Source organism: Emys orbicularis, chromosome 16, assembly GCF_028017835.1.
Source record: "Emys orbicularis isolate rEmyOrb1 chromosome 16, rEmyOrb1.hap1, whole genome shotgun sequence".
NCBI classification, from domain to species: domain Eukaryota; kingdom Metazoa; phylum Chordata; order Testudines; family Emydidae; genus Emys; species Emys orbicularis.
Window position 1 is genome coordinate 9,721,391 of NC_088698.1, and position 72,089 is coordinate 9,793,479.

The following is a 72,089-nucleotide window of genomic DNA, read 5'->3' on the forward strand; positions in this document are numbered from 1 at the left end:
CCGGGGCCGAGCTCGAATGGGGGATGGGCCTTTACTGCCTCGCCCAGGCAGAGGCAGGGTTTAAATGGGGGGCGTCCTAACCCCCTCCGCCGGCAAGGGCTTAAGCTGGGGGAGGCGGGGTCGTAGGTTCACCCACCCGCTTGCATGGCTGGCTGTGCCCATGCATCCCAGCTGGAAGGATGAACCGCTCCTGCTGCTCCCCCTGGGGTTGGAAATCCGATTTGTCCCGGGCACTCTGCATTGCACATAGGGTGACCAGATGTCCCGATTTTATAGGGACAGTCCCGTTTTTTGGGTCTTTTTCTTATATAGGCTCCTATTACCCCCCACCCAAAGTCCCGATTTTTCACACTTGCTGTCTGGTCACCCTAATTGCACACAACACCGGTCTCAGGAGTGTTGGTGTGTAACTAGGATTGAAATCAATTCCAATAAATCCACCCTGCATGCCACCTGGCCCCTGTGCCTGGGTCAACCAGGCCATTTAAAGAAGAGATCTCAGCGAGGGCCCCTTCTAGCACCCGTCCTAGGCGTTTAGGTGATGTATTGTCTTCAGTCGGACTGCCAGCCAGGACAGCTGAACTGGTGATAGCACTGGTGAGAATTTTCCCTAAAATTCCCTTTGAGTAACAAGGCCAATGGACAAACTATGACTTTTACTGCAGACTTGCTACTTGTTGACACCATTATTTTAAACTGTTTATATAGGCAACCTATATTGCAGAATTTGGATCAGAAACTAAAACCACATTGCTCTAAATCACTTTAACCAGTTTAAAGTGCATCTGCATTAGGAGTTTGCACCTGTAGAGCTAGGTAAATTTTTTTAATTACACTGTTAGTGAATGCTTTCGAATACAGACAAGGTTTAACACACATACATATGAAAAACTGGAAATAGGTCAGGTCAGGGAGGAGGGATTACCAATATAACAAGGGGAAGAGAAACTGCTTGGAGAAGTAGATTAGAAGGTAGAGTTCACAGGATAAGGACAGAGAGTCTTCCAAATATAAAAAGGGGTGTGGTAGAAGGTGAACAGTCAAGAGTGGTAAAGGAGACAAAAGAAACAATAGATTTGATAGGATTATGATGAGTAGAAGGACCATAGCGAAGGTAGAAGCGGAAGTAAAATGAAGGAGATTCACAAAATTGTTTCTATTTCTCAGTTACAGAATTTTTTTCATAGGCCTTTCAGCAGGATCTGTATATAGCCTTTCATTCTTCCTGGCTGTAAAGGTGCACAATAGCTCCAAGCAATCTCTGTCACTCGTCTCTCTCCATAGCTCTACTCAGGCCCCTTTCCCAGACAAGACCTGATAACTACAATTGTCCCTCAACCCCTCAATACCTCCCTTATCTTACTCACTACTGTGGTGTTTTGGCTTTTACATCCTGTGTCTTCTCCCAGCAGGCCTTGCTCTCAACCTAGCATCACCTGGTCCTTTGGGACTAGAAGTCCCAGGATGCCTGACCTTAAAGTCCACCAGTAGGCTACAGTGGTGTGCCAGGCCTTTGAGAGCCAGTATAATAGAATCATAGAATATCAGGGTTGGAAGGGACCTTAGGAGGTCATCTAGTCCAACCCCCTGCTCAAAGCAGGACCAATCCCCAACTAAATCCCCAAATGGCCCCCTCAAGGATTGAACTCACAACCCTGGGTTTAGCAGGCCAATGCTCAAACCACTGAGCTATCCCTTCCCAAAAGTATGGTATATTACAGCTTTTCTGCTTACAACCATTTCATTCATAGGACAAATATATAGACTCCATCTCTGTTTATAATCTCGGCTTCAACCTTGACAGGTTTTTTTAGTGCCAACATGTTGATTTCTTTTGCACGCTGTGAGCATGAGTTCTGTATCATGGCTACTCTGTGACTGATAATAGCTGATATTGATAAGGCAGAACAAAGAAATCTTTCATCAAATAAAGGAATGTGCATAAACAAAGTAAGTGAGCCTGTGATGGGGGAAAAAGACCTTTGATGGAAACTTGGGCCATGTGCAGTAGTTTGAGTAAGAGGCATAAACTCTCTCTGAAAGCTCTTGGGGCGTGGACAGTTAAGCTGCTGCATCTGCAAGGGAAACATAGCATTCCTTAAAGCTAACCCTCCTCCCTTGGGTTCTTACTGAGTGCCTGAGAGATGACCGCATGGGGTGTTTCCACAAGACTAATGCTAAACATGAGCAGTCTGGCATAGAGGGAGCGTTACAGTAAGTGAGAGTTGGGTTTTGATCACTAAAAACTTTTGCCTCAGCACTTATACTGTGTACACCTCAAAGAAATGTGTGTGACGTTATATTGGTAAATATAACCAGAACTTTGTAGGACATGTAAAAAGACAACTTCCTTCGTGGGAAGAAGAACCAATCTGCCTCAGACAAAGGGCAGTTGTTGGGGGGGGGGGGTGTCACAGGGTGACTGGCCCTTTAAGGAGTCCTACTTTCAGCCTCATTTGTGTCCCATTTACCTCTCAGTCCAGGAGTCAAGTGATGGGGGGCATGTGACTAAAAATAAGGCTTGCTGGGGGGATATAAGGGCATCCTGAGTTGTCTTAAGGGATATACTTAAAGAAGATGGTTGGTTGTATGAATAGCTCCTTACAGAAGGTGTGGGGAGTGTAAGTTTGTAGGGGGTATGAGTGGTGGAGAGTGTGCCTGCCAGCCAGCCAAGATAAAGGTCTCAGTAGGGACTGGGTTAAATCCTATATCCAGGGCGGTGTCCCAGCAGGAAGCTAGGTGGAAGTTATCTTGTTTTGAAGTTTATAAGACAGACTCCCAGAAAGGGAGGATTATTGTGAACCCCTACAGAGTGAAGTTTGATTAATTGGAGAAGGGAAACTGAAGCAGTAAAGACACCCAGATTGGGTAAAGTACCTGTTACACATAAGAAGTCACAAAGATGTTGAAGAGGGATGATGAATCAGAGAGAGGCAAGATGTCTGACTCCTGGGAAGTTGGAAGGTGGTGTAATTCTATTAATACCTCTAATATACAGTAGTAATACTTACAAGGGTGTTTTTCACATAAGACTCTCAAAGTACTTTCATGTACAGTACTACAGGCATACATCACCATTGAAATATGGCCACCTCTTGGTTGGAATGCAACAACCACGTAGTGCACAGAATGCTGTGAAACACTGGAGAGAGGGAAGCTTTGGCCTAGACACAAAACCGCACGGGATCTCCCACGTCTACATAGAGCTGAAAAGATCTGTTTTTAAGGTCTCGCATAAAAGAGCCACATGTGGTAAACTGTACAGTATTTCATTTCTCTACCGCAAAAGAACCAAAGGCTGAGTGGTTGTTGCTGAATGTTATGGAGAAATGCCAGAGCTGAGTGTAGGACCTTGCAAGCTCGGCCAATAATATTTACTTACATTAATTCTCAAGGCTACTGCAAGTCAACATTTGTTAATGTTTGCAAGGAGAGAGATCCTTGGCTTGAATGTGTTATAGAAGGGGTAAAGCATTACACGTATTAAATTGTTATACTCAGTCTGTTCATAATAATGGGTAGAACCTGATGACCTTGACGGCTTGTCAGAACCCAGGTTTACTAGTTTTGGCTCACTCTGCAAGGCTTTTGTGTGCCATCATTCCTTTAATTTGAGTATTCCTTCTCCTGGTTGGAGTTTACACTAGGAAGGACACTGATGTTTCAGTTACTCAACTTCAAGTGACTTTGGGGGAACATATTTTTGCAAATGTTATGGTAAGTGCTCAGTTGCATCTCTGATCATACAATTACCTTTTAGGAGTTTTGTTCTCACATAAAAGGACTAAACCAGATTAAATCTTGTTTTTATCATACTCATGCTGATTGGGGGTCAAAGCATCACATCTTTAATCCTGCAATTAGCTCTGTGCAGACCAAAGTGCCTGCCTCTGTGGATATGATAGCTGGGACTGTGGGAAGGGTATTTGGAATATTCAGAAATTAGAAGACTGATATCCTCTGAAAGATGCTAATGGTTTATAATGGATTAAACCCACTCCTGCTATGTATGTATGGAAGTTGTTATTCATAGGTGTGATGTAGCGACGTCAGTTAATGGATGTGACATCCCAACACACCAGTGACAGCTTGTTAATGACACAGGAGGGTGTGTGTGATAAACAGGAAAAGGAGGAAAGAATGGGAGAGGTGCCCTTTCACTTCAGTCCTCATTCCTATAACACCCTGCTCAGTACATGATCCTGAGTAGCTGATGATGAGCAGAACCAGATCATCAAAATCATTGTGGTTTTTGTGCCATAGATGTTATAAACAACCACTAGAGTGAATCATACTCATTTTCCATTGGGCCAGAGAAGAGGTGAACCCATCCCTCCAGATCTGAGAAGCCCTGCAGAGCCCTCCTCCCCAGCTGAAAAGTAAATCTCCTGGGGCAGGAGCATTGCAACCAGTGGACAAGGGAAGTGTCTGAATCTGAAGTATGTAACAATGCGTGTTTTTTACACTGGAACAAAAACAAGCCACAGCTGAACCGCTTTACACAAGCTGTTAGGAAGTACAAGGCAAGAGAATCCTTGACAGCTCTTATGCGCCCTCTGCTGTCTCCCTCCAAGCAGTAAGGGAGATTTTACTTTTATGTGGCAGGTGCTCTCTGCAGATCCCAAAGTATTTTAAGAACCAGGCCTTAGTGCCATACAAAAGCTTCTCCTGTATACAAGGGTTTTTAAAATCACATTTAAATGGTGCAAACCCCCTTGTGAACACACTTAAATTGCTATAAACCAGTTACAAAAGATCTAGCTTAAATTGGTCAGTTACCAAATTAAGCTAAATTGATAGTTGTATACTTACAGACCCACTGAATACAGCTCCCTCTGAGGTACCAGTCTCCTGTTGCAGTCTTAGCTTCTTCCTATGTCATTTTGATAGCTTTTTCAATTCTGCTTCTGTTGTGCACTTCCATGTTAACCTTGGTCTACTTCATTGCCTCTTGCCCTGGGGGTTCCAGTCCAATGCCTGTCTTGCTATGTTATTCAGGTCTTTTCTCCATGTGTGTCCTAGCCATTTCCATTTTATTTCCATAATTTTCTGTCCTACCAGTTTTTCATACTCCTACAGAGTTCTTTGTCTTTTTTTTTTTCTGGCCATCTGAGGACTTTTCTGAGGCAGCTATTTATGAAAACTTGGAGTAGATAGTAAGATCTTAATAAGCCTCCAAGTTTCAGCGCCATATAGTAATAACACAGGCTTTTGCTAAAAGTCTGTTTTATTAATCTCTCCTCGTATGGCAGCCGTTCCCATACCCCTAATCATTTTTGTTGCCCTTTTCTGAACCTTTTCCAATTCTAATAGGAGCGACCACATCTGCACACAGTATTCAAGATGTGGGCTTACCATGGACTTATATAGAGGCAATATGATATTTTCTGTCTTACTATCTATCCCTTTCTTAATGATTCCCAACATTCTGTTTGCCTTTTTGACTGCCGCTGCACGCTGAGTGGATGTTTTCAGAGAACTATCCACAATGACTCCAAGATCTCTTTCATGAGTGGTAACAGCTAATTTAGACCTCATCATTTTATATGCATAGTTGGGATTATGCTTTCCAATGTGCATTACTTTGCATTTCTCAACACTGAATTTCATCTGCCATTTTGTTGCCCAGTCACCCAGTTTTGAGAGATCCTTTTGTAGGTCTTAGCAGTCTGCCTGGGACTTAACTATCTTGAGTAGTTTTGTATCATCTGCAAATGTTCCCACTTCACTGTTTACCCCTTTTTCCAGATCATTTATGAATATGTTGAATAGGACTGGTCCCAGTACAGACCCCGGGGGACACCACTATTTACCTCTCTCCAGTCTTAAAACTGACCATTTATTCCTACCCTTTGTTTCCTATCTTTTAACCAGTTCCCAATCCATGAGAGGACTTTCCCTCATCCCATGTCAGCTTACTTTGCTTAAGAGCCTTTGGTGAGGGACCTTGTCAAAGGCTTTCTGAAAATCTAAATACACTAGATCACCTTGGTCCACATGCTTGTTGCCCTGCTCAGAGAATTCTAGTAGATTGGTGAGGCATGATTTCCCTTTACAAAAACCATGTTGACTCTTCCCCAACAAACCAGGTTCCTCTCTGTGTCTGAGGCTTCAGTTCTGTTCTACTTTCAACCAGTTTGCCGGGCACTGAAGTCAGGCTTATGAGATCCGGACCTCAGACTGAGCCCTGCGTGCCGCTCGCCCAGTCACTACCCGGCCCTGGAGCCACACCTGGCCCAGCCGGGGACCTGCCCCGCGCCCAACAGGACCCAGCGGGGAGCCCCGCGCAGCCCGCCCGGGGTCCCCCCGCCGCTGGAGCTCGGCCGGGTTTCGAACCTGCCGCTCCCCGGCGGCACCGCCTCCTCCTCCGCTCGCGAGGGGCCCAGAGCTCGGCCCCGCCCCCTCCCTCCCGGCCCGAGCACCTGACTCCTCCCATTTCTCCCCGGATTTAGGTGTCCTGCGCATTCGCCTGCGTGAGGTCCCGTGTAGGCAGCCTCTGGGACCCGGAAGTGGCGCGCTGAGGTCCTCGCCCAGCTGCCTCCGAGTCCCGGCTGAGGCGGCGGGAGCAGGAGAGTCCGAGTTCCGGCCGGGCCGCGTCCCGTCCCGCCGCTATGAGCGCGGCCGGGCTGGTGTCTCCCGCGCCCCCGGCCCCTGTCCCGGTGGGGCTGCCCCCCGCCGCGCTGCCCCCGGGCCCCGAGTACTACGAGGAGGAGGAGCTGGAGAGCGCCGAGGAGGAGGACGGCGAGCGCAGCGGCCGGGCCCGGGACTCCGACGAGGGTGAGTGGCTCCCCCCGCCCTCCGTACAGCGGGCAGAGGAAGGGATGGGGGGGGGGTGAAGTGGGGAAGGGAGGTCGGGGTGAAGTGGGGAAGGGACGGGGGGAGGGAGAACGGGGCTGGTGTGGGTGAAGCTGTGGAGAGGGGATGGGGCGCACCAGGAGATGGGGCCAGTTAGTTTGATGGCTTGGCAGGTGGCTAAGCAGCCAAGGGGGAGAGAGGGTGTCTGGGTGATACTGGGGTGTAGGAATATGTGGCAGAGGAAATTCAAGGAGTCACTGCAATAGTGGGAGAGGAGGATGTTTGGGTGAGGAATTGATTTAACAGCTTGGTGGTGAAGGGAATGAGCCCATGTGAACTGGGATAATAGAGGCAGTGGTGAGTGTTTGGAGAGGAGGTGGGAGATTCAGGGGCATAGGATGAGATGAGTTGGATGGAGAAAATGATCCAGGACAAGAGGAAGCTAGCAGGGTTATTGGGATAAGGGGATGGGGGGAAAGAAATAGAGAAGGGATGTAAAAGAGAATTGGAGGAGGGACTCCAATATGATCAGAAAAGGTAATGGGGTAGAGGAGGGGCTTAATGGGGACACAGAAAGAAGAGATGGCTGGGTGGGAGAGGGATAGTGAAAGGACAGAGTAAGAACATGGCAGTAGGGGTGTCATTTGACTTTGTTTCAGTGGTATAAAAATAACAGAAGAAGAGAGATGCTCCAGGGATTGGGAAGAAGGGTATGGGTGCGGGATACAGAGCAGTGAAATGAGGGAGTATAATAAGATAAATGGCTCATAGAAGGTTAGGGGAGGGACTCTTGGGAGATACAAGGGGAAGAAGGGTATCAGAGGGGTAGCCGTGTTAGTCTGAATCTGTAAAAAGCAACAGAGGGTCCTGTGGCACCTTAAAGACTAACAGAAGTATTGGGAGCATAAGCTTTCGTGGGTAAGAACCTCACTTCTTCAGATGCAAGGGGAAGAAGAGGGAGGAAGGAATGAGCCATGCACAATGTTGAGACACACTCTTGGGGGTGACCGGGAGGAGGTGATGCTGTGAAAGGGAAGCATCTGCTTTGTGCTCTCGTTCCTTCATATTTCAATTTAAGTCTAGTTGCTTTAAGCATCTCATTCTGGCAAATCGTGAAAGCATTAGTGTGTTCAAGGCTTTTCTGAAGTTCCAGCTTGATATCCTGGGGTGGGGAAGGTGAGGGTGTTTTTAAGGACTCCTCACCTTTGAATAGTCCTTCCCTTTTGATGTTTAGAGTCATCATAAATCATTTTTAGCCACACTGGTTGTGTTTAAACTTATTGTGATGTGTTTGAATTAAAATACCAAGGCTTCATCAGTTTGTCTTAGGAGATGTGGCCCTCTCTAGCATGGTCTGCTGTAGATATCTCTTTGACTGATACCTTATTTGATACATTGAGTTTTATTGTAACACAAGGAGCCTGAAGAGTTTGGTATTTTAAGGAAGAAATCTGAGAAGGGCAGATGGAATTAGAGACTGAAGTTCCCAGTCCACATAATAGCTTTCCATCTCTACCTTTCCAATATGTCTAATCCCTGATTTGATGGGATGAACTCTAGGAGTGAGAAGATAGTTAACTGTGCCCATTCAGTCTTTAAAGACAAATTAGAAGAGCTGCAGAGAATTTGCAATGTGTCATTAACCTGTTTTATCAGTGTCGGACAAAGCTGTAGTAATAGTCTTTGTTATATATAGATACTGAAGTACAGGTTTGAGAAGACTAGGTGAAATAACATTACTTTAATTATATCTTCAGTGGGCCCCTTGTCTCGGTTGCAAACCACTGCGGAAGTTAGTATAATTATCACTCTGCTTTGTAGTGCTGTAGGTCAAGATACATGTGTATTGATACAGTGGTATGGGAGTGGTACTATGCCTGGTTCAAATTAATGATGTCAAGCCCTTGCATTTAAAAGTGCTAATTTGATTTAATCCAAAAAATGAAGTGGAGTGGGTGTGAGGAAGTCACAGGGGTATCCTATGTCAAAAACTGATTCTTTTTGATATACTACCAAGGTTCCTTCTAAATGTTTGAGCACCCATCTTGAACAGCTTATATGTATAGGAAACATGTATGGTGATTTAAATCCCATCCACAATTGGAAATGTCAAAATGTACCCTTTTTTTGGCTGCACTAAATTAATTTGGAATAACTGCACATGTGCCACAATCACTCATTTCTTTAAAAAAATGATTTGATTTGTTTGGTGTTATCAAATCTCTCTTCCCCTTGTTCAGATACTGAGGATGCTAGTGAAACTGACTTGGCAAAGCATGATGAAGAGGACTATGTAGAAATGAAAGAACAGTAAGTAATGTCCCCCTTCCTCCTCAACCAAAAACATTTTCTGGTGTCCAAGAGGCTGGTCTACATTACAAAGTTTTATGTTGGCTTAAGTACGTCACTTGGCTGTGAAAAATGTCATGACCTGTATGATGTAATTAAGCCGTCCTAAGCCCTGGTGTAGACTTTGCTATGTCAGTGGAAGAATTCTTCTCTTGACCTAGCTACTGCCTCTTGGAGAGGTGGATTTACTACCATGACGGAAAACCCCTTCCGTTGCTGTAGTAAGTATCTACGCTACAGCACTACAACGGCACAGCTGTGCCCACTGTAACATTTCTAGTGTAGACATCCTGAGATTTCTTTAACTCTAAGATAGAGGCTGACATTCTGATTGCATAGTGCCTCGCCCAACAGGGATAGCTAACAATATTGGACTCATTAGGATTCTCTTGCCACACATACAAACTACTTAATCTGTTCAAGAACCTGCTCTCTGGCAACTCTCCTTATGGATAAAAAGAGGTGGATATGACTTTCTTGGAGACATTCAACTTTGATCCATATATTGTCCACAAGGGCACACTTGGTACATTCTAAACAAAGAGGACACCCACTTCATGCTCTTGCATAGTACAATACCAATAGTGCTAGCCAAGTAAGCCAGACTTTCTGGACTCTGAGAGCCTAGTAAAACAGCTTTTCTTGATCTTTAAATGCATTTGTAGCATTCAGTAGTCTCTCACTTATTGACAAAGATGTTTTATGCTTGGCAGGAAAGATGAACTTAAGTTAAAACCACAGATCTTCGATGCAGGAGATCAAAGTTCTGTTCGTGGCTTTGCCACAGTTCTACTCTTAACTTCCGTTGCATGGGTATTGGGGAAGACTTACTCTAAACCCAAGACTCATAAGGCATGGAAGTAGCCCCTTCTTACAGATGGGGAACTGAGGCACAAAGATTGAGACTTGCCAAAGGTTAAGATGGCAAAATGATTCTGTGGTACTGTTCTTAATATCAGTGGATCAAAACATCTTGCAACAGTTATTTCTGAGGTTCCCAGCATAACCTTTTTTGGTTTATTTTAGAATTAAATGGGCCATACCGGTTTTAAACTGAACAATACTTCCTCTTGTAAAAGGCTTTTCAGGAGCACCTCTTTACTTGGTGAGAAAATGAAATGGATTTATTCACCTAAGCAGGTGGTGAAATAAACAGTGTGGTTGACCTGTTTATGTAATATTGCCCTCTCTTTGCAGGATGTATCAGGACAAACTGGCATCTCTTAAGAGGCAGTTACAACAATTGCAGGAAGGTAGGGTTTAAAATGAGTAGTTTTTTTCTGACAATTTTCAGTTTCTAAAAAGTGTCTAAGTGGAAGTGAGAAATGACAGTAGTAATGTCCTGAAAGTGTTGTCCATAGAAGATGGACACACTATTTTGTTCTGTGTGCAGTAGAAGAGGGCTTGAAATGATGTTTACATTTTAGTGAGGAGGTCACTGTCTTCAATACTTTCACTTGTGAGATGGTTTTGCAATTAAATGAGGTATAGGAAATGTGAGGGCTTGTTTCACCTAATTGTGGTAGGGTTTTTAAATGAGATGTACCTCATAGCCCTCTAGAAAAATGTCCCTTGAGACAGCGACCACTAGGAAAAGTTGCTGTTAGAGCTCATGGGTCTTCTCATACATCTTCATTCTTCCCTGTTATAGTCCATACTTCCTATTTATTTCCCTTTCTGTATGTGATGTGCCTTTGGCAGCTTCCTGCCTTTGGGAGACTGCATGATACCTCTCAAACACTTATGACTCTAGTTACAAAACAAATTCAGCCGTCTCCTGCCATGCACACAAAGTGGATGGTGCTGCTACATAAACATTCTGGCTGGTTTTTGGGAAGCAGGGTAGCAGTCTTCTATTTTAGGCTTTTTTCTTCAATAAATGTATACTTTATCTCCAAATGCTAAATTTACCTAGAAAGCATGGACTATCTAAGGTTGAATATTAGAAAACAATATGACCCTATGGCAATCTGCAACTTATTTCAATTAGGTACTTTGCAAGAATATCAAAAAAGAATGAAAAAACTGGATCAACAATACAAGGAACGGATACGGAATGCAGGTGAGCTGGATTTTTGTTTTAAAAAATAATGCATGCAAGAACCTTTGATTTATGTAGATGCCTCACCGATTAGAATCACACCCGAGAAACATGACATGGATTCAATACTAGGAGAACAGGGTTGGCAGGAGTGAAAGATTCTCCAGTCTTTCACTCTTTTTTGGTGATGCTAAATGACTTCTTTGCTGAATATGCATAAGGCATAACAGACTCCATCATGTTTTTCTGCAGGTGTATTGGCTAACTATAATATGTTGATCAGTAAACAGCAGTTTTGACTGGGCACTTGTTGTATGCCTACAGTTCAAGTAATAAGATCTCACTTAGAAGTGGTGTGCCGAGTCTTCATTTATTCAGGGATAGCTCAGTGGTTTGAGCATTGGCCTGCTAAACCCAGGGTTGTGAGTTCAATCCTTGAGGGGGCCACTTTGGGAACTGGGGTAAAAATCTGTCTGGGGATTGGTCCTGCTTTGAGCAGGGGGTTGGACTAGATGACCTCCTGAGGTCCCTTCCAACCCTGATATTCTATGATTCACTCTAATTTAAGGTTTCACATGCCTGTAATACATTTTAACGTTTTTTAGAAGGTCTCTTTCTATAAGTCTTTAATATATAACGAAACTATTGTTGTATGTAAAGTAAATACTGTTTTTAAAATGTTTAAGAAGCTTCATTTAAAACTAAATTAAAATGCAGAGCCCCCCAGACCAGTGGCCAGGACCCGGGCAGTGTGAGTGCCACTGAAAATCAGCTCATGTGCCGCCTTTGGCACGCGTGCCATAGGTTGCCTACCCATGGTCTGATGTGACTTCATGTAAATTATAGCATTTAACTTCTTTTAATTGTTCTTCCAATACACCTTCTTTCAAGCCTCCTGTTGTAGTGATTCCTTCCAACAAGAGGGGCATGCAGTGGGGGCTAGACAGCTTCCTGAAGAGCTCACTGCTTGTGCTTTGGAATTGGTTAGAGACTTTGCTCTAAGGCAGCATTGTCCTACATGGCTGGGGGGCTGGGCATGCTGCTTGTTAATCACACCGCAGCTTACTGGCCCAAGGTCAAAGGACCGAATTAGTCTCCAGGTATCTACTGTTTGACCATGAGGCCAGTAGCAGTGCTACTTTAATTGTGAAGCTGTTGCTAGGACGCTCAGTAATCTTTCTGTGTAAAACTTAATGTATCAAAGTATGTTAATATAATTCAAAATTTCCCATAGTGGTTATGGGAAGTTGTCAGGGAAACAGGCTGCCATACGGTGCTTCTAGAGTGAGTAGTTCAGACATTAAATTAGCTCTTGTTCACTCATTCCTATGTAGGTTTTTAGCTTCCACTAAATGAGAGATGCTTTCTCAGAAGGGAATATGTGGGAGTCAGGAATGAAAATGTAGCAGTGTTCTTCCACCCTTCTGCAGTGAGGGATAAAACTTGTAATGCTGTACAGATACCCAGGCCATTTTGTACTGCAGTATGTTTATACTGTGGGTTCTGATATCCCTGTTTAAATCCAGTAACAAATCTCATGTGAACACTGACCATCATATGAATGATGCACAACCAGTGTTTCTAGGACTCTATTTGTCACCTCAAAGAACTTGCCAGTGAAACTTGAATTGGACTGATCTCTTCCTCTTGCTCACTGCAGGAATTTGTCTTCAAGCGTTGAAGATAAATTTGATGTAGTTTAGAGTTGGACTCCAGCAGTATTTTTGTTTTTCGTAATCTGTTCATGTCGGACTAAACACACTCTTGTAGTGTGTACCCTGGGCTGGCAGAGATCAATGAGATCTTTGCTGCAGTGGCAGAGTTCTTCCATTGGGGGACAGATGGTGTTAACTTTCACCCTTCTGATAAAACTCCTGCTGCCAACTACAGCAATATTGGGAAGAGGGGCAATTGAAATTTTGTTCTTGCCCTGTCTGCATTTTTATTTGGCTCTGTCTAATATGTAAAAAATTCTCAATTCTTTGGACTCGCATTTTTTGGTTATATCTGTAAAAGAAGCATTCGTTCTTTATCTAAGCTTTCATTGCACCAGTGGCAAAGCCCTTAAGAAATTGAAAGACTGGCCTTAATTGCCTCATTGTCATTTCTGGCCTTGGCATACAACAATTCGTTTCATCTTTATATGGCTTCCTGGTGCATATAAATTCTTACCTAAAATAGATCACAAATATAATTCTCTAATGCTATTATTTTGTTCTCTGAAACTCGTTTAAAGCACCTGTTCTGTTCAGAATTTACCTATTGTTCCTAGCTCTTGCTGCTTGTCAGGAGTTGAAGATCACAATTATCAATATTTGATACAGTGAAGTAAGGACTGATCAAGAGCCTTAGTTTACTTTGAATATGTTATCACAGCCTTGAGTAAAATCCTCATTTTGGGACGTGCATCCTCCAGTAATACTGCTCAGTTTGAAGTTGGTGGGAATTTTACCATTGATTTCATTAGGAGCAGGATTGCTGCACTCATGGGCAATACTCTTCCCTGACCTCAGCGTATGAACTGAATTATGTAACTGAGACAGGATATAACTTGCTTTCAGTGGTGCATTAATATGCTCCTAATCTGCTGTGGGGCATGGGCCACCTCATGTCTGCTAACTCAAATTGATGAAAGGGCTTTTCTGCCAGAGAAGTGCTGCTGAAGCAACGACAGCTGGGCCTAGTGAAATCTGTTTAAACCATGGTTCTTTGCAGAGCATTCATCTGGCCGTGTCAGCTGCATCTTTCAAGTTTTCATTTCATTTGGAAAGCTAAATCTAGTGCCAACTTTTTAAACAGCATCTTAAGCTAGAAAAATGCCCAACTGCCTTTTAAATGCCATTAAACATGGCAGCTCGGCCCAACAGAAATGGATCAGAAATAGGACACAGCTCTACCACCTGTGGTTAAAATACACCTACAAAATGTCAGCCTACAATATACTTTTACAGAAATTTTGGCACATGTATGCTAGAATCAACAATGTAGAACTAGAAAATGTGCATCAAAGTGGGATAGGTATGTACACTCTTTACGCCACTTTTTGGCTGCAAAACAGAGTTACTTAGGCAAGTTGTTGTGTGTCTTGTAAGGATAATAAAGTGATGCTGACTAGACCTGTATTTTTATTTTTTTCTTTCAGAACTTTTCCTCCAGCTGGAAGTAAGTGTTCATGTGTTCTTAACTTCTAGAAATAAAATACCAGTCTATTTTTTTTTTTTTTTTTTTTTAAGCCTAGTATCATATCACGTGGTAGCTCGTTTTTTTTTTTTTTTTTTCTTTTCCAGGAAATCTATGTAGACCTTTCCTTTATTTAAAATTGATTACCATAGCTGAGATATAGTATAAACTGCTATCAATACTACTACTCAAGTAACTACTGAAGATTGTTTAAAAAAATTAAACAGTCACTAAAAATAGCCATTTGTGTGTGGTGGGTTGTTTTTTTTTTTTTTTGGTTGGTTGGTTATGTATTTAGGTAAATCACTTAACTGATGTTCCTTCATTTAACCTACCTGCAAAATGGAATAATTATACTGACTGCATAATATTGAGGATTGTTCTGTTAAAATACTTTGACATATTTGAGTTGAGTGGTATGAAGCATTACCAAAGAAGATTGATTCAATATGAGTAGCACAACTATTGCCAGTGTAGTCATTTGCTTTATTGTTCATTTTCTTAAGCATTTTTCAACTGGTCATATAAATGTTGATATACCTCTTAAAATGCAAGCTGACTATGGTTGCTCTATTCCAAAACTAATCAGTCCTTGTTAGCATTAGTTCTCCTTTCCACCTGTAGTATACATCCTGGTCATTAGGCTTCTCTTCCTTAATCCACTTTCTTTTTGGCTTGCATTAGACAGAGCAGGTGGAGAGAAATTATATCAAAGAGAAGAAGGCAGCAGTGAAGGAGTTTGAAGATAAGAAAATTGAGTTGAAGGAAAATCTGATTGCTGAATTAGAAGAGAAGAAGAAGATGATTGAGAATGAAAAGCTAACCATGGAGCTAACAGGAGGTAAAACAAGATCAGCATCTGTCTCTTCTCTCTCTAAAAATGAGACCTAAGCACTGGGGGTCAGGACTCCTCAGGGGGTCATGAGGTTATTACATGGGGGGGTTGCGAGCTGTCAATATCCGCCCCAAATGCCGCTTTGCCTCCAGCATTTATAATGGTGTTAAACTAAAAACACTTCTTTTTTATATATTTATAAGGGGGTCACACTCAGTGGCTTGCTATGTGAAAGGGGTCACCAGTACACAGGTTTGAGAACCACTGCTAAGCACTTTTCAGAATGCTCAAACTAATGGATCAATATAGTTAAATTTGAGGGCTTTTATAGAATTTTGTAGAATTATTTGAATGTTTCAGGATTTCTCTAGAATTGCATTGACTTTGTTCTTGATTAGCAGAACAAGTTGCAAAATTTGATGTGTGGGGTTACACCACTATTGCTACACTACCATTCCCCGGTTTGGTTACCTTGTAACTTGATCTGAAGGGAACTTTCAGTTGTTTTAGGTACATTTAACTGAAAATAAAAAAAATCTGGATATTTAGGAGAGAATTACAGTTCTTTGTAGCATTTGGTCTACTAGAATGACCAAAACTATTAAGATAAGAGTGACCAGAGCCCCTATGGTTCTGTGTCAATCCCTGTATCTAGGGTAAATGCGGGGGGGGGTGGGGGGTGGTTTTGGGGCAGTGCAGCACTTATGTAGCTGCGTTGTCAGAATTCTTTCTTGACTATGGAATTCAAGTGATCACCCTCTCTAAAAGGAGCATGTAAATCTTCAGTTTTATTTCTATATTGGAACTGAAGCCAGAGACTGGGACTGAGTTTGAGACGTATGGAGGAAAGGGGTGACTGTTTACACACATGCAATCAGTAGTGTGGTGTAATGCTCAAAAAGAGTAACAATTTTTTCACCTGTAAACTTAAACTCCAGTTTGGTAGAAATTTTTTCCCCCCAGAATGTGCCACAGCATCCATTTATCCCCTCCTGAGGCTCCTCCCTTTTATTAGTGTAAAGGGCAGATGAGAAATTTTGTTGCAAATTATTTGATTTGACAGACTTTCTGCTTATGGGGTGTATATGAGCAGACTGCAATTTCCTTATTAGAATATTTATATTACCATAGCACTCAACTGCCTCAAGCAGGACCCGTGTGACTCAGCCAGTAACAAAACTTCAGCAGTAGTATCAGCAGCCAGCCGGCTTGTACAGGGAAAAAAGGCAAGTTGTTGAAAGGTTCAGTACCTAGAGAAGAAACTTTAATAGGTACTTTAAATGATCAAGTTTAACCAGAAATAAATGGGACCCAGGTATAAGAGAGGGAAGGTTACTCCTTTTAACTTAGTGTTTATAGATGCAAAAAAATTAACACCCTAGGGCTTTAACATATAGAAAGGGGGAAACTGCCTGGTTGATTTTTGTAGGATTCCTTTGGAACCATGGAATGGTGGACATTAATTCACACTTTGTCTGAAGAGTGAGTCCCCATGGTTGGCTTTTCAACTTTAACAGCAGCACAGCTTTAAGCTATAGGTCTTAAGTGGCTTTTTTGCATGTTTAAAATGTGTTTGATCTGGAATAATGGCTACTTATCTGTAAACCTAGTAAAGACATGTGTATCCCTGTAGATTCTCTCATCATTTGCCTGTAGTATGGTGACAATTGGCGCTAATGCTTTATAACCATCTTTGTTACTGAACTCTTCTAGCGAACACACACCAGATGTTCATGTTTTTTTTCATTAGGCCACTGGGAAATGTCATCCCACGACCTCCCATTCCATCTGCGGGGAAGGGACTACTTCAGTACCTGAAGTCTGACAGTTAAACTGTTGAGATGTGCCACATTGTTGCTCTAATCAGTCATGCCAGGTTTTAAACTGGGTTCTGAGTTCTTTAGTAACAGATGCTAAAGAGGCAAACAATAAAGGTTGAAAAAGGCCATATGAAGTCAGTAAAATAGATAAGGGGAAAATTTCATTTGTGTTCAGACTCGGGAAAATGGGCATTAAGTGGACAGATTTGTTTTTTTTTTTTTCCTGAAACCAATTGGTATCCTTGATGCAGAAAGCATTGCCAAGGCAATAACTGACACAAATGAAAGTAGGTAGAAGGATAATTAGCCTAGTTCACAGATGGTGCTATGATATTGTACCAATGGTCTGATCTTGCTATTCTAATAAAGAACAACTCCCTCACCTTATGGAGCGTCTAAGACAATATTGTGTTAAAAGGTGTCATTTACAGACTTCCCTTCATAGTTTCTGCACAAGTTTGCAGACTTAAAATTTTATTGTTGTTTAGGACTAAGAAATGAAGTCTCTATGGATATGTGTAACCTGCTCAATCTAACACTGGCCATAAGAGCACTTTGTGTCTCATGGTATCTGACATATTAACCAAAAATCTGGATAAAGATCCAAAGTAAGAGAAGCCTTTAGACCATAATGCATTTTAAAATTGTTTACTGAAGGATTACACTTTTGCTGCTTCTACTGTGTAGAAATTCATTAATTTCCATGCAGTGTCTGCTTTGTGTGCTAAGGGTTCCCTTCCTCTCCTAGTTGAGTTAGCTTGGTGAATGGTCTAGCTGTACCATATAGGGAGTGACTCGGTTAGAAAGGATATTGACTTAGCTAGAGGGAAGCTCCTTTTCTAGCTCATCTGGTAAAAGGACCCATGCACATGAGTGTTACCATTAACTGGAAGATTTCATTAATTGTTTTCCTGCTATAATGTCCAGCCACATTGTATTGTATAGAAGAAAACTCCCATAGCCAAATATAAATTCAGGAAGACTACTTCTGTACTTTTAAATCTGCAGAGATAAATCTGGTATGTGGGAATGAGCTAACTTTATCAAGGGATACTCTTTCGTCTTGGATATCCCCTACAGTGCATATATCTTATTTTAATTTGAGAGAAACCACATCTCAAGCTGAGAAACATGACCGCATTGGATATTAATTCAAGATGCTGCTTAGGTTCAGATATACAAATATACAAGTTCAGAATTCACTTGCAAAATACACAACTAGAGCAATACAACACCCAAAATGTAGACCATACAGAATCTGAAGGCAAAATAAATCTAAGGGAGCAAATTAATGATGCACAGTTCAGGTGGGCCTGGAGAAATGTACTAGTAAAATTATATAGGCCTTCAACTGGGAAAAACAATACAACCGATTCCATTTGATACATGCAATTACAAAGTAATAGCATCTTAACCACCCAACTTGAACATTAAAACTTGAGGGGACATCCTTGCCTTGTCTCCATTTAAGTAGTACAGATCCAAAATCAGTGAACTATTGAGCTGAACCAGTGTTTTTTTTAAAAGGACTTTGCTTGATCTGGCTACATATCCGCTTCAATAACTGCTTCCAACCTTTTCCTGAAGGCCTTGGATAAGTTGGTCATAATTAAAGAACTGAATGGATCCCACACAATGTAGTAACTTTCTCATGCTTTTAGATTCATATAATCGGTGTCCTTTTTAGCTTTTAGTGTTAATACTCACTAAATTCAGCTTTGTCATGATTTCCTTTTGCCATCAACTCGTCAGTGAATGTCACTTTGTATTTTTAGCTTTTATCACAATATTAGTTTCCTTCATGTGCAGTGTGGTAACCCTCACTGATTGGAGATGATGGGAGGTTTGATCCCTGTTTTGAACATGCATAACTGCTTTGAGTTAGCATGTTGAGGTAGCCTGGTTTTCAGAGATGGACAGCCAAGCTCTAAGCTGAATATAGCTGTAGCCAACTTTTACATTTTTCACATTGTCTTCCCGTCTATGTGCTCTCTTGATGATTGTATTCGACACCCAAGTTATGCAGTGCAAAACCATATGTCCAAAGGACATATGAAGGCAGGCAGCATGGACTGCATGTCCTTTAGAACATGGGTTTACATGTCTCGATACATTTCTCCATAGTAGCACACACTTTTCACTTTTAGGTTCACAAGCCTAAGTAGACAAAGAAAAAAAAATTCCTTGTTCTTTTTCTGTGATGTGGTTGAGCACAGGGCTCCAATAGGAGTGTCTTTGTAACAGCAATGGTAACTGGATCTGCATGAACATCTGTCCAATTCATCTGCCTACATATGACTTGTCGACATTTGCATGTGGTGAAAACTTCGAGTGAGCGGTTTGGTACCGTACCATGCTCCTGTCCCATCCCAGAGTTTGTTGCTCATTATTTGAAATCTTAAGTACTACTGTTAAGCACCTTGGCTGACCTTTTCAGAGATCACTAGGGGATTTTGCGCCACAGTTCTCATGAATGTTAATAGAAACAGTGGTTAAATCCTCTAGTTGGTTTTGAAAACCTTAGCCTCTATGTTGAAAACTGCGTAGTACTTATCCAACACGTCTAATTCTTTAGTTTAGCATTTGAGAGATTTGTTCATGTTATAACTTGATTTTTCCAAACCCTTTCCATTTTATTTTGTGTATTTTGCTATCAGATAATATGCTGACATACTCATTACTTTGAGTAGTAGTTGGTTTAAGAATAAAAGCTAGTGGGCTGTCACTTTCGCTTAGTTTTTATTGAGCTGCTATTTCAGAGGTAATAGTACGTACTCTTCTCCTGTTTGAATATGTCTGTCTTTGGGCTGAAGTTTAGCATGTTAATTTCAGCTTTATATGCTTATGGGCTGTGTAATTTGATTCCCTTTTTAGAGACTGTTTAGGTACACCAGAGAGCACTGAATGTGGAGTAGTCTGCTTTTTGTGTGTGCTGCACGGTGTATTTTGTGGATGATGAGAGAGCTCACTCAGTACAAAATACTTGTGTAAATTTTTTTGGGCGGGTTGGGAATGAAAAGGAGCCTCACTTCCACCTTGGTATGCTGAGGGCTTTTCTGTTCTTGCTGCTTTGCTGACTGCAACCTTTGTTACTAATTTGGAATTGAGAGTACCATTTTCCAGCCAAAGAGAACTGGCTGAGTTACCATTTAGAAACCGTCAACATCCGCCATTAATTGGCCAAACAAACCGCTCTTAAAATCCTTCAGCAGGAGGCAGGTGTAGGGTCTGTCATCAGCAATATAGCGTTTCTCAGGAGGGAAGTTTATTTCTCTACTACATTCTCCTTTGTTCTGACTTGGGGCAGCTTTATAAAATGGCTTCTTTGTGGGGTCGTCTGGATTCAACAGATCAACTAAGAATAGTCATGGACTCTTAGCCAAATCTCAGCTCAAGTAGTTACTCAGCTACCTAAAATTCTCCTTGCGGTTTCAGTTCGATTTCCCCCCCCCCCCCCCGTTTTTTGTGCTAAAATGGTTCTGTTCCATTGCTGTTTTCTGTTAAACTGCTGCTATGACTCACTCAAGAGGTGGTTGCGGTAGATGAAGCGAACTTTGTGTATAGTCTATGATCCTCTGGGATTAAATGCGTTCTGTGAATTTAAGATGAATTCAGTAGAAATTTGGCTCAGTCAGTAGAGTTGAGGCACTAAAAAGCTACATTATAGCAGCCTCTCATGTACTACTTCTCTTTACACCTCCAATATACCTTAGTGGTAAAAATTGTTATTGGCAAAGTGACTTGTCTGTATTTGAGGCTGATGGCTTGCGAACTTTTTTTTTTAAACACATCTACCAGGCTTTGTTATTAGTGCAAAAATATTTGTAAACCAAACCCTTTAAAAATTCCAATTAAATCTGGACAAACAGATGCTTGATATTAATATCTCCAAAATGTATATATGTGCTAAGACTTTAAAGTAGCATATTTCTGTAATTAGCTGTAAAACCCTGAAAATATGGTTGTATCACGTGGAGGTGGCATAGCTGTACCATGACATCGATAATGCTGTATTTAGCTCAGTAATCAAGAATTTTGTGTGTTTTTGTTTTTTTAAAATTCACTGTCACCAGTTTCAGCGTTTGCCAGTGCTGGTAACTAATGTTGAAAGATCCAGTTCTCTATGTGAAGGAAGAAAGATGATGCTTCTTGTGCCTTGTATCAAACCTTGCTGCCTTTCTCATCTCCCTGTCATTCTTCAAAATCTTCCGTGGTCTTATCAGCTGTCCAACTTCATTATTCTGCAGATTCCATGGAAGTGAAACCGATCATGACGAGGAAATTGAGAAGGAGGCCAAATGACCCTGTTCCGATCCCGGATAAAAGGAGAAAACCTGCCCCTGATATCCTTTTTATACAATCAGTCAAGTGCTATTTTATGAGTCTAGATTATTGCACATAGGGTATGACACAGTACATCAATATTGCAGCACACAGGAAAGAAAATTATAAATAAGGTTTAAGAACCTGATTTAATCTGTCAGTCTAAGACCTTCGGCAACGTAATCGGTCATGTCTAACCAGTGTAGGAGTAAGTAAACTCAGTATTTTGAGTTCACTTAACAGAAGACTATAACAAAAACCAGTTCTTAAGCCCAGTTTTTGAGCATGGTGGCTTGACTCCTTTGGGTTTTGTCAATAAAGATTGGGTTGTGAATTTCTGAAGTGGATTTGTTTTCAAAAAATCCATCACATGCCATTAGAGTAGGTCTACATTTGGGGTGAGATTCCCATCTCACACGGACATACTTGCTCCCTGTCCTACTGTGGCTACGCTACTATCTTTAGCGCCCTAGCTCTTATGTACGGGAGCTGGGAATCACACCCCCAGCTCATAGCCTTAAAGTAATTAATCCCATAGACAGGATGTGGTTTAAGATGGGAGAAAGGGGCTTTAACTCAAATAACTGACAAAATAGTTGAGAGGAAATTCAACTGTTGTTCCCCTTCATTTGACATCCAAGAACTGCCATTCCACATCTCTGGTCATCTAAGGAGATGTGTAGCAAAAATAAGGAATGGAAGACTTGCTATTATAACGAAAATTGGAGAAAAATCTTTCATGCCTTCATACAGCATAAAAGGGGAAAATACATAATCTTTATTCCCTTCAGAGGTCAGATTTAATGGGCTGGTACCATAGCCGATGTAAGTGTTTGCGTGGTTCCCCTGCAGCCATGACTACTTTTTTGTACTTTTATATTTAACTGGAAAGTAAGCCAGGCACATCTATTTTCCAGAAGGCAAATAAAAAGAACCCCAAGCTTATTATTTAAACTGATATTATGACTTTTGGGAGTGACTCATGATTTCTGCATGCTTGTGCTATACCCTGAACTTGTAGTTCTAATTGAATATAACTGCAGGGGTCTCCTGCCTTGTTTGAACTGCTCCTGCTAGATATTTCCTTTTTAAAAAAAAAAAAAATCGCATTCCTTGTTTGCCATCATTCAGGGAAATCTGCCACAGACTTAATATTTATCCCTGCTGCTGTGGAAATCACTCTCTCCTCTATAAAACTGGCTGCCAGCTTGGGTTCCACGTCTTGCTTAAGTTAAGCACTGCCTGCCTTCCTCACTGGGGAAGGGTTCATGCTAGTTGTATGCAGAAAGGTCAAAGTCTGTTTTTTGACTGGGTCCTGGATGCTGCTGCACTAAAGCAGGAGTGCAGCAAGCATCCTATCAAAATCCACATCCTGGAAGTGAAGCCCCCTGTTCTTAAGCTGTTGTAAAAAACAGCTTTTTTTTTTTTCTTCTTCCTCCTTTTTGAAGGGACAATTCAGTTTAAAAATTGACACTTCTGTCTGAGTGTTCTTACTTGTAAGTGTTAGAAGTAACACGCAAGATCCTAGCTGGAAAAAACAGGGAAATTTTTCCTGTTTCTTCACTTTTTTTTGGTTACACAGACTGTGTTTAGGCATTTTTTTTGTAGGATCAGTTTTATTTCTCATATCAGTTTCCCCTGTTTTGTGGTGGTTTATTTTAACACCCCCCCCCCCCCCCCCCCCACACACACACACACAATACATTAGAAAAGAAAAAGAGGAAAATGTGATTGTAAACCCAGAAAAACTGGCACTGGAAACTTGGAGTGCATGTAATGCTCTAAAATGCTTCTAATTGTATTTAATAATTGACTAGATTTCAGGTTGATGGTACTCCTTTTTATCTTCCCGTCAGTTTTACTTTGTTTTGACCCAAGATGCATTGGAGATTCAGATTTTCCAGGCCTCTGCTCACACCCAGTGTGTGGGCTGCAGTGTGTTGCCATTGTCCCCTCATTCTGCGGACGGACAGAACACTGAACTCAGCTCTTCACAAAATGTGAGGTGACAATGGGATCTTCTTGCAGATCAAGTATTAGCTGGTATTCTTCTCATACAGTGCAGGTTAGAAAAGATTGTGAAAATGTTACCAGTTATGCCTTCACAGCGTAAATGTCAAGTTTTTTTTTTAAGCATTTTTTTATTGATGAATTTGGTTAAAATGATATATCCTAGAATGTATGCAGTGTTGTAGCCCTGTCAGTCCAGGATACTAGAGAGAGAAAGTGGGTAAGTAATATTTTTTTTACTGGACAAACCTCTGTTGGTGTGAGAGAGGCAAATTTTCGAGCTTACACAGGGCTCTTCAAGTCTGGGAAACTTGCACCCAGAGAAAGTTCCCAGACATGAAGAGCTCTGTGTAAGCTCAAAAGCTGGTCTCTCTCACCAACCGAAGTTGGTCCAATTCACCCACCCTGTGTCTCTAATGTTCTAGAACAATTTTTGCTCCAGAACTGTCAGTTGGTTACAGTCTACATGAAGCCCTGAAGATGGCTGTGTAATAAATAGATTTTTCTTTGGTAGGACTCTTTGAATATTGTAGCTTTAGGTGACTTTCTTGTAAAGTTCTGAGTTTATGTCCTGGTCAAGTGAGAGGGAGACCATTGGGGTGTTTGGTTTCTACCTTTGCTTGTCAAAAGTGTCTTGGTTACACGTACCTTAATTCTGAATACCCCAGTTAAATTATCTGCTGACAGATGAACAGATAATGGAGGATCTGAGGACACTGAATAAGGTAGGTAATAGCTTGATCTAGAGAAACTTAACCTCCTTCTTTTCAATGCTGAGAATTATCTCCATATCTGGCTAATCAGTTGCTCCTTTTCATAATGCTGGGAAATTGTCACTTACGTAGATATCCCATCCAAAGTAGGCTTTCTAGTCTGTACTCCACTGCCTAACATACCCAGGCTTATCAAGATGGTGGTTCCTTCCCCCCCCCCCCTCCCCCCCCCCCCCCCCCCCACACACACAACCCATTCCAACAGGTTAAAATTAATTTTAATGAAATGGTATATATTTGATGTACTATTTGCACAAAACACAGTATATCTGATTCTAATAAAGTAGGAGGAATCAGAAGCGTTTTTCCTCCATTTGAATTTACAGACACTGATACAAACTCCTGTCAGATCTTAAAACAGAGGTCATGTGTTTCCTTCTTTCTCTGTAATGCATCTCAGCTTTGTTTCATGTCATCGGATGCTGGCTGGGTGAGGTGGGAAGGTGTACCTCTGTATATAAAAGGTTTGTCTCTTCCAGACCTGTTATCTGTTTTGCCAGATCTCCATCAGGGTCCCCATATGGGCTTGTTAAAGCTATGCAAGATGATGGAGTGAGTTTTCAGTTCTCTCAGCAATGAGGCCTATTTTAGAACGGGTTACTCCAAGCCTGATCAGAACACTCTGAAGATGAGGGGAGGGTGTGAGATGGAGTTTGGTTTTGGTTTGTTTATTTTGGTGAATTACTCGAAGTTAGAGGAGAACTTTCATTTTCCAGATTTTGTCTCATGATACTGATGTTCCGTGTCAAGCCTTGTTTAATGTTCTGGATTCTAGTTTATAACTAATAACTTTACTTACAATTTTACATTCCAATTTTTGAATCTTGCTTTTCATTTGTCACAATTCCTTTTTCAGACTAATGCTTTTTTATGATATCACAAGTTGCATTTCAAATGTCTAAAATTGCTTTATTCCTCTCTTTTCTGGTAGCTTAAATCACCCAAGAGACCAGGTAAGTGCATGATGATATTAACATTGGGTACAAATCATGTTCTCTCAGGCATACATGAATCTTGTTGGAGCCTTGTAGCAGTCTTTAAATTGGAACTTCTTTTAGTCTCTGTGGTTAGTCATCCAGTGAGAATTACTGGCAGTTCTACTGCTTCAAAACTGCCATCTTACTTTTTTTTTTTTTTTTTTAAATAAAACGAACAGTATGAATAGTGAAATATGATGGTGCCGGTGTCTGTTTAAATGTAGGATTCAAGAATCAACCAAAATGCTTTTGTAAGAGGTTTTTCATCTTCACTACACAGTGTATTGAGATGGCTCACCCAGTTTTCTCGAGTGGGTGGGGCCACTTATGCTACACAATTCACCAGAGGGGTCTGGCTATTTCTCTGGTATTTGTAGCTGGCTTTAGTTCAGGTTTTTTTGGGTTTAGAGATATAACCAGTCAGTTAGAAGCTAATTCAAGGGCCAGTCTGTCTGTCTGCTACTTGTAACACTATTGCTTTTCAAGCTCTTTGAGAGGAGCCTGGCAACAGCCCTTTTGGGTGAAAAGAGACAAGCACAGAGGTGAAATGACTTGCCCAAACAGAAGGCATTTGTATCAAAGCGGAAGTAAATTAGAGTTCCTCTGTTCATACCACACCTTTTTAGTCAGTGAAATTGCATTAACACCTCTGAAGCAAAGACTTATGCCTATAGTCAGTTTTCCTGTTGTATGTATGTATGTATGCTGATGTGCACATGCTAGTCTATATCTACAACTTATTTCTGTTCCAGCGTCTCCTTCGTCTCCAGAACACCTACCAGCCACACCTGCAGAGTCTCCAGCACAGCGGTTTGAGGCTCGGATTGAAGACGGCAAACTCTACTATGATAAAAGATGGTAGGTTTAGATGGAATATGTGGCTGCTGCTGCTGTTAGTCTGAGCTCTGTAGAGACAAAAGAATGCAAAGAGAACTTCCTTTGGAAAAAGCATTTTAGAGGCAAAATGTGTTTCTGAGCAGGAGCTAGCCGCTTACTACTTGTGGTGCTCTGAGTGAATTAAAAGTGGTTATAGCTCTTTACTGCAGGAATGTTGACAGAACTCTGAGAAATAGTTTGCTTCCCTCTCTGACTTTAGTGGAAGGGTATTTATGGCTATGTAAGCTGCTGTCATTGGGGCCCTATTTTGTGCTAGAACACTGAGGAAGCATTTTTATTAAAAGTAACATTAGAAAAGGTAGTCACCATTAAATGCAGGATTATGTGCATACAATTACAAATCCATTAAGCTATTACCCAAATGTGCTGGCGCTGATGCAGCAGCTCTTTACGATATTGGAAGTTCTTAATTCAGCTTTATGGTTCATTAGAATGTTATGCCACAAGGTGGCAGAATGTAGTAAAATATTATGAACCAGCAGAGTAGAATGAAAAATGTTTCTAATAACTAAAACCAAATAACCTTTAAAGATCAAACCCCCACACAAGAACCAACTTCAGAAATGATGATCAGATTTATCTCTGTAATTTTTATGGGCATATAGCCACTGAAGCCTCACGATGCATCAGGGAAGATGTTCATTTTGTACAGAGAACTTATTTCACTGGGTCTTTCCTTTTTAAGCTTAATCCTATGAAATATGCAAGAGTGAGCAATCAAGGACGCAATCTAGTCCTTTAAAAATAGCAAGCAATTTACATGACTTATAATATATGTATTACTTTGACTGTTGAGCCGTGTGTTGTAGATTAGTTTGGTGTAATGATAGCTCAGAAAACCAAGGGAAGTTGCTGTAACCTTCTCACTGAATGGGTGGCATGTGAGATGAGTTCTACTCAACATGAGCACCTAGAAGGTAGGTCATTTTCTCATCAGATTTGACCTGTTCTTTTTTTAGCTATTAAGCAGAAGGCTATAACTAAAAGTTCGTAACCTAGCACAGCAGCAATTTTGCTGAGTTTGTTAAAGCAATTTTCCTGTTACCAACCCTCTGGTAGTCAAATTTCACTAAAGGTTTGGTGTGTGTATAATGGCGGTTTAGCAATAGAAAGGAGCTTGAACTTGTATGTGGCTTAAACTAGGATTCAACAGACTGAGTCTTTTCACAAGTGTATTACGTTTTTTGCTTGTTTTGTTTAAAACTACTATCCTTCCCTGCTCTTTCTGAAACCAGGATAAACTATAGTGATTAAACTCCACTCCCTAGAATTTCAAGCACACAGACACATCTGTAAAAGGCTTATGTCCTCCCTCTTAGAAACAACAGGGTGCTCTTGCACCTCCCATCAAATTCAAAAAGCAAAATTCCCATGAAATTCAAACTAAGGAATACACAGTTGGACCCCAGATGAGCTTCATAAAAGCATGAAAGGACTCTCTAAATCATATGTGGTTAGGACATATGGCATTGTAGCATAAATATTTTTCTCACCACATTCCATTGTCATAGGGTTTCATTGTCAAGGATTGTAGTCATTTCCTTTTCTTGGGTCTTGTACTGCTTTGTTTTACATTTTTGCTAGAATAATTCTGCTCACATTTTGATTGATAGTAATAATGCCTCTGCAAAGTAGCTGATATTTTAAAATAACAAAGTAGCTCATGGTAGTGGGAGGGTAACTTTTTTTGAAATGCATGTTAAACCTGAAGCTGCTAGCATGCACTAAAAATAATTAACTCTGACAGCTCAGGAGTGACTACTTTTTATTCCTTCTGACAGGAGATATAAAGGACAATTCTCTCAAAATAGTTAATGTTTAAGGCTAGCAATGGACTACCTGAGGTTTTTGTAGCTACATTTGGCAAACTTCTTTCACAAAATGGAGACTTAATGATAGGAATCCCAGCTGGATATGGAATTAGTCTATTTTTTTTCCTCAGCCATTTTGCCCCAATGCCTAAAACACTTGCCTGCAGCAAAACCACTTTTTTTTCTTCTGTAATTTTAACTTTAGATTGTGCACAGTATAATTGAGAATTTCATAGCCGGGAATGGGAGAGGCTTCCATTATTGGCCACCAGTCTGAAGTCTAGTGTGCATCTGAGGCTTTGGTTTGTATTCCATTTGTCCATCATACAGGAGTCCCTTTGTCTTATTGGAAAAACTTCCTCACAAGAACAAGTTGAGACGCTTCAGAGTTTGAGTTAAATATTACCTAGCAGAAGATGAAGTTTCAGCCAGCCTCAATGTGTGCTAGCTTTTATGGCAGTTTATTTAACTAATAGAAAGTAAGAGATCACCCATTAGAGCTATTTTCTCTCTCTCCTAGAAGCCAGCTTAAAAAATTCCTAGGTAAATTCTGTCCTAGTCCACCTTTCCCCTTCTATTTTTATCCCTTGTTTTCAATGGCTGTCTGACCACTTTGAGCGACAAAGTCCTCTTCATCAACAAACAGGCAGCGGTAGTGCCTGGTTCCCCTTGCCACTCTGCTACTCTCCATTAGTTCTGCTGTCTGCCTAGCTTAAGGTTTTCTATAGTACCCATCGTTATGGGTCTGTGCCAGTGAGTGACACCCTTTATTGATGAAAAGATAGGTCATTCTCCAGTCCCACTGTTATCTTGGCAATAAGGGTGCCAATTGCAATGGTGTTTTTTGCGATATGGAAGTGTGTACATTAATTATACTAAGACCCCAACTCCCTTCATCTAGACAATGAAGAGCTGTCAGATTGTAACTTCTGGTTACTACAACCTGATAGTGAGAGTTATTCATACCCTAGCACTGTGTTTTCAAGCAGGCAGTGGGGTCTGGGTTGTAATAACTTGAGAATGCTTCCAGGTTACAAGATAACTGTGCTGAATAAATGCAGTTCATTGACCAAGTCTCATGGTTACTATTAAGTTACCAGAGAACCAGATGAAGTCCTGCCCTGAAAACAGAGATCGAGGTCTGAGCTGTTTAACATTTTAAAAACAATTAATTTCCCTGTCTTTGTTTTGTTAACCCAACATCTTCTGTTTTTAGCTGTTAAATACGCTTTGGCGTGCATTTTTTCTCATCTGAAGGGCATAAAGCTGAGACTATAATCTTCATTGCTGGCAAACAACCTGAAAATGCTGAGTATGGGAGCCAATCAGAACAGATTATAGAACTAATTGTTGGAGATTTTCATATTTTATGGTATGGCTATTGTGGAAATAACAGTAGAGATTATGCAAATTATCATACTCTAATGGCTGTCAGCCAGTCAGCGGGCAGGAAGTTGCATACTGAACAGTTGCTGGGGAAATAACTGCAATGATTCTGCAGCTCAGACACCTGATCTAAATGTCAGGCATGTCATAATAGGGGCAGAGGTGGGAATAGAACTATGCTTCAGTAACTGTAGAGCATCTCTGTACTCCTGGCTAAATTGTTCACTTAATTATACTGAAATGGATTATTTGTAGGTGATTCCTGCTTATGGGATAATAGAGACCAAGCATACTTTAACTACAGCATTAACCAGGAGAATCCTTAAGTGTGTTACATGCAGAAAGCTAACATTAAGGCTTTGAAACCAAGCACTTGAAAGCACTGCATTACCCTTTGGCATATGCCTTGGACAAAATAAGATAAGACCATATTTTATCTCACGTCATATAAGCAAGGAAACTTGTACAAGCTGGATACAGCACATGTCATGTGGGATCCTGTGGCTTCCTATTTATAATACAAACATTGTCTCTTATTGACAACTTTGGGTGGCATGAGAAATCAAATATTAGACTTCAATAAATGTAATTTTCTTCCTGACTTTCTAAAACAGTCCACTTTTTTCCAACAGTTCAGTCCCCTTAAAGTGTGTCTCCTGTCTGCTCAGTGCCTGTAGGGCAAGCAAGTGTTTGTTTCATGGCAGTGACTGGCAGACTGTGTGGGAAGAGGGAACTTACAAACTGTTATCTTTGTTAGGTTGTCCAAGTGATTTATTTATTTATTTTTAAATCAATGCGCTAACTAAAAAATAAAATCCATACCAACCTCTATCACATGCTTTACCATCCAAACATAACACCCAAACACTCATCACCTCCACGAGGTGTTTGGGTGTTATGTTTGGATGGTAAAGCATGTGATGATCACCCATTATGCACATACCTAGTTCTGCAAAATCACACTTCCACAACTTTAATTCCAACCTTAGCAAGATTAAGCCAGATGGAGCTTAATCTTGCTAAGGTTGGAATTAAAGTTGTGGAAGTGTGATTTTGCAGAACTAGGTATGTGCATAATGGGTGATCATGTGTTAGAAATAACACCATGGAGGAGATGAGTGTTTGGATGGTAAAGCATGTGATGGAGGTTGGTATGGATTTTATTTTTTAATGTCCCTAGTTTCTTTTCTATCAGCAGGAATCTGAGGTCTGTTTTGATTTTTGAGGAATTACGTGTACTGAGATGTCTGTATCATGACAGTTGGAGGAGAAGCCATGTGAATTAGGGTTGGCTTGGATTAATATTGATGTGTTGCCTGACTTTTTATTAACTACATTGATAAGGCTACTCAAATGCATTTCCTAACTCCAAGTTCAAGCTGTTTGTGTAGCAATTTCCCTGTATCTTTTCTAGCATCAAGTTTAAATGTGATTAGAGTATCAAGTTTCCAGGACAGTAGCTCTGACAGTCAGGCCTAATGTATGGGGCCTACCTTCCTTAATTCCTTTGCATGTTCTTGGATGGGGAAGGTGAAAGTTAAGGGAAGAGCTTGAAATAAGGGGTATTATGAAATGGGGAGGGGAGAGGCTTTTACCCATGTTTAACTTGAAATTGTACCCACTTGCAGCATGGACAAAGCTCCCTGTTCTGGTGTCTTCTACCCTCTTCCTCCCCCTGTCCCTTCCATATCCATCCCTATCAACTGCAGACCCTCTTCTAAACCTCTGGACCTAAGCATCTTTTGCATCCCTGGTTCTCCTGGCCCTGTTTGACCCCTTTCATATGGCTATACCTCCTAGGCCACTGCAGCCTTCTGCTTGCCACTCAATCTAATCTCTATTTGCCAGTTTGCTACACCAGTTTTATGCCTCCTGCTTTTTATTTCATGTGTAAGTTTTTTGAGAAAAACGTTAAGTGATGGGGGTAGGGGATTGAGCATGGAACAGAATGCTAGCCTGAACATATAGGCAATGAATCTGAGGGCTTGGCCTGCTAGCAGTCGGCAATGAATCAGTCTGTAGGACCTAGTGAGGTGGTTTAGCACATAGATTCACTGGCAAGTCTCAGGAGCTCCAGCGATGTTGCAAGTCACCCTTGTTGCTTAGTCAAGGTAGTGGGGGCAAGAAGAGGGAGAGGTTTGCAGTGTCAAAGCAATTCCTAATATTTGCCGGAGTGGAGTTGCACTGTGTCTCTCCCTCTGATCAACCTCGGGTCGTGGTGCAGCAGGGGTGAAGGATTCGAGTTCTGGGCTGGGTATCACACTTGTAGCGCAGAGGACTAACCGGGTGTAAGATGCTGCCAGAAGGTCAGAGAAATGAGCTGGGTCTTGATTACAAAACTGGCAGTGAAACACTCTTGGGCTGCCTGGGCAAGGTACCAGTTGTGTTAGTGGAGAAGCACTGTCTTTTGGGTTTCATTGGGTGTCAATGCAAGCAGTTGCAACGCAATGTTAATAACATCAGTTTTTTGTTTTTTTTTTTAAATGGCATATCTGATATATTTTCTATAATTCCCTACAATCCAGCCGTTGGTTAGTCTGTATACTTCAGATCATTGTAGATGAGTTTGTTTTAATACTCTGTAGCTATTGAAAGATGGAAGCAAATCAGTTGCAGGAAAAAAAAACACTCTGCCCTAAGAGTAAATATTGTCAACTTTTGGTGTTGCACATTTTTTTATGTAAGTAAGAAATCCTATTAAAACCTTTAATTATGGGGAGTTGTCAATAATTGTCTATTTGAGTGGGGTGGGGAAATCTGCAGTATGCAGCTTAGTGTGTTTGTAATGTTTGGGTGCAGGTGGTGGGGAGAGATTGGTTTAAATCCTTAGCTATGTAATGATGTGAATATGCTGAGAAAAGCGAGAATCCTCATGCATATAGAATCTGTGTGGTTCATAAATCAAGCTACTCATGACTTTCTAAATCTTCACAAGCAGTAGATGGGATCTCCTGGGCAGCTAACAGATTCATGCGTTGCTTTTTGCAGGTACCACAAGAGCCAGGCTATTTACCTGGAGTCAAAAGAGAACACTAAGATCAGCTGTGTGATCAGCTCTGTAGGAGCCAACGAGGTAATGGGCTTCTTTAAGTTTTGGTCAGAATGAGATAATGACAAGGGTCAGTGCAGACAAGCAAACGGGTGTCTGTCAATTGGGCTTTAAAACTCATCACAGTACAAATTGCTTGGGAGAGTAGCAGCCTCTTCCTTTGGGGAAAGATGTGGTATTTCAGAAGCTAAATCTGAGGTGCAGCTGAATTACTGTTTGATTCATAATTGTGCTGCCAGTGATGCTTGCTCTGCAGTGTTAGTGGGTTTTAATATTTGTATCTTTAATAGTTTGGGTTGATCTCTTATTGACACTCATATCTTTAAACAAATTGATTTTTACATATCCCTCTTCTGTGTTGCTCATAGATGATTTTTGGTGTACAGTCAACCTGTTAAAATTGGATTATGATATACTCTAGTCCTCTGATTTTCTCCCTGCTGCCTGCAGAAAAGTTTATTGACTAGGGTTTGAGGTGAGCCTCCTAGTGGGTAAAGAAGTTCAATTCACCTTTGGGTCCAGAGCCAAGTATGTCTTAAGCTCCTAGGTGGAATGAATATTAATGGTCTTGGATCAGTCTTGATGGCCAAGAATCCACATTACAGAACCGTTGCACATAACTGGTTGTTTCTGCTGAGGAGAGGCAAAGGATTGACCTGGTGGGAGACTTAAATATCTTTCACATGTAGATATGATGGTCCCACTCTGCCCAAGCTACTCAGTTGGCAGGGCATCAGGAGGGATATTTGCATGGTATTTCCCTGGCTGTGGATTGAAACTTTCCATTACTTCTAGTCTTTAAACTTTCCAGGAACAAATATTTACTCTCATTTGACATAAAACATTGGGGACCCAGAAGAGGATGAATTAAAGGCTCGTCACTAAGTTTAGGTGTAGATAGGGTATTTCAACCTTATTGCTAACCTCCTTATATATGTTACAGGACCTCTAGGTTGCCCATTAAATTAAATCAAGGTCCTAAGTCTCTTAAAAGAAAAGAGCAGCACAATCTCCTGGAAGTTCACTTGCTGGAAAGCATTTATCTCTGGGATACATCTGACAGTCAGTGACTGAAATTGGCATGTTGGAGCTTGCCTTGTACAGACACCTCATGGTATTAGCAAAATGTGGGTGGTGATTGAGACTATACCCTACCAATAAGAAAGCAGGCTAGTAATTTCTCAAAAGCTAGTCAGTTTTTGCAGCAACAGGATGAACACTGATGGTAAACCAGACACTGGTTCCTCATACAGCAGCTGTCTGTACAGCAACATGGTGACTGCCAGCTGGCGGGTAGTTGCCAATTTGAAATGACTACTGGCTTAAGATACAATTAAGGGCCAAAGTTGAGCAATTTCTTAAATGTTCTCCTGGTTTTATCAAGGTAATTGGGTTTAAAATTACTGGCTGTTAATAACTATACCTACTTTCCTGTTCACATGTCCTACTCTTTGGCTGCTAGAGATACAAAGTTTCTTATGTGTTGTTTGAATGAGTTTGGCTTCAGGTTCCATGGGACATAGTAAATTCCTTCACCTCTGGCTCAGAAAAATGGTTGTCTTTAGCAGGTGTGAGTTGAGATTGTTGATGATGATTAATGCCTTCCACAATCTAATGGACTGAAAGGAGTTGGACAGTGCATGTTGGGGGTTAAGTCAAGTGTTCATGAGTCACTTAGGTACCAAAAAGGGGCAAGTCATTTGGCTAATGCTACTTGAATTGCTGACAAAGAGTTGGGATGAGGTTAGTGGGGGTTAAGAGGCATGTGCATCTAGGATTGATCTGAATCAAAACCTAAAACAAACTTGGTATTTAAGCAATACCGATAGGAGAATTGTGCAAAGAAAAACCATTTGTCAAACAATGTGAAAACTAACTTTTCAAGAAAATGGATAATGGAGCTAGAATTTCTTAAATTCCGTGGCCTCTGTGAACCAAAAAAGTACCTCTAATATGGGTATCAAAGGGAAAATATTTTATCAATAAAATAAAATTAATATATGGGAAATGCTCTTTTATAACAATGAGCCATAGTCATCGAGCAATCGTTAGGCTCTATGGTTGATTATTTAAATGAACTTGTAGCAAAATGCCAACAATGTATTATAACACATACAGAAATGGCTAATTTGATTAAGGTTATTTCAATTAACATTAAGGATCTTAATGTTGTAAATGATGAAAGGCTTTAGCTGAAATTAAAGAAAATCTCTTGCAAAAGGATAATGCAGACTTGCATTTTCTTAAAGTGGAACAAGAGCATTCTTTCAGAGGCAGCTGGCTTCAGCATTGGATTAGAAGAATTTTTTTTTCCCCCTCCCATTTGGCATTTCAACTGAAAACAATGGAAAGGCAAAGAAGGTACTTCTGAAAGGAACCGTAATGGGGAAAATGTGTGTGCTAGGGTCTATATATACTCTTAATCATGAGCAGATAGAATTCTTTAAGGGCTTAAAGAAGGTGAACTTATAAATGTTAGCAAGTTTCAATTCCAGAGTAAAACTAAGTGTGGTAACATTTCTATGAAAAGCTGAATTTTTGGAAGTAAATTCACCAGTTATAAAGTTAAAACCCTTAAATGTTGAATATTAGTGGAGATGTTGGAGACAGTCTCCCAGTGAAAGGAATAATTTAAAAGCAAGAAATGCAGAATATAATCTAGTAAACAACACTTTATCTTGTGGAAGTCAATGGTTAAGAATATACCTATACCTGAAAGCCAGCACTAAAATGTGAATTGGTCAAGACTAAACTTACAAACCTTTGTAATGGAAAATATTGTACTCTATTCATAATTGCAGCAATGTTAAGTTTTTTATCAAGTTTTCATTCTTATTTAAAACATTTTTAAAAAATGAAGTTAAAATGATAAAACCAGGAGGATGTTTGCACAGATTCAGTTTTAAAGGCATCTGATCTGGGTTCCAGAATCCTTGACAATGACTGATTTTAAAAACTTTATTTTCCAAATGGCTATTTCTGCAGATGCAATTTGTTGTCCTTTTTAAATAGATTATATATCTGCAGTAGTGAGAATTTTCAGTGTAGGTGTTTAAAAAGCAAGCACTTTTATCTCCAAATACAACTTATAATTTAATAGTGTGAGAAATGCTTCACTGAACAAAATCAGGGCAAGCTTTTCATTTGACTAATAGTTACTTGTCTGAGCAAATCCCAGGACAAGTAATTTTATGATCTGTGGATCTAGGGAGACTTATTCTTGATTAGCTAAAACCAAATGCAAGCTTTCTGTGATGAGCTGTTGCAGTAGAGAACTTCACCTGCTTGATGCTTAGGAGGAGCAATTACTTTTTCTGATAATAGAGGGTTGGAAGCAGAGAGAGGGATAAAGCTGGTGATTGGATACATTATACCAAGGTGGCTTTTAAAAAGCCATGTTTTATATTCTTCTAAGAAAGCGGGGAGAGCTGCAGAAAGCAACTTTTATGGCAAACATTAAGGATCCCTGAAAGATTTTTTTTTTTCTCCAATATTTCTAATCTTGGCGGGTCTCCGTCTGCTCTCTTTCTTTCTCTCTCATGCAGATCTGGGTGAGGAAGACCAGTGACAGCACAAAAATGAGGATCTATCTCGGACAGCTACAGCGAGGGGTTTTTGTGATCCGCCGGCGATCAGCTGCATGACTGTCTGACTCTTCCTTGATTTCTTTTTATAAAAAAAAAAAAAAAAAAAAAAAAACCCTCTTACAGGAAATAGCAGTCTGTCCACCCAGCCATAGCAACAGAGATGCTGTTATGGCCTTCTGAGAGACTGTTTGTTTGTGGCTGGCCACATCATCCCCATAGTCCTTAAGTCTCTAGTGACACTCAAGCACAGCCCTGGAGCGCTGGACTTCTTCTGGACTTTGCCATAAAGCATCTCTGAGCTTTTTTCATATTTCAGGAGACTATATTTAAGAAGACTCTGCATCATATTTTCTCATCTTTATATCTTTGTACCGTGAAGCGTGTGTGTACATTGGAAAACAACATAACATAAGTTTTGAATCGGGGGGGGGAACCCAGCTATTTTCCTTGTTGAAAGCTAGCTCTGGTTTTTCTGCAAAGCTCAGGGTGCTGAGCAGGAGGAGACTAATCCAACTAGCTTTCTCTGTAACAACATGACATCGGTTCTTTTGGATGAGCTGTTGAAAGATTTGCCCATGCAATGAGGATTTTTTAGGAAAGTGTGAAAAGTGTTCTGGAAACCTGTAACGTGCTGATGTTCCAGTTGATTTTAACCTGGTTAAACACAGTCATACTTGGTGAATCCAAAGCTTCCTTTCTCTTCACATTAAAAACCCTTCAGAGGAACAAACAGTGTGTGTCTATACTGCTACGCTACATTTCCGTACATAGAGGAGTATAAACCAAAGGATTAACAGGACTCTGCATGAGGCAGTGAGATCATATGAACAGCACAGTATAATCACTGATAATTTTACCTTTCAGTACTGTACATATAAGTTCCTTGAAATTGATGACTCAACTAATTAATGGGTCATACTGGAACAGTTGATGGGTAACTTACGATATTAGATCTTTGTTGCTCTCGGGGCCTGATACAAAATGAAAAGCTGCATTGCTGGGCCTTTACAGCGTATATGAAGCCTAAATTCCCCAAATGTCATAGTTTCTCTTTCAAGGTGTTTTTGTTAGTAGAAACCAGGATGAGTCTCTACCGTGTCCTCTTCAAAAGTGCTGTAATTCTACAATATTTCACTGATAGTGGCATCCATTCAAATGTGTTTAAACCACTTGGGTTCCTGGTAGCTATTTTCTAAAAATACTTGATTCACAAGTGGGCACTGATGGCCGGAGACCACCATAAAATGTGTTGATGCATCAACACGAACTATACAACATATAGGAAAGAGTGTCAAATTTCTGCCTTCTATATGAGAGAAACTGAGTCTCCACCCGAAAACATTGGGCAATGAGTTATAGTGTGCTCCTTTATCAGTGTCTGTCACTTAGAGATGGGTCTTTATTCTTGTTTTTAAAATGCCGCCTTGTTCAAGATTAGGTTTGTATTTCTTTCATATCCGGGTAAATGAAATATTTTAAATTACCTTTCTCCATTCCTTTGTTTACTACAGTTGGGTGGCATCAAGTCCCAGTCATGAATCTGTGTGTACACACTTGTCTTGGGTCCATGGTGGAATCGTAGAGCATCTCTATACTTACCAGTAGATGGACACTGCTGCAGTCGATGCAGGGAGTGTCGATTTTAGTGGATCTGGTGAATTAAAAACTCTCCCATCAATGTGTGTACTCCACCTCCCCAAGAAGCATAAGGGAAGCCTACAGGAGACGCTCTCCCCTTGACACAGCACAGTGTAGCCACCACGGTAAGTGGATCTAACAATGTTGACTTCAGTTACGTTATTCACGTAACTGAAGTTGCGTAAGTTAGATCGATTTTTACCACGGTAGTGTAGATCAGCCTTTAGAGATGAGCATCTGATATACTGGCTGTGAGATTGAGTCATGTTACGTTTGGAGTCTCTGCACCTTTCCCAAGGTGAGAATGGGAGGAAGTCTGGTGCCCACCTCTCCAAGATGTGCTATCCTCACTGCAAACGCAGTCAGATGGAAAGCAGCAAGCTCTTTGTGTTCAGTTAACAGCATGCTTAATGCAATGATCTGCTTCTGAGACAGACTTTTATAAGGTGATGTACCAAACAGGATTTGTCACTGAGCCTTAAAACACAAACATCATGGTTCTTATAAATAAAACAGTCTTACGTAAATAGGATTCCCTACTGAATCAAGTGTGTGTGTGTGTGTGTGTGTTTGTGTTTCTGGGGGAGGCAGTTGGGGACCTGGGGTCAACAAAGGGCAGGAGTCCTGCCAGTCCATTAGCACCAGATGTCCTAGGTGTACATAGACACAAGTCATCACGAAACACTTTTGGTGATTTTTCTTTTGGTTTTTTTATTCCATGCTTATGGAAGTATCAGATACTATCTAGAGCCAGGCACAATGTGGATATGGGGTTGTATAAGCTTCACTGCACAGCTTTGTCCATGCACCTCAGTCTTGATCAGCAACCTCGCCTTCTGTTGGGATCTTGGGCTTTGCTTGACCCTTTAGAGTAATGCCAGTGTGCAACAGTCTTTTCTAGTGAGCTTTTTACAAGGTTCTAATGAAAATGTCCCCTTTCGTTACGTTTTGGCAATTTTCTTTTTCTACTTCGATGACATGGGAGAACTTCTCTTGCCTATATTGGCCATTGCCCAAATTAGATCCCCCCTCCACTCCCGAAAAAAGGCCTGTGGAAAAACTATTTTTCAAACAACTTGTCCTATGGTGGTCTGCATGTATTTGTTGTCTCTGGTCTTATATTCATGAAACACCTTGCACTTGGGAGGTACTAAGCTTTTAATACTAAAAGAGGATTGTACTTCAGAATGTTTTATGGTTGGGATAAAGAGGGTAGAGACTGGGGGAAGAATAGCCCTGGAGAAAAATACAGCGCAGTTCACTTTTTCTAAATGGTTTTCTTGTAAGTTTTCCTTGTCCCTTTCCAAAGGGGGCACATTAGGTTTTTGATTTAACTTTTTAAATGGGAGTTGGCATCTCCATAAAATAACGCTTTCCACTATAGGTTCAAACCATAAATGAATAGACTAGGGCTTTCAAGCGATACAAAAGTTAATCGTGTGATTAATTGTGCTGCTAAACAATAATAGAAATCCAAAATATTTAAATAAATGGTTTTCTACATTTTCAAATATTTTGATTTCCATTACTACACTGAATACAAATATTTGTATTGTAAAGAAAAATAGTATTTTTCAAGTCACCTGATACAAGTACTGTAGTGCAATCTCTTTATTATGAAAGTTGAACTTACAAATGTAGAATTATGTAAAACTTTAGAGCCTAGAAAGTCCACTCAGTCCTACTCCTTGTTCAGCCAATCACAAAGAAAAATAAGTTTTTTGTTTACATTTATGGGAGATAATGCTGCCCACTTATTATTTACAATGTCACCTGAAAGTGAGAACAGGCATTCACATGGCACTTTTGTAGCTGGCATTGCAAGGTATTTACATGCCAGATCTGCTAAACATTCATATGCCTCTTCATGCTTCGGCTACCACTCCAGAGGACGTGCTTCCATGCTGATGATGCTCATTTAAAAAAAAAAAATGCATTAATTAAATTTATGACTGAACTCCTGGGGGGAGAATTGCATGTTTTCTGCTCTGTTTTACCCGCGCTCTGCCATAGATTTCATGTTATAGCAGTCTTGGATGATGACCCAGCACGTGTTGTTCATTTTAAGAACACTTTCACTGCAGATTTGACAAAATGTTAAGAAGGTACCAATGTGAAATTTCTAAAGATAGCTACAGCACTCAACCCAAGGTTTAGGAATCTGAAGTGCCTTCCAAAATCTGAGAGGGATGAAGTGTGGCATGCACTTCTAAAAAATTCTAGAAGCACAACACGCTGATGTGGAAATTACAGGACCTGAACCACCAAAAAGGAAAATCAGCCTTCTGCTGGTGGCATCTGACTCAGATGATGAAAATGAACGTGCGTTGGTCTGCACTGCTTTGGATGGTTATCTAACAGAACCCGTCGTCAGCATGGATGCAAGTCCCCTGAAATGGTGGTTGAAGCATGAAGGGACATATGAATCTTTAACGCATCTGGCATGTAAATATCTTGCGACGCCAGCTATAACAGTGCCATATGAATGCCTGTTCTTACCTTCAGATGACATTGTAAACAAGAAGCGGGCAGCATTATCTCCCATTAATGTAAACAAACTTATTTTTCTTAGTGATTGGCTGAACAAGGAATAGGACAGAGTGGACTTGTAGGCTCTAACGTTTTACATTGTTTTGTTTTTGAATGCAGTTATATAACACACAAATCTACATTTGAGATTGCACTTTCACGATAGAGATTGCATTATAGTACTTGTATGAGGTGAAATGAAATATACTATTTTATTTCTACAGTGTAAATATTTGTAATCAAAAATAATATAAAGGGATACTGTACACTTTGAAAATGTAGAAAAACATCCCAAAATATTTAAATTTCAATTGGTATTCTATTGTTTAACAGTGCAATTAATCACAATTTTTTTTTGTTAATCACATGAGTTAACTGCAACTGATCGACAGCTCTAGAATAGACAAATGCATTTGCTACAGGTTTGAGAAATATTTAACTTTTTTATGAATACTAGCATAAAATTATTAATTTGACCTGGTTAACATTGCTGCAATTATGAATAGAGTACAATATTTTCCATTACAAAGGTTTGTAAGTATAGTCTTGACCAATTCACATTTTAGTGCTGGCTTTCAGGTATAGGTATATTCTTAACCATTGCGACGCCAGCTATAACAGTGCCAAAAATAAACACTCTTCAGGAAGACTAAACTGTAGTCTATTATAGACTCATGTAAGGGAAACAAATGCCTTTCCTTTTGAAAGGGGGTGTGACTGCAAAGACCTCAGTTTTCATCTTAAAATTGTTCAATAAATCCTTAATCGTTCAAATATATTGGAGCACAAAAACTTCCTTGTAGTGAAGGGGTGTTAACCATGATCAACCAAACCCACTTTCTATGGGATTTGGCTGCCTAACTACCTTAGGATCCTTCAAAACTCCTCATCAAAAGAACTGTTATTGGGACGATTACAAAATAGGTCAAATACAAGAGGAAACAAGATTTTCAGGCTCAAACACTTAGGCTGGGATATTTTTAGTGCCTAGGTTAGTTTAGGAGCAAAAATTAACAACTTCCAAGGCAGTTGATTTGCGGGTCACTTTTTTCCCCAGATCTGAAGAAGAGCTTTGTGTAGCTTGAAAGCTTGTCTCTACCACCAACAGAAAAGTTGGTCTATTTTGTGCATCTCAGGTCACTTAGGTACTTCTCAAAATCCCACATTAAGTGCATAAAGTATTCTATAGCAACTAGACATTCTAAACAACACTGTGTACTGACATCAGCTTACAGAGCGTCTCAGGTTGTAGCTGTTCTTGTTAACTGGATAATTGACACTCCACTGTATTTAAAACAGTAGGGACCAAATGTCTTTCCATTGATCGTTTTTGCTCTCCTGGAACAATCTTTACAGGGAGAACGAAACTTACATGGGATTTATAGTTTTGTGGGGCTTGGAGTCGGTCTGCATCAGAGCTTCTATAGTGTGTGTCTAATATTTGTACTTCATGGTTTTATCAAACAAACATCCAGATCTCTTATCCTTCAGAATAATCCTGCTTTATTTCCACTTTCTCTGAGCAGCAGTGTGGATAAAAATAATTTTTATTTTTTTTCATTTACATTACCTTTTCTCTTTTAAAAAATAAACTACTTGAACTTTCAATGTGAAGTTTAGGCTTCAACATAATTTCAATCTATTAAAACCATTTAAATAAAAAACCACATCAACCAACCCTCAAATTTCAATGAGTTAAAGAGTGCAGGTTTTTAATGTTATACATAAAAGCAGGCGTGGGAGGAGACATCTTAACTTTTTTGAGGTCAACTCAAGCTTTATAAATGTCACAATGACATGTATTGCATTAGGCATCTATTTTCTGTATTTACAAGCAAGCAAATGTTGGTATTCATATTTTTTCAAAGTGTATTTGTTGTGGACAATATATTTTGCCTTATGTACTTTTTGATTTCAGTTTAGCAGGTGCAGAGAGAATATAGTCTTTATTTTGGACTAGTTCATTCAAAGCTGAGAAACCAATTGGGAGTTGGAAAGCTTTCCTCTTCCAATCTGTAAATGAAAACCAGATTGGAGAGGATGAGATCAACTAATTCTTAAAAACCTGAAGGAGGGGAGACCCAGATTTTGAAAATCTGACCTATAATGCAAAAAAAAATTATTAAAAACAATGGTAAAATGCTGTTTTTGTACGCTTCTAATTAAATTCCATTTTCCTTCTAAATTCTGTGTGACACAAATCAAGGGCAAAAAAACCATCTAGTAAATACATCATTCACATTTTCTAACACTAAAAAATAAGAATCTAAATAAATGTATGTTAAGCTAGATAATTGTTTAAATATGGTTAGGTATAAAGTATACTCCTGGTTCCCAAAAAGCAACCAATTTAGTATAAAGGCCCACTACAGTTGCAAATTAACTTATTTTAATTGTTCTACCAACCAATGAGAATGAAGCCTTGGAAAATAACTAGGACGTACAACAGCAAAACGCGATTGAGTGGAGTGTTTTAAATTGAGGGATCCTGCTTTAACCTATGATTAAAGTCCTTGCTTTTAATCAGTTCTCCCTGCTGTCCAGAGGAGTTGGGGAAAGACTGGAACAAAACACTGTGGACAAAGCTGCATTTCCTCAAGTGTGCCAATGTAACGAAAGCATATGTAAAGAAGCTCAAGGTGCTTCAGGGAGAAGCTACCTCCACCCATAGTGCACTTGAACAATTATTCAGTACGATGTCACAGACATCGGTGCCTTTCTGATCACGAACCACCAGTTATACTTGTAATGTGGATGGCCTAACAAGGGAACTACAAAAAGCAAAATCCATTCTCTGAGGGAGAAGCTTTTGAATCAAAGCCTCTTTTGCACACATGCATGACAGAAAATTCCCCCTCACACCTCCAGCAGTAGAGAGGGTAACGGTGCTTTACATTCATATGGACGCTGTCCTGATATGATGTATGTATTTCAGTATGACAGTTCCCAGAGCCGCAAGCAGCTGTGAAGATATAGAATGCTAGTTGATAATACCAAGTCAGGTGGAGTAAATGCACAAAGATCACCATAAACATAGGTGGAAAACGTATTCTGCCAAAAACGACTCCCAAGGTGTTAAAACCTTATTTCTAAAATAGAGACTCTATATCTTAGTGATTTTAAAAATGAAGGTTTATAAAGTGTACTGCAAAAAAAAAAAAAAAAGGCCTTATTCAAGTTTAAAAGAGCATCTATTACGACCCAGGAATAGGTCTTCTAAGCACACAGAGCAATGGTTTCTAAAAATACTAATTCAATAGTGTAGCTTATCGCTACTGAGGAGGGTAAAACAGCCTTGCAAAACGGACGTGAATAATTACCAGCTCTGGCATGATCTACTAGGCCTGCCCTTTACTAGAACAATGAAAAAACTTTGGGTGAAATACAAAGGCAAACCACTAAATGACTCTTCCTGCTTTTTGCCTGAAGAAGTTAGGAGAAATAGCCTATCGAGGAAAATGTTGTGGTATGCTACTTAATCCTGCCTCATGTAACCGCTTAAATTCCCCCTCCCTTTGCAGGTGCTTTGTTGTCATGTCCTCTCTTCTAGCTGGAGAAGTAACGGGGACTCCCAAGCATTGTGGGAATGGAGTACTTGGCTTGGTCATTCCCTCTGTCTTGCGTGTCCCGTTGCTGGGCGGTAACAGACATTCTGGGTTGCAAACCCATTGATGCTCGGTTCTCGTCTTTCCATCAGACCTGTGTGGTGTCCTGAGTCTTCTGGGGCCTGGCCCAGAGGGGGAGGGGCTCATTCCAGAGAAGAGAGATGGTGCTGTGAAGGGGAAGCCTGGGGATGATTTAGCAGGGCTTGTTGGCTTTCTCTTGAGGGTGCTTGTGCCCTCGCTTTGCCAAAGTGAGCAGTCTAGATGTTAAGGGTTCAAATCTGCTACTGATTCCCAGCTAGCAGCAAGGCCAGTCCTTTTTACCATCTGTGTTCAGGAGGCTGTGACCGCTTCTGAAGTGGGCATTGCCACAGCTTTCTATGCCTCTCACTTCTAGATAGGATGTACTGTAATGGACTCTGCAAAGGGCTACGGATCTGACAGAACACGTTTGGTGTGAGCCTTTCTTAACTCTTACAGCTGTGCTCCATAAGGTGCACTAGCTTTTTATTTGTGGCTTGGTACAATTCCAAGTATCAGTATTAATCTGCAAAGCCCCTATAGGGCCTACGTCCTGGCTATCTAAAGTAGCCTACAGTATTTACCTTCACTCTGTTATTCAGATGAGTTGAGATGTTTCTGTTAACAAGTCCTAGATCTGAATTATATGGACAAAAGGCAGGCTATTTTTGGTGAATGTTGTTCACGTCTGGAGCTCTCTCTCCTTGTCAAATCACCATGACTTGACCATCAGGGCAGTGCAGGGCTTGTCTGTCTGTCCAGACTTTCACTGGATGTAGAGGTTTGTGCCATTGTCGTTTCTGTTGCAGCAGGCTGCCAATGCAATATGCTGTTTAAACGTTGAGTGTATTGATGCAAATATGCCTGTAGCCTGAGGGAATAGATCATATTTTTATAAATACACAAGTGCGTTATTCCAGTAAACCATTACAATGCTTCTGGCTTTCAATATCTCGGTTATCTATCTTCTTATCCCGTAAAGACAATGCACGCAGTGCTTCACAGGAGGGCCAGCCTTTGGTCACCTGGAAGGATGAAATGTATTACTATTCATGCTCAGTACAATTTGACTATAATATGCGTGCCAGGCATTGGATCCTAGGAGAGAACATTATTTCATATCCTAGTCCTCTGTCAACCTGGGGTACAATGCACAGACTCCAAGAACTAAACACAGCGTGCTCCCTTTATTGCTCTCAGGACAGCACGCCAGTGCTGTTCTACAACAAACTGCTTTTTATTTAGTATGTGAACACTGCAAGAGCATCTAGAGGCCACGCAGAGCAGGGACCTCTTGTGCTAGGCAGGGCACAGTTGCATTGTAACTGACAGGTCCTGTCACAGTTTACAATCTGAAAGACGAGACATGAGGTGCATGAGACAGACAAGTGGGGTGGGGAGAGGAGGAGAGAAGATAGCATAAATGATTGGCTGTGCATTGCTCTCAATTGGTTGAGAGCAGTAACGACAGCTCACCACCTGCCTCGCCTTTATCAGATTCTCTCTCCCTGGTGATGGGGGTATGCTCTGCAAGTCTGCCTCAGTCTGTTCCTCCAAAAAAAAAGCTGCATTTCCAAGGGCAGATGAATGAATCACAGGAACAAAATGATGCTTAAATAAAACACCCCCCCCCCCCAATTGTTATTTTTCTTCCCAGGATAAAGTTTCTGTAAAAAGAGCTGTGTGTGAGAAGGTTGACCTTTGGGATGAGTAGCCGGGTGCTAGCTGTGATGAATAGGGAAGATGTTCTCAGAAGAAGCAGCCATGCAGACAGGAGCCTGTTGTCCATTCTTAACTGCTCATGGTGCACTCAGCATAGCCACCAGCTTCATCAGCCAAGGGGAAAGGCCTCACATGTTTAACTAAAAACAAAGGTCACCTCATTTGGTACTGATGATCCCCCTCTTCCGCAGCGCAACCTCAGAGTTATGAACTGACCAGTCAACCACAGACCTCATTTGGAACTGGAAGTACACAATCAGGCAGCAGCAGAGACAAAAAATAAAGCAAATACAGCACAGTACTGTGTTAAACATAAACTACTAAAGAAATAAAGGAAAAGCAGCATTTTTCTTCTGCATAGTAAAGTTGCAAAGCTGTATTAAGTCAATGTTCCGTTGTAAACTTTTGAAAGAACCACCGTAATGTTTTGTTCAGAGTTACGAACAACCTCCATTCCCGAGGTGTTTGTAACTCTGAGGTTCTACTGTACCACTATTGGCAGAGGGTCCAAAAGCTGAATGGCCAACTGAGACTGCACTGGTCTCTCAGGAGGGATGCTGATGCACATTGGCAGTTCAGGGTGGGAAAAGCTTGCCCTGCTGGCACTCATCTCGTATGTGGCCTGAATAGTCAGTACCTCTGACCGTCACGCTGTCCCTGAGGGCTTTATTTTTCATTTGTTGTCCCATATCTTTAGTTGATTTCTGGGCTCTCTAACTCCTCCCTTGTCTAAGGGGGCTCCACCCAGTTGCCAACCTTCCTCCCAGAATTCCAATAGAATTCCTTCTCCCGCACTAAATTCACATGCAGTGTTAAAGCAGCAATAGGATGCGTTCTGCAGTTTTAGCCCTAAACCGAAGTAAATTTTTGGCTGTCCTCTTTACCAGTAATCTGCACTGTGTGTAAGCAAATAACCATGAAGCTGAATATTTAGAAGAAAAGGTTTCTACCACGTGATACGTGGAGTTGATTAGGGTTAAAATTCTGTCTTGCCACAATCTTTCAATCTGCAACTCATTCAGGTTAATCCCCTGCGTATTTAACCTCTCCTCACCCCTTGTATTTTGCTCACGGTTCAGTGTGCCGGAGGCTGCCAGGCATTCACATTTCCAGTTTCATATTGCCATGCTCTTGACAGTATTTGTAAATGAATTCTCATGGCATTCCAGTAAAAAGCAACCAAATACATTCCAGTGAAACATTTTTTTTATTCAGTCTCCCTTGTACGTTTTTCTTTTCCCTATCACTTGGCAGTCTGACCGGCCACTAAAGGAAAAGGGACAAGATTAGCAGAAGCAAACTATGGAGTGAGTCCAATACAGGCTGTTTCCCTGCTTGCTCAGTGCTGTCAAGGCCTCCTTTTGCCAGAAAGGAGCCTGTTATTCTTAGCAGCAATCTTTACTTGGTATTCCTATAGCACTCAATCTGTAGATCTCAAAGCTTTTTACAAAGGGATGTAAATGTGATTTCTATCCCACCCCAATCCTTAGGTTGGGGAAACTGAGGCACAGAGGTAAAGTAACTTGCCCAAGGTCACACAGCGAGTCTGTGGCAGAGTTGGGAACACAACCCTGGTCTCTTGCTTTATCCACTGGCCCAAGTCACCTGTCTAGTTATTTTTAATTCTACTTAAGGTTTTGCTCCATGTCTAAAGTAGCGGTGTCTTCCAGAGTGTGTGTACATGCACAAGCATGACTTATATTAATAAATTTCGGCTGTTGCACCATTCTCTCCCACCCAGTCCGTGGGGAGTAAGTTAAGCAGTGTCTGTGTAAGTGCTATTAGGCGATAAGTTGCTTTGTGGAAAACCAAGGTGGAAGAGGTGAGCTTCGTCTTGGGATCTGAAAGCAGGTGAGGTTTATAGTCAGTCCTTGCTCCTGCAAGAGAGGATTTCAGTCTCTGGCCAGCTAACAACTCCTATGCATGCAAGCATCACCCTTGAGATAAACAATCAATCAGTCCTGTGGAGCAGAGCCATGGGTGAGGTGATAACTTGCATCTCCTGGAGATTGTTAGCCTATTGAGAGCTTTGAAAGAAGGACCAAGACCCTCAACTTAATTCTGTGTTTGAGAAGGTGTGAGTAACATAAAGGGATGATGCACTCTTGGGAGCCTGCATTGCTGAGGACACAAGTGTTTGTATTTTGGGCCAGATGTAGCTTTTTCCAAGCTGCCCTTTTCAAGCCAAGATGCATGTTTACGCTCGTTACTCGCTGTCTGGTCTCAACATACTTCCTCCTTGTGATGGGGTGTACTGGGCCAGGAGCAGTGGAAGTGCCCTAAAAGTGCGGGGGCCACAAGCGCATGAACTGTGGCCCTGCCCCCCGCACCCTCCCCTCAGGCCCCACCCTGCCCTGCACCTCCCCGAGCCCCTGCCCTCATACTGCCCCTTCCTCCAAGACCCTGCCCCCACACTGCCCCTTCCCCCTAAGATCCCGCACTGCTCGGTCCATGGTCCCCTGGCCCCCCCTTGTTCTGGTGCACCTGTACCTGGCCTTTCCCCTGCTGAAGGCCCCGCACTCCTCCCACTTGCGCCAGGAAGGCACAGCGAAGGTGGGTGCCCCAGGCCTGCCTAGAGAGGCTGCACTGAAGCAGCCAATCAGAGCCCAGCAGGCTCAGGTAAAAGGAGCTGCAGGGGCGGAGCCGCTCCCTGGCTGGGGCCAGAGAGGTGAGGAAGGGGGCGCTTGGCTCGCTGCACGTACTGGCCCCGGGGGAGAGAGGCCCTGCGAACTGTAACCCTGAGGTAACGAGCGAAGATAAAGTGACTGGGCGGGAAGAGGCCCAGGGAAAAGAGCAGCAACTAATGAAAGGAAGCAGCTGGTGGCTGCTGTGAATAAGGTCCCTGGGTCTGGAACCTGGAGCAGTGGGCAGGCCTGGGGACTCCCTCCGGGAAAGTGGCCTAAGCCTTGAGAAGGGGACAAGGCTCCTTTAGAAGCCCCTGTGAAAGGCAGAATTTAAAGGGCCCAGAAACAGGGCTGAAAACCCTGGTGAGGTTGGCAGCTTGTTGGACTCGTTGCTACCCCGGAAGGGGTTGATCCATTATTGACTGTATGTCTCGGTCGGAGGGTTGAGCCAAGGAAGACTTGCCTGGCGAGGTCAGCAACCAACAGGGGGCGCCAGGAGCTGGAAGAACGATCACAACGCCACACCCTGCTGCTAGGAGGTGAGTGTCCCCCTTCACACTCCCATCTGGCCAAGAGCTGAGATACAGCAACTATCCATCCTAGGTCTTTATATGCGCCTCTCCCTGAATAGTCAAACCCCTTATCTTCAAAGGTGGCTGTTATCAGGCAGGGGTGGAGTGTGAGAGTGCATCATGTGGTGGTATGGCTGATGAGATCATTCAGTCTTAACCACTCCTCTGGATTCAGGTACTTGCACTGTTATTTTTTAAAAAATCTTCCTCTGTACTGAGAATTTGTCAGGCTTGTTCTCGGTAGGTAAGTTAGTTTTGATGGGACCGTTTGATGTAATTCCACGTGGCTGTGCCGGTGTTTATTTTTACCAAGAAAGGGAGGGATGTGTTCTACCCATTCTGAAACTTAAGCTGTGCACGTTTGCTTGGGGAAAGCTAGCTTGGGGCTTCTCTTTAGAACTTCATGCTTGTCAGGGACTAGGATCTCACTGAAGACAAGTGTTTTTGACATGTTTGAAGATGTTTCACTTAGGAGTAATGAAGTTCTCAGCCTTTGTGCAGCACATACTAATGAAAGTGAAGAGGTGTGAAGCTCAGAATAGAGATGTGCCAGGCACACGTTGAAATGCAATCTATTGCCAGCTTTCTGACCCTCCCCCTCACTTCAGCCAATCAAATGGATTATCCCTGCTCTAAAATGGTATCCTAAAGATAGGGAGCATTGGTGTGAAATTTAATTCCTTTTTTTTTTTTTTTTTTTTTTTTAGAATAATTTTATACTTTGTGGAGTCTGATAAAACTAGGCCATGTGGTTCTGGGTGAGATGGGATTCTGGGCTTGGATTTTAAATTGAAAGGACTTCGGGGCAGGGAACAGATCTCCCCTGCTTTGTAAATCATTGGACACACTTATAGTGCTATAGGAATGATGCAGAATAATTGAAAAAGGTGTGGTATTTCTTGGAGTGCAATTGCATGCAGCTTCCAGTCTCGTAGCGCTGGCTGTCAAATGTGTCTAATCAGCAAACTCCTCTTTTCACTTTTCCCTCCCTCTGCAAAAAGCTTGCTGAGAATGCCTTGTTTTGGAGAACTTCAGTGTTTGGTTCCTCTTCTGTGTGTGTGTGTGTGTGTTTGTGTTTGCGCGTGTGTGGGTTGAATTGTTCCCTTGCACAGATAAAGGGAAACAAAAACTAGAGCCCTGAGATTTGAGAACAGGGACAGGAGTCTTTCCTCCACACTCCCTCCCAAGTAGCCAAACCAAATTAGATGACAACTGTGTTTTGAGCATCTCTCTCTAATCCAATCTGCCTAAGAGGAAAAAAGTTGCACTGCTTCTGGCTGGATGTAATTCTTCCCATATTTTATTTCTCCTCATTCCATGAACCTGGTTTTCAATTCAAAGGATTCCTAAAATGCTTAGTATGTCACTAGTGCTTTTCATCTGAGCATCTCAAAGCATTTTACGAATGTGGGGCACCATCCACATATGTAAAACAGGGGACACTGAGGCAGGGAGCTTAACATGATTTACCCAAGCCCACGTTCAGAGTCTTTTCAGAGGCTGAGAAATAGAAACCAGGAGCCTTGACTCCAGTCATTTGCACTTACCGCTATAAGCCTTCAAACAAGGAGGTGAAATCTTTTGTTTCATTTCCCCCACTAAATTCTATTTCTGTTAATATGTTTACCATTGTTGATTGGATAGACGAGTGAGCAAGTATTCAAAGCTCTCTCTTCCATCGTGGCCTGCCTCAAAAGACTGTATGTATAATCTGCTGCGTGTGTATTGTTTTGTTTCTAAGGCCAATGTGTAAAGCGTTCCTTGTGTTTGCTTTGTTCTGATGTGGCTTTCTCCTGTCATCTCAGCCTTGAACCCCTCTCCACTGGTCACCCTCATAATGAGATTCTTTGTCAGACTTCAAGGAGGTTTTCTAATTCAACAAGCTCCATTTTTCAATGGGATCTGTATTGTATTTCTAAACTATCCTGCCAAGGGCCCGCAGGCGCTATACAAACAATCTGAACAACTGGCAGATAAAACATTTAATTTAAACATAAAATACCTGAGCATGGTTGAATTATGAAATGCTGCTGGAAAATGTCCTTGGATGAGTATTTCTCCCTCCCCTCCCCACAAGAATGCCCCACCCAGTTTTCAGGAGAATCAAGGGGGGTCCTGCTGGCTCATTACCCCTCCTGGATTTAAAGGAGACGGGAGTATCTGTGGATAGAGAAGATGAAGGGCGTGGGCTGAACAGTCTCGTGGGGAGGATTTGTAGGAGCGGTCAAACATGGGGAGAAGGTGTGACCTGATGTTTGATCTGTGGCTATGTAACCCATGCTAAAAATTTGTCCCTCTCTCATAGCTAGACAACATGGGTGCTTTGAGTCAGCTACTTCCTCTGAGCTAACGGACTGGGACTTTTCTATCTTGCAAAGAGACTAATAGTTTTAGGCCCAGGCCCTTCAGAGGACCCAACCAAGAGAGGGCATGTTACATGTATTTACAGAGCCAGGGAACTTCCAGGGAAGGCGATGAGTTTGTATAGCAGGTTGGGGAGGTGCCTGCTCTCTCCACTGTTATTGCATGAGTGGCAGTAAGCTGAGAAATTCCATTTGCTTAAAGTTGCATGTTGCTGCTAGAGAGAGACCCTGATCTCCATTCCCCACCAGTCATTTTATGCTTCTCATTTGGATTGCAAGGCCTGGACCTTCCCCTCTGAGTATAAGACAAAAAGGGGATTTTTATAATCAGAGTCACTAAAAGCAGAATCAGGCTTATTTCCATGCATGCTAGGAGGAACTGACAGTGGTTGCAAAAATGCTTCCTCTGTCATGTGGCAACAGAAATACAGCAGGAGCCTCTCTTCTAATGCTCATTTTCTCTGGCACCAATCACCAGGGCTGAACTGGAGAGAAGAAATGCTGTTCTCGCCTCAGAAGTGCAATGATTCAGAGCAGAATGGGGGCTGCCTGTGCAGGTGTGCGGCGCTGCCGTGGCTGACCTTGCTAAGGACAGGCCCAGGGAGAAAGCCCTAAGCACTGCAGATGCAGAGAGAATAAACAAGGTGAAGAGACTGAGATGGTGGGTTTACTGTGTGAGGCTCATAGAGGATCTGCTCCTTTAAAATAGCAGAGCAGTGCATGCCTGCTCCCTGGCTCGGGCCGCCTCTTCCTTTGATGCTAAAAGAGCAGCAGCTGAAATCTGGGGAAGTATCTCCCTTATAGAGAGGAAGGATGGTCCAGTGGTTAGTGGGATACCCACGTCTCCTGATTCTCAGGCTTCAATTCCCTTCTCCACCACATTCGCTCCCTGTAATGGTCTTGGGGAAGTCACTCTCTCCCTACCTCCATTGCCCATCTGTGGAATGGGCATAAGAGCACTTCCCTCCCTCACCGAGGTGCTGTGAGGACAATTGCATTACAGATCATGAGGCACTTTGGCTGCTACAGTACCAGAGGCCATAGAAGTGTATTAGACACAAAGCTTTAGCCTCTGGGGTACTGTGAGCAGGGCTGATAAGCAGCACCTCAGACAGCACCTGCCATGTAGCTTCAGTCCCCTATGGAGTGCAACAAGTCACCAGCACCTTGGACAGTGACTGCCATGGAACTGCAGTACCTGAATGGGAGTGCTGCAGGGTGACTGTGCCTGCAGAGAAGTCTCAGGTCTGGGGCTGAAGGATCTTTTCCTCCCCTCCCGCGTCCCTGAGAGGAAGAGTAATACAGCTTGGGTCCTGCAGGGTGTCTCTGTAGCCCCTCCGCCACCTTCTCTGGAAACCACCATCCACCAACTCCCCCTGCTCTCTGAACACTGAGCCTAGGACACAGATCCTGGTCTATGTGGTTGGGGTGCTTGCCCGGGAGGGGTGGAAATATGGATTCTAGATGGAGAGGAAGCCATAGGTTTTCTAGAAGGTTGGATATGGGGCAGTTGAAGATTGGGAAGGTTCTGGGACTGGTGTTTGATGATGAAGACGGGGAGAGAAGGGACAGACCAGGAGCAGAGTAATTCTGCTTTGGATTAACTGAGGACGTGGCAGGTGAGAGAGAACAGGGGGCTGAGAGTTGAGGGAATGACTGAGTAGTTCTTAGTGCAGATGTCATGGAAGCTGCTGATGAGGTGGCCTAAGGCCTGAGGGGGAAGAAGGAGGCCAACGGGGAAGGGCAAAGGAGTTACCCAAGAGGCTGAGAGGGGTCAGCAAGGAAGGAGGGGGGCAATCACTGGGGCTTGAAGGCAGCAGCCAGATGGAGTAAATAAAACCAGAGGGTCCTCATTGGGTTTGCTACAGGGAGCTTGCTAGTGACCTTGGTGAGGCCATAAGCCAGGCTGGAACAGTTCTAGGTGGGCCCAGTGAGTCTGCCATTTTGTAGAGCTGAGCCAAGAAGATGGGGCTTGCAGTGTGTCATGGAGGTGATACAGCCCTTGCGGAAGGGAGCTCTATTGCCCCAAGGCCAGGTGAGAGGAGAGCTCTCCTTGGCTACCGCTACTTTCCTCTTAGGGTACAGCTACACAGGGCTGATAAACCCGTGGCCGGCCCAGATCAGTTGACTCAGGGTTGCTTGGGCTCCGGGGTTCAAAAATTGCTGTGCAGAGTTTGGGGTTGGGCTGGTGCCTGAGCTCTGGGATCCTGTGAGGGGGGAGGGTCCCAGAGCTCAGGCACCAGCCGAGCTCGAATGTCTACACAGCAGTTTTTAGCCCCGGAGTCAGAGCCCCACAAGTCTGAGCTGTACCGTGGGTCTTTTATCCCTGTGTAGATGTACCCTTAGCAGCCAACAGTTCCATTGTCCCAGATGTGTCCAGCAAGGCTTGAACTCTGGGTGAGAGGTGGCCTTTACAGTAACTAAATCTAGCAAGGTTTTTGAAGGTTGGGTCCAGGACTGTAGCTTCCTACTAGACCAAATGCAGCGTAGCGGCCAGATCAGCAGGGTGATGCATTCATGGCCGCTTGTGCTGAGCACACAGGCCTGCTGCATTCTGAGATCTCTAAAGCTATTTTCAAGGACCTTCCTTGCGTTCCAAGGGTCCTGGAGATGAAGGTGGTAGTTTGTGGGGATCAGAATGGGGATAGGACATGTCCGTGGGGTGGTGGAAAGGAATCCAGGCCATGAGTGGTGGCTGAAGGGGAGCAGGAGGAGAGAGTCTGAGACCTTAAGAAGATTTTTGAGGTGCCAGAGCTGCGTGGGGGTCTGGAGCTGGATGGCTTGTCTATTTCTGTGGCCTGAGAAATCCGTCCTGCTCTGTATTCCCTGTCTGGGGCTCTGAACGACAGAATTTTTCACTTTCGGAACTTCACATCTTTGATTTCAAAGGCCTGGGCTGTGTATTTAGCCAAAACCTTAATGACGGTGGCACAAAGCTAAGTGGCTTTTAAGATCCTCTGACAGTATCCCTTCAATTTTTAACTGGCGATTTGTTTTTCCTTAATATCATGCCAGTTTGATCAGAGCAGCTACTTCCTGGGAAGTGTGTGTGTGTGTGTGTGTGTGTGTGTGTGTGTGTGTGTGTGTGTGTGTGTGTGTAAATACATGGTCTCCAGTGAGCCAGTATGTCACTGGGAGGTGAATTTACACTTCCTTGCTGTGGCTTAGAAGGCGATATCTATATTTTCTTATGTCTCCTGCAGCCTTGTTGTGGGGATTATGGCACTTGATAATTTAATCAACATAATCTCCAGACAAAACATGCCTCTGTTCTGGGGCTGGGAAATGTTAATTGATGCCAGTTTGAGTCTCCTATGGTAAATTAAATGATTAGGTTTAGGACTGGATTGTGTACACACATCGCCCCACAACTGAACAGTGCTGTTCACTGCTTAGAAACTCCTTGGCTCGTGCATTTCTCAGGGGCCATAAACCAATTCCAGCATAGGCCCTTTGTTATAAATTAAAGTGCCTAGGCATGTGTACATAGCTGCTAAGCCCAAGTTCATTAAATCCCATCCACACTGACACCTAAAGAGGCTCCTAGCTAAAAGCCCTCCTGCAAGCTCCATGAGCCAGGGTAAAAGATGTGTCTTGCTTGTGTCCCGGGGGCACCTGTTTCCCATTTGAATCTGAGCACAGAGAGTGCCCAGGCTCCCATCACGAACATCCAGGAGGTGTCAGTAAGAGGGGACTGTCAGCAACTGCTGATGGAATCTCAAGTGGTCTGCAAGTGACGCTCCATGGGAGAACACACTGCAGTAATCTGAATGCAAAGATCTGAACGGTGCAGAGTTGCGGGAGAAGATATAACCAGTCCCATTTTACAGATGGGGAAACTCAGAGACAGAGGTTGAAACTTGACAGAGGTCACAAGGAGGCAGTGGCAGAAATGGGGATAAAACCGAGGTCTGGAGCCCAGTGCCCAGCTACTGGTGAATGCTGGTGGACCAACCTGGTTACAACAGATCTTGCTGCAAGCTGACTCAGTGCAGCTGCTGCTTCGTGGTCCAGGCAGGAAAAGGCTGGACTGGAGTCTGACATGGCATGTCTGCCAGGAAGATGTACAGTTCTGGTGCATGGCTGTGTGTGAGCTCTTTAAAATTCCAGTACAACTTCTGGATGAAGCCTGGAGGGACACCTGTTTTCATTGTTAAGCTGGAAGTAAACACCACGAGTAGGGCCTAGAATAAAGACTACAAGCTGTAGTGGCTCTGTCAGGAGGCAGAGAGTCTGTCCCGTCCAGTCCATGCTCACTAGATAGGGGCTTTAGATCGATAACCGATTTCAGTGCTGTTAAGTGCATAATAATGAGGCTTTGTCATACTCGCACTTGTCAGCACTGCCTGCCTGAGCCCCCCATCAGTGCAGCCCATGCATTAATGCTGTTATCCCTGGAGAGTCACGTTCATCTCCTCAGTGTCTGCAATCCTGTTGTGAATAATGGCTGTTCTCACGTGGGGAGTAAACATTCCATTTACCCTGTAATTGACTGACCCTTTTCAAACATTTATTTTGCAGTTGGGCAGCTTATTGAATCATTACACGTACATGTTAAGTTAGTGGGGAAATGCAGGCCCAGGTGAAACCAATGCGTGGCTGAATTTGGAAGCACCTGACTAATAAGCCTTGTCGAAGCTCTGTTTTATCTTAATGTTCCCGCCAGTCGTGGCAATGGTGGGAGGGCTAGTGCAGCGCACCATCAGCAGTCTCACACCAGCATTATCTAATCGTGTTATCCTAGTCCATCCTGTGTTCTCTATCAGTCCTTCTACTGTCCTCATCGCTGTAGTATCTAAATACCTTCCACGGGTGTACTAGTGCTTGGCTAACGGTTTAAACAGTGGTGGGCAGTTTATGGTAGCAGTCACGCCAGCCCAGCTGCAATGATGGTACGCTTTAGGAGCAGGCTCTAGTGGCTTCCTAGAAAAGGGGCTGCTGGAAACCCTTCTGCTTCCTGACTTTCATTTTCCGATTTAGAATATTTCATAGCCAGTGCTGCTTTCCCTCTGGGTAAAGAGTTGCATGAGGTTTGCAGCAAGACGCTGCAGCAGTGCTGTTGCATGTTTATACAGAGGTGTGGCGTGTGGTATAGACTGTTTAGAGTTAAGGAATTGCTGAGGGGTTTTTTTGGCATTTGAAGAATGAAAGGGCCTTTATGGCCAGAAAAGTAGCCGTGTAAAAATGGCCCATACTACTCAACAGATCAGCTTATTGGGTGTATTCAGACTCCAGTCTGCTTGCTTTAGTGAGGGGGAAATAGGGTTTTATTCTCCTAGCTCTCAGGAGGAAACTGGATTCTATTCTGTTTATGCAGCCTTCACTTGCGTTATTAATGATCGTCTGGTTGCAGAATCTTTTACTGTGTAGTTGGGGAGAACCCATTGTGACTTTCAGTTCGGAGGCAGTTTGCGGAGCTGGAAGTTATGGAAACCATTTTTTCATTTGCAAACAGTCACACAGTGGCAGAGCTGAGACTAGAACCCAGGTGTCCTGACTCCTAATGAGGTGTGGTGGCCAAGTGACTAAGGTGCTTGACTCCGAACATGGGTTCAAGTCTCACTTGAGCTCATACAGAAAGGCTGCCTCCAGTTCACCAAGTGGGCACCTGATCCGTAGGGTTAGGGAAGTCAAAGGCAGCTGGACTCGATGCTAGCCAAACTGAGGCACCTTTTTAAAAAACAAACAACTTTGCCATGTCTGGTTGGTTTTGTTCTGATTCCCAGTCCCAGTCTAAGAAAACCTTGGAACTACGACCTCCCATTTCAGCTGCAGCTTTTTGGCTATTAAGGGGTTATTTTAGTACTGGGCTGGGGTAAGAAGGCTGTGTGGGGAAAAACTAGCCTAGTCCTATGAAGTGTTGTAAACTTTGCTCTAAAGCATATTCTAGAATTCCTACAAACTGGCTTCCACGTTTGGCCATGGGGCAGTGCTAATGAGGAATACAAAGTACTCTATCTTGTCCCACTCTCCTCTAGGTCAAGTGCTCCACCCACCCGTACTGCCAATCCGTGCATCCCAGTCAGAAGTTGGGTCTCTATCACTGAGACCATGTCTCTGGCTTGGCAGTACAGGGTGTTATCTGCACTGCTGGCCTGGCTCATTGTGATCACTCTTTATTACTCTGTAACAGTCCCTTCTGTAGTACCCAGGCTCCTACCGCCTCCCAGTGCCTGTGGATTACTGCTTCAAACAGCATAAGTACATAGATTTAAAGGATGCTTCAGCAGCAGGGGTTTCATGCTAAATTTCAAGGTGTCAGGAGTCCTTGGAAAAGAGGCTGTGACAATTCAATCACTATGTTGTTAACTGGTCTGTGGGTAGGCCCCCTGCAGCCCAGGGCATAAGGCTGTGGCCCAACAGGTTTCCTTCTTTATTAAGTAGCCTAGCACTGAGGACAGAGGATTTCTTCACTGTGCCTGCAGACTTTTCCTCTCCATCATCTGGGCTCATTTGCTGGGCTTGAACTTCAGTACCTTTGACTTGCCACCAGGAGGAGCCATTACCTGGAAATCCCTTCCCTCCACCCTGTGTTGGAATGGCTGTTGGCCAAAAACATATTTTGATGGGCCCCTGGGACGTCCTGCTTAGTCTCACAGGCTGTGCATTCCTTCCCAGTGGTGCATAGCTGGGACCGCCTCAACAGCAGAGAGGGAAATCCCTCCACCCATTCTAGATGTGACGGACAGGTAGCAAAGTTAATGAGGGAGGAGGAGATAAATTGATCCACAATATCTGACCTGGGTACGTTATGCCTTACTTATGACACCTAGGATCCCAGAGAGATTAAAGGGGAATATTATTCTCTGATGGGCTATTTTCTCTGACGGTGCAGGGGGAAGCAGTGAAACTAGCTAGACTTCAAAGGCTGCAAACTGCTCAGCCTGTTTCCCCGGTTCTTCTTTCCCAGGGGGAGGCGTGAGGAAACACTGGCAGAGGAAGGTGGGAGCAGGTGTGGTACCTAAAAATGCTTCTGGTTAAACTGTCTTCAGGATGACAGTGTCCCTTTCAGTTTCTTTGAGCCTCCCCTAGCTGAATGAATGGTGCTAGCTGCTCTGCTGAGTCCAGGGGCCTTCCTCCTTTGCAATCTGGCGTGCTTGAACCTCTAAAAGACAGTCCACAGACAAGCCAGGTCTCTCTAGGGTTGAAAGGGTCAATCAGTCATTTAGAAATATAAAGCAACATGCCAGAGTATAAGGTGGAACCCCTATATCTCAGGTGAGCAGGTGTTGCAAACAGCACTTGGGATGTCCAACTGCATAGGTGCTAAGCAATCTCCAGCACCGACCCCCTTCTCAACCCGTGCGCGCTCCTAAAAGAGAGCGATATCAAGCCACGTAGGGCAAGATTATTTATTGCTGGGTATTTATTTGAAGTTGAGTGGACAGGAATCATAATTTCAAAGCCATCAGAGCGGGAGCTTTTAGCTGTCTCTCTTTCTCCAGAATAGCAACAGCTTCACAACAAGCTAGAGAATGTCAGGGTGAATCTGTTTCGCTGACAATAAGATGGTTCTGTCTAGACTGGGAGTGCCGTTTAACTGAGTGAGTCTGCAGAATACATTAAAACCAAAATACTTTCTAGACAGTCGGTTTAAAAGAAAAACAAAACTGAGGCACTGCTTCACCTACTGCTTGAGGGAGAGCTGGCCTGGGGCTTGAGATGGTGACTGGATTCCTGGGGGAAGTGGAGACTGTAGGGCTTTGGGGCAGCAGGTGACAGATGCCAGCCACCTGTGTGTAGCATGCAGAGATCAGCGTGTGACCTTGTGGCTGCTGGATTGTAGCCTTTCCCCCAAACAAGCTGCATTTCCTTACTTGCTGGCCTGTGAATGTTGTCATTTGATGCTCTCCTAGTTGGGTTTAGTGACGGACAATTCAGGGCAAATAGCCACAATCCACATTCAGAGTAAATGTGTGTGGAATGCTCTGTATCGTCTTTGAATAAGAGAGAGAGTGTGGTCTAGTGGTTACAGTGCAGAACTGGGCGTCAGGAGACCTGACCTCTATTCCCAGCTGTGTCAGACTTGCTTTGTGACCTCAGCCCAGTCACTTAACTTCCCTGTGTCTCTATTTTACCCCATGTAAAATAGGCAAATAGTATTGCCTCCATCTCCTCTATGCAAAGTGCTTTGAGATCCCTGGATGAAAGAGCCTAAAGAAGTATGCGAAGGTGGCATTCTTCCATCTCCATGTCTCTGTGCAAGGAAGTCCCAGGATTCTTTCCCACAGGCCTGAAATCCCTTTTCCCAACATTGTTTTCATTACAGGGCATGAAGGAATATTTCTGGTGCCCCACAGCATGAAATGGGGGTTCCATGAAGATTGCCTGTCCTCTGCTTCCTGCGTAAACTCCTCCAGTGCTACAGAACTGGGATGGGGACGCCTCTCAAGTCATTTAGGTCCAACCTTCTTGTCCCAGTGCAGGACTGTTCCCTATGGGGCTTTGATCAGCCTAGAGTTAACTTCACCCCGGCCCTCTAACTGGTCTCAACAGCCTCTCCCCTTCCCACCACTGTCTCCCATCCAATCAGGGACAGCGGAGCCCTCTCTGGCTGCCAATGTCGGCCCTGAACGTTATCATCAAGGCATGAGGGAGAAGAAGGTTCCTGGTTCTGCCACAGACTCACTGCGTGACCTGGGGAAAGTCCATTTCACCTTGCTGTGCCTCAGTGCTGTAGCTGTAGAAGAGGGGTTGTCTTGTTTCTTTTCTCCCACCCTTTGTCTTATCTAGTTAGATTGTAAACTCTTCATCTCTTATAATGTGGGGGTACAGCCCCTAGCACAATGGGGCCCTGCTCTTGGTTGGCCCCTTCAGGTAAGTAGTATCTCACCCCCAATGGTAAGGTGCTACCATCATACAGATAACTGCAAAGCAGCAAAAAACGCAGGCAAGGAGGGCCATGCAGTCGGTTGCTGATGACGCCCAGGAAAGCACTGTCGGCTCCTGATTTGGCATTTCCCAATTCCTGCTGAGACTATCTGATGTGTCAGAGCGCCTCCCAAAAACCAGCCCCCAAGCTTGCCAGTGCTTGGATATATTTTTAAGATAGGGTCATGTTTGCTGGGGGCGGGTTCACCCAAAGCAAATGCATCTTCTCCTTCTCCACAGTTGGATCTGGACAGGTTGGACAGGATGCAGCTCATGGTCCACTGAGGCCTGGAGTGTCCTGATGAGAATATCTTCAGTCTCCCTTACTTTCTCTGAGCTGATTTGGCAGTCCCTGGACTGTATAAAGGGAGGAGGGAATTGCCAGTTAGATGTTAAATAGGCATCTAAGAACACAAGTCTAAGGGAGCTGATTCTCCTTGGCATTTGCACCTGTGCACACTGGGTGTAAGATACTACTTACCTTTGGATCAAAACATGCCTCACATTTCCTACCCTCTCTTACAGCTCAGGATACAGCACAATGCAGTGACACTCTCAAGGTCACATGGCAGTACTGAGATTTGAACCCAGTTCCCCTTCGTCTTCAGCTTGCCTATATCTATCTATCTAAGCTTTGGCTGAGCCCAAGGGCAGCTCTAATCCCGAGCTCTCTCTGGAGTCATACTGCAATGCCACTTTCTGGTTTTCTGTCTCCCATCCCCACCTGTGTTGTCCCCAAAAGAACCGTGTGATTAATTATACTGCTCCAGGCCCTCTGACAATTTATTTGGGGTTGGATGTTTTTGCTGCTGCTTACGCAATGGCAAATCTGCTGTGGCAGCGTCCCAAGCAGGTGGCAGCTAATAGGTCAATAAAGTAAAAAACATCCTTACAGCAGTCAAGGCTGGGCTGCTGGGAGCAGAGGGGGCAGGTATAAGGGAAAGCTGGTTCCCATGGAGGAGCCAAAATAGATTTGGGTTAGAAAGAACATGCCCCTTTCACTTCTGACACGGGGGGGCTGGGTTGCAGGAAATAGCTTGCTGTTTGTACCATATCTATTTCTTAAACTACAGTGGAATCACTGACCTATTAATCTGCCTTGGAGTTTTCTTTCCCCCACCGCTCCTGAATCTCTTAGAAATTGGCTGACCTAATAGGGCTTTTCCAGCTTTAAGGTATTTATCTTAACAGGGCTGCATTGTGTTTTCCCCCTAGCACATGCTGTTGGGCCGGGGGGAAGTATTGATTAGGCTAGAAGCAAATTGAAAAGCTGTTTTTAAAAAAGCAAACACACATCATTCAAGATCTCAAATCACAAACAGTAAAACCTGTGGGCTTAGAAGTGGCCCAGGCTTTCTTTTTAACATCACGCTTGGTTACTCTGTAGCTTGAGGGCGCCCACACGCTCTGCACACATTCTGTTAAGACTCTTCTCTCCATTGCAAGCAGATAAATATGGCCAGCCCTCTTTTATGGATGGGGAAACTGAGGCACCAACTTGCCAGCCATCGCACAGCAAAATTACAGAAGAGCCAGGAACTCTCAGCTCCCTGTCCTGTGCCTGAGCCTTCATGCCTGGCTCTCTAGGCAAGCAGAAATGATCTTTGTGCCCCTGAGGTTCTGTGTTCCTGCTGCAGCAGTTAATAATAGCTATACCTAGGTCTTTTCATCAGCAGATCTCAAAGTGCTTTCCAAAGGAGGTCAGTGTCAGTATCCCCGATTTACAGATGGGGAAACTGGGGCATAGAGTGAGGGAAATGACTTGGTCAGGCCAGTGGCAGAGCCATGAATAGAACCCAGGACTCCTTGGTCCCAGTCAATTCCCTATCCACTAGGCAACACTGCCTCCCCAATGTTGGCATCACTTTCAGAGCAGAGAGCTGCAATCCTTGTACTGCTTCAGGTGTTGCAGTTGCTATCGGCTGCGGCAATGGAAATGCAGAACCCCTAGGCACTAGCTTGGGTAGGGAAATGGAAGCTGTATCCCAGTCCTGGTCCCTCCCATGCTCTGTAAATGCACCACAGTCCTGACCTGCAAAGCAGAAGCAATCAGATTCTGTTCGTCCTGGGTATTCCTGCATATCTCACAGAGGGCTAGGCTGGGGCCATTGTGTGATCTGAGCAGTTCCCTGTGGGGTAAAGAATGTGGAAGGTCGGGGTGTGACTTTTCTCATTCACTCTGCCCTTTCCTCCTGGTTGGACTCTTCCTCTTAGAAGAAACTTGCTTATTGTCTGATTTAATTAGAAATCAAGGGAAGGGAGACAGGACAGCGGGAAACACTGCTCTCTCTGAAATCACTGGCAAGATGCCCCCTTTCCTTTCCTGGGACCACGATCTGCCCCGTGGTTTACCCCAGTATTCTATGGCGCTTCTCTCTGCAGAGGCAGAACATCTGGCCAAGCACCCCGACTCCCTAACACTGGAGACTCAGTGGGAAAATACCTAGACAGATGCTTGCCAAAGCCGCTTGTGAATCCCCTTCCTCCCACCTCTGTTCTCAGAGAAAGCAGCTGCCAACTGTGAACCATGTGTAAACATGCTAGTCCAGAGCCTCACTGCCACTTTTCATGTTATACCAGGGAGCCAGAAAACCTGTCGTACACATGGCAGCATGAGCTCACAGTGGTTAGCATGGCAAGCCCCCAGAGCTGCTCCCACCTGCAGGGAAACTGCTGTTATCCACACGTTTCTTTGTTATCAGCACAGAGGCTCATGCTGCCAGCCAGCCCTCTGTGTGCTGTACAGCAGATTCCAAGCATCTCCAAGCGCTTTACTAAAGCTTTCCAGCCCTGTCTATGGGGTAGGTCAGCATCCTTCTCCTTTTACAGAGAGGAGAAAACGGAGGCCCAGAGAAGTGAAGGCCTCAACTTGCAAAAGTACCCACTAATGCTAGATGCCAAAAGAGGCTGGGGAGCCTGATTTTCAGACCTGACGAGCACTCACAGCTGCCAGTGACTTCTTCTGGAGCTGTGTATGTGTTCAGCACTTCCGGAAATCAGGCTCCCCAGAGCAAAAATTAATGACCCCTCTTGAGGACTCTGACCTAAGCAACTTGTCCTAGGTCACCGAGAGCAAATCAGGAATCCTGACTCCATCTTGTTCTCTAACCTTCCCAGCCACTTCTTCATTTTAACGGCTGTTGGGAGGTTGCTTATATGCAATGAAGCTATGGCATTTTGTGTTATTACTCTTTCTAGGTACCTTAATACCTGGTCTCACCTGTCTGTCACCTGACACTTCAAAGCCGAGCACAATTTAGTAATGTGTGACCTGTGCAGCCTCCCTCTCCTGATTCAAATCCTTCCCTAAAACTTGTTCCATCTGGGAAGCCCATCACTCTTCCACCCCTGTCAGTAGGAGCTTTCAGTAGCATCCCATTTACCACAATGACCTACCATGCGTGAGGAGCTGCCTTCAGGAAGCCATGTGCAGTACTGACAGAAAAGAACACAGAAAATATCATATTGTCTCTTTATAAATCCATGGTGTGCCCACATCTTGAATACTGCGTGCAGGTGTGATCGCCCCATCTCAAAAAAGATATATTGGAATTGGAAAAGGTTCAGACAAGAGCAACAAAAATGATGAGGGGTATGGAACGGCTTCCATAGGAGGAGAGATTAATAAGACTGGGACTTTTCAGCTTGGCAAAGAGACAACTGAGAGGGGGGTATGACAGAGGTCTATAAAATCATGACTGGTGTGGAGAAAGTAAATAAGGAAGTGTTATTTACTCCTTCTCGTAACACACGAGCTAGGGGTCACCAAATGAAATTAATAGGCAGCAGGTTTAAAACAAACAAAAGGAAGTATTTTTTCACACAATGCACAGTCAATCTGTGGAACTCTTTGCCAGAGGATGTTGTGAAGGCCAGGACTATAATAGGCTTCAAAAAAGAACTAGATAAACTCATGGAGGCTATGTCCATCAATGGCTATTAGCCAGGATGAGTGTAGTAAGAGGAGGCCCTGAGATAAGAGGCTTGGTATGAGGCCTAAGGCCTGAACTAAAGTAATGGTCAAGACTTTGCTAACATAAAGCAAAGTTAAGCTGTGAGCCAGAGGCAGGCCCTGCTCACAGAAGCTGGCAAGGAAAGGGCTGATGCTGCAAAAAGAGACATACCTAAAAGGTACTGGACACCAGATATCAGAACATTCGCATACTTGTACATTCCACACACAACAAGGAACAGGCTGACCCATCCCAATGACAGGGCCAAAAGGGGAATATGATGGATAGTGTTTTGTTCGAACCAACATGTACAAGGTGAGAGGCGGCACCTTACTACGTAGAGGGGTTGTACCTTGCTGCGTAGAGGGGTTGCACCTCAATACGTCAGGAGTGATGTGTAACTTGTTTGTAACTGTGTATAAGAATACATCCCTGAGTGGATATCTTTGTCCGGCCGAGGGGGCAGTGGAAAGTCCCGCCACTGACTGAGCCGGGTCCATTGCCAAGAGGCACTTTCTCGTAGTATGCCCGGTAGACTAAGTAATCTACGGGGAACTGCAATTGTGTCCAAGGTTGCAATAAACCTAGTCGACGTGACTTTGCATCTTACTAGACTCTGTGGTTATTGGGGGTTCTCTTTGGGTCTGCTGGGTCAGCTATCTGCACAGAGCTGGGGCAACACACAGAGGGAACACACGCATGCAGCCGAGTGATATCACAGGAGACAGCAGAGCACCACACCGGTAGCATCTGACAACAATGAGCAGGGATGGTGTCCCTAGCTTCTGTTTGCCAGAAGCTGGGAATGAGCGACAGGGAATGGATCACATGATGATTACCTGTCTGTTCATTCCCTCTGGGGCACCTGGCATTGGCCACTGTCGGAAGACAAGATACTGGGCTAGATAAACCTTTGGTCTGACCCAGTATGGCTGTTCTTATGTTCTTAACCCTAAACATTTGAAAATCAAGAGATGGTCTTTACAAGTCATGAGATTTTTCAAAATCGAGGTTGGATTCTGTTTATTTGCCTTCTGGTTGGTGAACAAGGAGGGGCAGGGCCGGCTCCAGCTTTTCTGCCGCCCCAAGCTGCAAAAAAAAAAAAAAAAAGACAAGCGGCGGCACTTCGGCGGCAGCTCAACCGTGCCGCTTCTTCTGCGGCAGTTCGGCGGTGGGTCCTCCCTCTCTTCCTCTTCGGTGGCAATTCGGTGGCAGCTCAAAGAGCAAGAGAGAGAATGAGGGACCTGCCGCCGAATTTCCGCCAAAGACCCGGATGTGCCGCCCCTTTTGAATTGGCCGCCCCAAGCACCTGCTTGCTATGCTCGTGCCTGGAGCAGGCCCTGAGGAGGGGTCACATTTTCCAAGCTTTTCTTCACAGCAACGTTCATTTTTAACAATGAAAGCGGAGATTCTCCTGTAATCACTCATCTCCAAGCACTGGGTCTTTATGTTAAACATCAGCTATCTTGAGATACTAGATAAAATCGCAAGACTTGGCACCACAATTTGCAGTGTATAACAATTTTATTGAACCCACTAATTTATGAACAATACTACATATTCTTATCTGCCAGTAGATGGCGCTCCGTATATTAAACAAACACATGGCTTTGCTATAGTATAGCTCACCCATAACATAATGCTCCAAACAGAACCGCTGCAGGCAGTCAGTGGGGTTTTTTTTGCCTTTCTGTTCAGTCTGTAAGCTCCTGGAGGCAGGGATTACATCTTCCTCCGTGTAGAGTGAGGAGATAAGTGCACTGGTGCTTAGCAAATATTAAATAGTGCTACTCAGTCACCAGCAATACCTAAAGGGGGGGTTAGCTCTCCATCCGAGTTCTGACTCTGCGCGGCTTCTGCAATCAAATTCCTCGGTGGGATGACAGCAAGCTGTGTTACAAATAGCACTGTAGAAATGCTCCCGTTCTCTGGTTTCCTTTAGAAAGCTGGTGAATTTGCCTGTTGCCTCAATGTCCGTTGAGAAGCAAGCAGAGAGTAATGGCCCCGCGGATTGCTATATTGGCTGCTGTTTGAGTCTCTTGGACTGGAACAGTGTGTTGGTCTCCTTGGTACAGTTTGTGAAGCCCATTGCTTGGTGTAACCGTTCAGAACCAAAATGCAAGGCTCTTGCCCTTTGTGTGCCTTGTCTAGCAGACGGCGAGCTCTCTGGGGCAGGGCCTCTCTCCCACTGGGACCTGTATGCACTACCGTAATACATGTGATACTGGGGAGATGTGAGAATGGAACAGGAAAAAAAAAAAAAAAAAGAGAACAAAAGATTCGTAAGAGCCACCAGCCTCTTCTGAGGCCACAGTACTTGGCAGAGAAGGTGACTTTTGTATCAAATAAAAGACAGCAATTTCCTTTTGGTGTGAGCGCTATGGAAATAAATAGCATAAAGAGATGAAAGCCTTTTGCTCAGGTAACACAGCTTCTCGCAGCCTAGAGGTAAGCCTGCCTTGTGGTGGGGTATTTTCCCCTTGAGACATGCCGCGTGCTTTTGAAGACGATGTTTTAGAATACAAAGGAGAAGAAAGCCGATAGATAGAAAGAGCTTAAAAATATATCAGCGGGCACAAATGACCTGTTTTAACTTGTCAGAATGGCTTTCGCTCTTGCAATACCTCTTTCAAGCGGTGGAAGGGAATGTTATTCCTTCCTTCATGGCCTGCTCCTTTCCTAGGGCGCTGTGGTTGTCAGAACTGAACCGTCTGCTGAATCTACTTGGAGATATTCACCCTTTGCTTTTAATACACCATGTTTGAGTCCCAGGACCCTTGTATCTGCAGCCCTGAGCAACGATCTTAATGCAGGTTCCAAGATGCGTTGGCTTCTTTACATACTGCTGGGGGTGGGGGGATGATCCCATAATGTATCTGTGTATAAAGCTGACGGTGTGGGCTAATCAACCGAAGAATCCCAACCAGTGAGCAGCAAGGAATGAGGAAGAAGAGCAGGTTTTGTCTTTAAGCGAAGGGAACTGAACTGGGGCTCATTTTCAAGTACAGAGTCCTGAGCTGGGCATTGCAGTTCTGCATGACCCGGCACTTTTGCATGCCCAAGGGCCAATCTGAGTGTATATATTCCCTATTATGGCTCCCATTGGAACCGATGGGAAAACAAAACCCCGAATTTGCACACAAACTGAGACGGGCTCCTCCCCTCGCTGAGCTTTTGCTGCTCTTGTGGATGTGGACACCTCCTGGGCCAGAACTTGTCAGCCCTACCATGCTCCTGCAGATCAATCTGCCTGTGAAAGGGAGGGAGGGGGGAAAACGGACATAATTTTCCCATCCCAGGCATCTGCTTTTAATTTCTAAAGGCATGTAAATAGTCAACAGACTTCAAGGCCCCAAACCTGCTGAGACGCTTCAGTGCAATCCTTGGTTTCAAGCTTTGCTGGAGCATTGCTGGTGGCAGTGTGACTGGACCTGTTCTCGGACATTCTCTCCCTCCTGGGAGACTTGGCTCTCTTCAGAAATGCTGCCATCTGCCCAGATCTGCTTTGCTTTCTTTTTCCTCCTCCTTGGACAAGGCTAGTGAAATGCCTGGCGTTGATTTCCCCCATCAAAAGGGTTTGCGTGCTCCTGGCTCTATAGCTTTAATGCTTGCACACGTACCGTTCGTTTTTTAATGGAGCATTAGAGGATTTTGAAATCATCTGTGCCTGGCAAAACCGAGAGGGAGGCAGCAGCCATTCTACAACAGAGACTGCAGAGAGGGGGTTGGGCTGCCTGGCCTGCTGGAATTGCCTGCTTTAAGACTGAACTGGAGTTGGGGTCATGCTGCTAACGCGGAAGGTGCAACACTATGGCCCGAATTCAGCTCCGGTGGAAGTGAGCCCAGTTCCGTTAGCATCACCGGAGCTGTCGGCATTTCCACTGGAGATGAAGGTTCTACATCTCTGGTTGAATTGGACGCAGTGAGGTCTGGCATCTTGGACTTAGACTGCAGTGCAGCCTGTGAAGATGTGGAATCACATCTAAACTGTTTTAATCAACACCCGTCCCCAGTCAAGCTGCCATCGTCTTTGTAGCAATAAAGATACAGCTTCCATTTTAATGATTTCTCCCCCCCCCCCGTAAGCATTTCCTAAAGCACTTTATAAACTGATACAAACTTCTTCTGTCACTGAAATGCGGCTGCCTCTGGGGTGGAGTGCCGCAGTTCGGCATGGGAAAGGCCAAGGAATGCTGTATCCAATTGAAACTTCAGGGGAATTCATCACTGCCTCTGCTGGTGTCCTGCAGTGACCACGCCATGTTGTAAATCCTCCTCCCAATCCCACAGTGACACTTCTCCCCTACAGAGACCGGAATAATCTGCTGCCTGACTCCATCAGTGCTGCCATCCTTCACTGCGTCCCCAGTGCCACCGAATGGGGCTGTTGAGGCCTGCTGGCTCAGCTGGCGGCTGCTCCATTTGCTCTCCAGGAAGTCCCCTCTCCCGACGGTCAGGAAGGGGCTGGGGAAAGGGGATGCAGTGAGGTGTAGAGAGAGACATCCTTGTTGATGGAGCACAGGTGCAGGCTATTTGGGGGGGGATTCTCAGCAACACCGCGGCAAACACTGGTGCTGTATTATTCTGGGTGTTTTACAAAGGGTGGGGAGTAAGCGCCCTGATCCCCATCTTACAGGTGGGGTGACGGCAGAACAGCCGGGTTAAGAGACTTGGCACAGCAGGTCAGTAGCAGAGCTGGGGACAGAGCCCAGATCTCCCGTACTCAAACTACTGACCTATACTGTCTCCTGATAGGAGGAGGAAATGCATGGCTTCCCTCTGCATCAGCCCTTCTGATCAGTCCGGGGTATGTGTGTGTGTGTGTGGGGGGGTGCGTTTCTGAAGGGCTGGCCCAGGTAGCCAGCGCCAGCCAGGCAGAAGCATGACTGATAGGACTGGAGGCCTGTCCTGGGGGTGTATGCATGGAGCAGCTCCTCCAGAGAACAACCCTTGCCTCCTACAGGAAGATCTGGAAAGAGTTCTTTTTCTCTGACGATGTAGCTTGGAAGTTTACAAATCCTTGCCATGTAAATATCAGAAATGAAACCATTGTTAAAACCGGTAGCTTTTGTTCAAAGAGCCATCATACAGGAATATAGTCATCAGATTTCTATTTAACGGGGTGTTACTGTACTACAGAGTGAGCAGCATTACAACCCCCATGTCGTTTCTAGTGATTGTATTAAAATTGAGGGAAATCTCTTTATACACAGTTATGTCTATCAAATGTTAATATTCAAAAAAAGTGGATAGGTGCACTGGTTTGGGATTTTTTTGCAGGTGAATGTTCTTTGTCTGAGTATCGAATAAAAGGTAACCAAAGGTTTAAGTATCTATCTGTCCTCTGTCTATTTTGCTGGGTACGTAACTGGTGTGTTAATTGGAAAGAGATTTCTAAAGGACACTAGACTGGCACAAAGGGGCAGATTGCTCCAGCTGCGATATACTGCCTTGTGGCCTTTCATCTGACACATCACCAGCTCCCTTAAAGCGTGGAGTCCAGCAAGGCCTATATTTAGACTCTGTATATGGGCTTTATTTATACCACGTCCTGGCCTCAGAGAGAGCTAACCTCAGGGGACCTGCAAGTCCCCAGACATCCCTGATTAGCATCACACCCAGAGAGCGCTACCTGCACAGCAGGGCTAATATAGAGTGCCAGGAGCTGCCCTTTAAAGTCCATGAATGCTGCTCTTCTGTAGGTGGGAGGGGATGATGCCTAGAGAAGTCCTCCCATCCTAACCCCCCTTCCCTTTGAGAGCCCCAGGGAGTGTGACACACACACACACACACACACACACACTCGGTGCCCACAGCTTCTGCTAGGTGGTTGGGTTGGAGGGGCTAAATGCAAGGGGGCTGGCAGTCTCAAAGCAATCCTGGAGCAGGGAAGAAAAGGAAGGGCCAGGCAGGGAAGGAGTGGGGCAGGGGATGAGGGAGGGCAAAACGGGGGCACCTGGCCATGCTAATTGTATGCAGAGAATTTGTCTCGAGAAGCCGAAGGGAGTGTATAGAGAACGTCTCAGCTACTCAAGTGAGAAATCAAATTAAACTTTGCATCACATCGTGGAGCTGTTCTGTGCTAGGAGTTCTGTCAGATTCATTAATGGGTTCTGCACCCTGGCCACGAGAAGGTGGGGGAGGGAAAAGCCTGCATTAGGCAGGGTGGGGAGGGGGGCTGTGTTTTCCTGCTTACCTGGGTCTGTTAGTGATGTGGCCTGGGGGGGAGGGAGTGTAGGGTTAACTACCAAGGGGCCTGTGTACAGTGCATGAGCTGGAAGACAGAAGGCAGCACTGCAGCGTTCCTGTTGATTTCCATGGGTTGCCATTGGCAGACAGGGGCAGGTACCCAGGCAGCTTGCTTGGGATGCTGCTGCCTAGCACTGGCAGAGGTAAAAAGAACTTGAGTCTTTAAGTCTGACAACACCTCTGAGCGCTAAAGAGGGCGGCATCGCCATTTAACAGGCAGGGAAACTGAGGCACAGAGGTGTAGTGACTTGTTCAAGGCCACAGGAGCTGGGAGTAATCTAGGGAGTTGCTAGTTCCCAGGCCTGGCCTGAGATAGCTAGCCCAGGCTACCTGTCATGGGGCCTGACCCCGGGCTCACTGCTGTCAGAGGGCAGATTCCAGCAGGAACTGCATGTGGTCTAGATGGGGAAGGAAGGCTTCCTGGAGGCTGGGGCAGGGCAGGGCAGAAGCTGGAGAGAAGCAAGAGGCCAGTGTTGGGATTTAGCTGGGCATAGGAAGGAGGGCTGGGCGCAACCTCACATCCTGACTGGTCACAGGGCAGGAGCGCTGAGGGCTCAGCACTGGCCGAGTCGGAGAGGGAAAGCAAGAAACTGACTGAACCTGCCGGGAAGGCCTGGGAGGTTGGGGGGCACTTGTAGAACTGAGAGGGTGAGATGGCAACAAGCCGGAAAAAACAAAAGTGGCTTTAGCCGGCAACCAGAGCCAGCCTGATCCAACAGTGACAGACTGGGGCGGGGGTGCTCTCCTTTGCACCAGTATGAATCTGGAGTGACTCCAGTGACTAGGTTGGTGCTTCTGTGGGTGTGGCTGAGATCAGAGCCTGGCCCAGCATCTCAAACCAAGAGAAGGTCCTCCCCAGGGGTTCTCTGATGGTTGCAGGGTTCCAGAGTCTGTACCAGAGAGGCCCAAAAGGTTTTCATGTCAGCAGGGAAGCAATGGAGCAGGTGCAGCCCACCCAGCCCATTGGCTCCACCATGGGGGACTCTGCCCCTATGCACAGGCGCTTTGATAGAGCGCCCTCATTTATCTCTGAGCTCCCAGATTTCCCTCCTGCTTGCTGAGTATCACTCACCCAAGGGGGCTCATTGTCTGCCTTTCTCATGATAACTTCCTCCCCAGAGCTTAGCCTAGGTCAGCCCGAAAGGACATATAGACATTGCCAGAAGTTTCTATTACCTTTTTGAAATTTAAGATTGTAACTCATTTTGTGTGTATGTTTACCTACTTTAACCTTATAAATAACTCCCCTGTCCTTTTCCTAGTTAATAAATCTTTAGATAGTTTATTATAAGATTGGCTACAAGCATTGTCTTTGGTGTGAGATTTAAACTGCAGCTGACGTGGAGTAAGGGACTGACTGGTCCTTTGGAACTGGGCATAACCTGAATATTGCTGTGATGTCTGGTGTAGGGGACCATCTATCACAAAGGCAGGCTTCTCTGGTTGACAAGACAGATCTGAGTGCCAAAGGGGACTGTCTGTGACTCCATGTTACGGCTGTTATCATGCCTGAGGAGTTTACACTTGATATTTGGTTGGTGAAATCTAAGTACAGAACTCACAGCCAATTTGAGGTTTGTGTCTTAATTCTTCAGTCTGCCTGGAGGTTGATGCTCCTGCTCTTGAGCCACTGCAGGACAGCGTGACACATGTGTGATGGGTTGGACCCCCCCGTCCAGGAGGCCACCTGATGTACTGGGGTTTCACTGAGCCTCTCCTGCTCCACCAGCCTGGATTCCCTCTCCCTGTTTTGTTAAATTAGGCTCTCCGGCCTCTTGCAGCACACACACAGGTAGGGCCACACCCAGCTGCAGACACAGACTGAAGTCAGCTCTGTGTGAGAGGACTCCCCCAGCACTCACGTGCACACCCCTTTTGGGAGATAAACCCAAAATACTGGCTTGCACTGTACAGAAAAATTGGCACAGCGCAAGCTCATCAAAATTTACCCTCTTCCGCAATGTGAAGAGAGATGTGCACACCTTCTTCCCCGCCCCCAGGTAGAAATTGCACAAACTGGGTTTAATAATAAACCAGACTAGTTTTATTAACCATAAAAGGCAGATTGTAAGTGGTTAAAGGGATAGCAAATGGAACAAAGCAGATTACTAA

General features: G+C 43.6%; 1 protein-coding gene across 1 annotated transcript; it reads left to right on the forward strand.

Annotated features, from left to right (window-relative positions):
• The first annotated feature begins 6,611 nt into the window (after positions 1-6,611).
• Positions 6,612-36,797, forward strand: SUDS3 (SDS3 homolog, SIN3A corepressor complex component). Its single transcript, XM_065417705.1, has 12 exons — positions 6,612-6,777; positions 9,036-9,105; positions 10,342-10,397; positions 11,135-11,206; positions 14,328-14,347; positions 15,050-15,206; positions 21,268-21,363; positions 24,017-24,078; positions 25,058-25,079; positions 25,856-25,961; positions 32,186-32,270; positions 35,792-36,797. Exons 1-12 carry the CDS (start codon positions 6,612-6,614, stop codon positions 35,888-35,890), a joined length of 1,011 nt encoding a protein of 336 aa, XP_065273777.1. The 3' UTR covers positions 35,891-36,797.
• Positions 36,798-72,089: the final 35,292 nt, after the last annotated feature.

Excerpts from the sequence above, each read along its gene's own strand:
- SUDS3 (XM_065417705.1), top strand. The coding sequence starts at position 6,612 with ATGAGCGCGGCCGGGCTGGTGTCTCCCGCGCCCCCGGCCCCTGTCCCG. Across the intron at positions 10,398-11,134 it reads GTTACAACAATTGCAGGAAG|GTACTTTGCAAGAATATCAA; the intron begins GTAGGGTTTAAA and ends TATTTCAATTAG. Across the intron at positions 15,207-21,267 it reads AACCATGGAGCTAACAGGAG|ATTCCATGGAAGTGAAACCG; the intron begins GTAAAACAAGAT and ends ATTATTCTGCAG.